We start from the raw sequence: 72,089 nt of genomic DNA on the forward strand, positions 1-72,089 counted from the left end.
TGATTCGCCCTGTTAAACGAACCACCTGTAATTGCCGTAAATGAGCATCAGATATAAAGAGAAGGATAAAAGAAACAATGTCAGATGAGAGGAGAGCAGCAGCAGGAACTGACGGTGGCCAAATATTTTTTAGATTCAATATATTAATATAAGTCATCTTGCATTTTTAAATACACAGTTGCTTCTCAAACACAACCAACGCCACCAATCGCCCAATCGCTCTGCATGATAATGAGGAATCATTAACAGGTGAATTCACCTAGGATGAAAAGCAAAGCATATAAAAAGCATATTTATTAGAGATGGGCGGACTCGGTTCCCCGAGAACCAAACCTACCCGAACTCCCGCACATTCGGATTCAAAATCGAGGCAAAACGTCATTGTGACGTAGTCGGATCTCAGAGTTCGGTTCTCGCGATATTTGAAATGCATAAATACCCACCTCCACAGGAATCCATCGCCATTTGACAGAGGGAGAGCGCAGGGATAGGTCATAGGCTGTATTAGAGCAGAGACAGAGCAATTATTGTATACCTTATTCTTTCTATTATTATTGAAATTCTGCTAGCAATTCTTCTTGCAATTGCTAGAGCAGGAAGACAGGAGGATAGAGGAGGCATTTTGCACTACAATAGCTTTGGCGTGTCTCATATTCCCCAGTGGGAAACAATAATTTTTCTGGCTGCAAAAAGTCATATCTAGCAGCACTATCTATTGAATATTTTGCACGTCAAGTGCTTTGGGGTGTCCCATATTTCCCAGTGTGAAACCACAATTTTTCTGGCTGCAGAAAGTCTTATCTAGCAGCACTATCTATTGAATATTTTGCACAAGTGCTTTGGGCTCATTAAAATGGATTCAAAGCAGTCCACATATGAGCAGGATCAGCAAGCAGGTGCTGGCACCAGTCCTGATGGTAATGTTCCCAGTACATCATGTGGTAAAGCCTCTGAAAAAGTACATAGTCTTTTTAAATCAGGGAAAAAAAGACACCCAATTTTTATTTTTTACAGTGTTGAAGCGAAAAAGAAGTGTAACTGAGGAAAGGTTAACTGCCGATAAAAAAAAAATTGCCAACATGCCATTATACACACGCAGTGGCAAAGAAAGAATGAGGCCTTCGCCTTTCTCTATTAGTGCCAGATCAAAAAATGTTACTGAGCCTTCTTCTTGTACGGTCAATCGTGACCAAGCAAGACCAAGTAATTTGCAGTCCAAAAGTGGTGCTACTGTTACATGTGAAAACCTAGCTGCAAGAAAACAGTAAGGTAGTAAAGGAGAATATATGCTCAAAATTAGAAATGACACCAATCCCTGTGGAGCGTCCATCCAACAGTGGTATGGGTATGTGTAATAGTGGCCATTCTGATAGTGTATTGATAAAAAAGGGCCCTTTCAGCATTTCTGCTGATGTGTGCCTGAGCAGCCCCAGTGTAGCGGTGATACACCAATTGAGGATGCCACTTTGGAATTAGAAGAGGATGAGGGGGAGATTTGTGTAGGCGACGAGGGCGCTAATGAGGATGTTGATGAGGATGAGGTTGTTTGTGTAAGTCCTGCACCAGTGGCAGCAGTTCTGGCACATGACAAGAAAACAGCCATTGTCATGCCTGGGCATAAAACAAAAAAATCCACTTCTTATGTGTGGAATTATTTCTACCCAAATCCTGACAACAGTTGTATAGCCACTTGTAGTGTATGTCAAGCCACAGTCAGTCGAGGGAGGGACCTTAACCATCTTGGAACCACATCCATATTACACCATTTGACCAGAGTTCATGGCAAAGTGTTGGGAAAAGCTGAAAGTTCTTCCAAAAAAATTACAAACACTCCATCAAAAGCTAGGACCCCTTCGGTCACCGACATCCCGGCGGTTGCAATCTACACCCACAACACCATCCTTATCAATATCCTCAGTAGCGCTCGGAGTTAGCCCTGCATCCCACTTAGTAAGGCTGGATGACTCCTGCACTATAATTGATTCCTCTGAAGAAAGCGTTAGTCCCACTGCTACTGCTGTTGCTGCTGCTGGGGGTGAATCGTCAGCCCAAATGAAGGCCAAGAAAAAGAGCAGTCCTACATTTCAACAATTAACTGTGAAACAATCATTTGATAGGGGAAGCAAATATGACAGCAGTCACCCAGTCGCCAAGCGAATCACAGACGCGATGGCTACTATGTTAGTGTTAGATCTGCGTCTATTATCCACAATAAATGCAGCTGATTTTTCACAGTTAATTGAGGTTTTGTGTCCGCGTTACAGAATTCCATCGCGACACCATTTTTCCCGTAAAGCTATTCCACAACTATACGAAAAAGTATGTAAAAATGTAGAGATTGCGCTGAAAAATGTCATTCTGCGCACTGTCCACTTAACCACAGATATGTGGACAAGTGGAAGTGGGCAAACGAAAGACTATATGACTGTGACAGCCCAATGGGATGGTCATTCGCCTTTACCAGCGGAACAGCAGCAGCATGTACACCACTACGTAACATTTGTCACAGGCAGGCCACTTTTTGTATCACCGGCTTCACTAACAGGCATACAGCTGACAATTTCTTACGAAAACGAAGAGATGTGATTGATACATGGCTTATATCACTTGGATTCTCCCCAGGATATGTCTTTTCTGATAACGCCAACAATATAGTGCAAGCATAACAGCTGGGTGAATTCCATCACAGTCCCTGTTTTGCTCACACCATCAACTTGGTGGTGCAGAGCTTCCTAAAAAATAACCGTGAGGTGCAGGAGATGCTTTCGGTGGCCCGTAAAATTTCAGGGCATTTTAGGCATTCTGCCACAGCCTTTAGGAGATTGCAGCAGCTCCAAGAACAGTTTAACTTGCCCTGCCACCAACTTAAGCAAGAGGTGATAACTAGGTGGAATTCCACCCTGTACATGCTTCAGAGGATGGAGGAACAGCGCAAAGCCATCCAAGCATAATGCACAAGCCATGACATTGGGAAAGGAGGGGGGATGTATTTCACTCTTGCACAGTGGGGAATCCTTTCTGTGCTGTGCAAGGTGTTGAAACCATTTGAAGTTGTGACATGTGAAATGAGTGCAGACTCTGCTAGCTTGAGCCAAGTCATTCCTTTAATTAGACTATTGGAAAAGCAGCTTGAGAAACTGAAGGAGGAGATGAAAGAAAGCAATTCAGTAAAGTATGTTGGCCTTGTAGATCAAGTACTTAATTCGCTTCACAATGATCCTCGAGTAATTAAAATCTTGAACTCAGATCACTACGTTTTGGGCACTATGCTTGATCCAAGGTTTAAGACCTACATTGAATCCTTGCTTCAAAATGATCGAGATGTGAACTTTTGCAGGGAGCTATTGTTAAGCAAGTTGTCCGCTGAACAGGGCCTCGGCTTGACGACGTGTCCTCCTTCAGTTTCTCAAGCAGCTTCCGCTCGTAAAAAATAAAATTTTCCAAAGCGAAGCAGGGAAGACGCAGGGGGCAGACCAGAACAGTTTAACATCTGGGCTGGTTTGAAGGATTTTTCAAAAAAATGTGTGACCTTCCCCATAACTCCATCCAATCCGAGTAATAACATGCAAAGGATGGTGGAGGATTATTTTTCAAGACGTTATTGATATGGATATGTCAGACAGTCCCTTTCCTTACTGGGAAGAAAAGCAGGGCATTTGGAAACCCATGTACACACTTGCTTTGCAATTCCTAAGCTGCCCACCCTCCAGTGTGTACTCTGAAAAAGTTTTCAGCGCACCTGGGAACCTAGTCAGTGATCAAAGTAGGATGTTACTTCCAAAAAATGTGGAGAAAATGATGTTCATAAAAATGAACTACATCTTCCACGAGGAAGGCCTTTACCATCAAAGACATGCAAGCACTGACATTTCTCTAATGGCGGATTCAAGCGGAGAATTGATAGTCTGTGATGATGATGTACACACTGATGAGGGTGAGGATGATGCTGAAGAAGATGACGATAACATCTTTTTAAAACTTTCTATATAAGTGTAGGGTGTAATCTATCCCCAAATAGGAAAGGCACTTTGGGCATTTATATATCACGTACAGTCTTGAAAGCCTGCTGTTTTGTCAATTTCAGGATAAGGGTAGGGTGTCATACAAAGACATACACCAAACTGCCTTTGTCCATTTCGATTTATATTGTACAGTCTATACCGGCTGAATTTTTTTCTATTTAACTACAAGTGGAGGGGGGGTCTGATACAGACTAACACCAAACTGCCTTTGTCCATTTCAATTTATATTGTACAGTCTATACCGGCAGAATTTTTTCTATTAAACTATAAGTGGAGGGGGGGGGGGGTCTGATGCAGACAGCCACCAAACTGCCTTTGTCCATTTCTATTGTTATTGTACAGTTTATGCAGGCTGCTTTTTTTCTATTTTAATATAAGTGGAGGGGGGGGGGGCTGATGCAGACAGAAACCAAACTGCCTTTGTCCATTTCTTTATATATTTAACTATAAGTGTAGGGTGTAATATACACCCTAAGCATAAGCATAAGCTGCATTGACAATAGGCAAAGATGGAGAGGATGACAATTATGTTTGTGTGTAGAATTAAGGACGACCTACCATGGATTAAACTGTTTTTTTCATAATTTATTAGCTTAAGAATTACCTTACTTATGACAGAAACAGGTGGAGCACTAAATTAGGTTATTTTAGCCCAAATAAATTTGTTTTTTAAACAAAATTGCAAAACAAAACCAAACAAAACCAAAACCAAAACACGCATGGGCGGTTTTGCCAAAACCAAAACCAAAACACAAAGCTAATCCAGATCCAAAACCAAAACCAAAACACGCGGGGACAGTGACCATCTCTAACATTTATTGACACAGTCATTACACATTTTCCTGTAGACATAAACCCCCTTTAAATATTTTTAAACAGGTAATGCTGAATTATTTTTGTTTATAAAATACCTTCACATCTGTTTATGTCTCCAGAGTTGAATGATGCAGAAACAAGACCAGCACCATACATCGCAGATGGTATAGAAATCATTCTGGAATGTGTAGCTCATTTCTCAGAAAAAGTTAAGTCGAACCCGCATTACAGATGCTTCCTGAAACTGCTCCACCCAAACCACAAATGTTCAAATTTGGCACCTTCTCTTGAGCACTTGAGAAGTGCAAAACATTTTGCTCACATTCCATCAAGATTTTGCTCACATTCCATCAAGATTCATTGAGTGGAATCCCAAAGACAGCTCACTAAAGGGATTAAATAGTTGCATAACATCCATCAGAGCCAACTGCGTATGTATATTACATTTAAATGTATTGATATCAGCTTGTGCACATAAAGACTGCAATCAATAATCTTACTGGGACAGTAAGAGAACTCTCTGGCAATCTAGCTTTGGCCTATGCCTAAATGCAAAATCTACTCATGGCCTGCTTACCTGAGTCATTATCCTAAAACGAGAACAGCCAGAATACAACGCCAACACCATTAATGCCACCTACTCCACAATGTTCTAGTGTGTGCTTCAGGGTAGGAAGAGGTCACAGTTAAAATAAATAAATAATTGCTATCAGTAAATGCTGGTTTTGAAAACATTTGTGCCTTTTTTTGGCAAAATACATTTAATCCTTTAATAAAATGGCTAACTTGCACATTAAAAAAAATCATTCTTACAGTTCTTGTTTTTGTAAAGTACAGTAAACTTTATGAAAACTGGTATTAGCAGTTGTGCTTAACAGTAAAATGATGATTTTGGTAATTATGGTATACATATTATTATCTTTGGATTTTCTTTAGGCAAGTAGGTTTTATTTTAAAATCCTACACATACCCCTTAATTTGTGGCAGAGGTTGAAGTCACATTGTCCTATGCTTATGATTACGATTCTACAAGAATATAAACAAAAGAGTTAATACAGTGTAATATAAAGTAGTGAACTTTTTATATTAATGATAAACCATACTCACAAGAAAAATAATTCTGTATTAGCCTTTCTCTGACAAGCCCCCCCCCCCCCCCAACCCCCCCTCCCACTTCTGGATTCTCCACATCAGCTGATATTATGAGCTCCCCTGCTTTGTTACTGTCTTCTGCCGGTGGTATAGGTACCAGATTATGCAGCAGACAGCCCAACAACACAATATCAGCCACCTAAGCTGGGACATAGAGAAGCACACCACCAGCTTTATCAAGGCACTTGAATCTGGTTTTCAGTAGGCCAAAGATATGTTCTCTAACCCCTCTAGTGGATGTGTGGGCCTCATTATATCTGTGTTGGGCAGGAGTCTGTGGATTCAACAGACTGGCACAGGATATAGGCATCATGGCAAGAGCTAGGATAGCGTGCAACAACACTCACGATTTTCATGTTTGCATCACAGCCCAATGTGTGTGCAGTCTATGGTCCCTAAGACATTAGGTAATCCTGAGAGTCTATAGAAATGTACCTTCAACTCATGCCATTCAGCATCCTGGTGGGGGAAGCAGATATATGTAGGCAACAGTTTGGTAAGAGCACTTAACACTACAGATTAGTGCATGGAGAATGTTGCCTGTGTAAGCCCCACAACCTGTGAGCACACAGACTGGCATAAGCCTGTGGCAAAAAATGTAGAGCACACATTCATTTTTGTATCCCAGTTAATGCATTGGAGCGAGATGTTAATGGCTTCAAATCATCTCTCACCTGGTCATACAGCTGCAGGAGGTTTGTTCTGTGAAGCCTAAACATTTGAACAACCTCCTGCTCTGAGAGGGAGTTCATGGTTAAACCTACTCTAAAATCACGTGGCCTGCGGAGTCTAAGCAGATTCTGGTGCTGTTGATGTTTCTCTCTCCTTCTCCTTTCCTCAATATATATATCTTTTTTTTAGCCAACGAAATATCCAAGAAATTACCAATCAACAATTTTCATACACCTTCGAAATAATACAGTTTTGGGGCCCTTTTTATAGACATCATAGGCCTGAATACATCAATGGCTGATGTTGTTCATGTTAAAATAATAAAATACAACAAGGCGCATGGGGCAAAAATAATTTCAGTCCTCAACACCTTCAATAGGTGGATATAGAGTCTCTCATATGTTGTATATTCTTTCTTTTCTTTTTCTCCTCTCTTTTTTGTAAAACAGATAATCTTCTTCTAGGATAAATGTTTTTTGGTGATCAAAAATATCCCATCCAACAGATGGCAGCTCCCAACGGTATATACAATGTTAAATAGAGAAAAAAATAGAAAAAGCTGGGTAAGTGGTTATTCAAACCCCAATGATGCACACCCAGAAATACCACTATCGATAAGTGTCAATACTTATAAGTGGCACCATAAAGTGAAGATAGAAATGAAGACCAAATGTAGGCAATATCTATCATCAATAAACTTACATAAATATGTGTAGATCCACTTTAAAAGTAAGGTATTCTTCCATATGTGATTCTCTCTTTGATCCGTTATTCGATCAGTAGTTGCATAAGGGGAAAATATATTCACATCTGGTGCATTACCTCAAAAGATTTATTAAAATACACACTTTATAAAATGTACATGTAGAAACATGTTATAAAACAATTCCAGCAGCAAATCCTGATATCAAACGGCTAATGCACTCATACCGGATAGTAAAAGACGAGTCAGCATGTCCGTGTACAATCCCGGGCACGATCAGCTGAACAGCTGGCTCACATCCAGGTAGTGTGCGTCCGTTGAAGAGATCAGGGTGTTCCCGTGTTGACCGACGCATTTCAACCCCGCCTATGGGGTCTTTGTCAAGGTATACACAGGTTTGAAAAAGTCCTCTTTTTATGTATTAAACAGCCAATCACCAATGAGGGATTCCGTTTAAGTTAGATATATAATTTCCAATGTCCAAAACACTGCAGATCTTCGTTATAGCAATAGATATCATAAAACACTATATATTTACTGATCTTAATATCTAATTTAACTTTTGTGCATAACCATCTTTACACCGCTGGTATAAATATATATACACAGAGATCCGTGGAGTTGTATCGTGATCTAATTAATTTAATATAAAATTCATGTATTCCCAACATGAATGCAATCCAAACGCTTGTGTGTGGTTATCTGGGTCAACTGTCAGCGTAAGGACACAATGGCCTATCTCTGAAAGGAGCTTCAAGTTTTGAAACCCTGCCAAGGATTATCCTGGTGCCCTTCACAATATAATGCCAGGATTGCTTTTATAAAGAACAGCCAACTAGGCTGAAGTATATCCTCAATATCCTGACTGGTTGGCTCTCATTGTAATCAATAGGGATGTGGATATGGCCACCTTATTATCAGTGGTACTGTATTCTAGGGATTGACCTTATGACTAAAGGTGGAAGATCTACTACAATACTGTCTCAGTTCATGGACACAGTTAGTTTCACTATCATTGCTGTTCCCTGTTGGTGATTTCTGCAGTTTTATTGGTGCCACAAATTTTGAGAATTGTATATTGTTCCATAGAATGCTCTATGCATTGTGTAGAGTTCACTGGAATGCCTAGTTTATTGTATGGAGGTCACTAGAATTATCTCTAAATTGTAGAGGTCAATAGAATGTAGTGGTCTACATACTGTTTTTTGTATTTATTGTATAGCGATCAATAGAATGTTTTGCAATCTAGCAGAATGCGCTATGCATTGAGCCATATAATGTTCTCTGTATAGTGGTCACTGGAGTGCTTTCTGTATTGCACAGAGGTCACAATAATGCACTTTGTATCATATACTCTATGTAGCCCCTTTTGCACTGGCGTGGCATGGTGTAGGTGCTTTTGGTATAGCATCTACCTCTTGCCCTGGGTTTTCTCAGGTTGATCAGACCTCACTCTCCAGGCTCTGTGGGACTTAGGTGTAATGGAGCACCCGCATATGCAAGTATATTAACCAGTTCAGTACTTGAGATAACACAGGTGCAATAGTGCAGTACAACTGTTGCACAAATGAGTTGCAGAAAGCACATAAATTCAACAGTGATTCACAGGTTTACATTAGGGGTTGAGTACGAAATGTCAACAATGAAAATGTTGACATTCAGAATGTTAACACCATAATGTTGACAGTCAGAATCAGGGCCGGCACCACCATTAGGCAGCTGCCTAGGGTGTCAGGCTCTCTGAATGAGACATTGTTAGTTGGGCAGAGTGATTGCCCTCCCATCATTTTCCCAGTACTGACCTGTAAAGAGAGGCGGTGTTGCTACAAGGCAGCACCGCCTCCAAGCAACATCCCGGCTCCAGACTTCTGATAGCACAGTGACGTCACAACGCTGCCAGCGGAGAGGAGTCGACAGGCTCCAAAAAGTAAGAAGGAATGAAAGAACATGCAAGAAGCAAAGAAGATGAGAAAAGAAAAGAAGAAAATATAATTACATTAATAAAGAAATGGAGGGAGAGGAGCTGGAGAAAATGGGGCTCAGAGATGGACGAAAGAAAACAAGGAGAGAGGGCGGAAGAAAATGGGGGGGGCAGAGAGAGGGGGCAACAGAAAAATGGAGAGACAGAGAGAGAGGGGTCGCAAGAAAAATGAGGAGAGAGAGAGAGAGAGAGAGCACCAGAAATAGAGAGGGGGAGAGAGAGAGAGAGAGGGGGCAGAGTGGAGTATCAGAAAAAATGGAGAGAGAGAGGGCTCCAGAAAATATGGAGAGAGAGAGAGAGAGAGAGGAGGGGGCACCAGAAAATATGGAGAGAGAGAGAGGGCTGGAGAAAATGTGAGGAGGGGGCTGGAGAAAATATGGGAAGAGGGGTTCGAGGTAATGTGGGAAGAGTGGGCTACAGAAAATGGGGGGAAAGAGGGTTACAGAAAATGGAGGGAGGGGGAGGTTACATTACAATATCACCACAAGCTACATACTATTAATTTAAAGGAACTTAATGTTTGAGCAACCATTTATTTTATTAGCACTTGCACACTATTTGGCTTCCCCCTGTTGCTATTAGTATAATTAATTTAAATCTGCAGAATAATTAACACATAAGCAAAGGTAATGTAAATGTGATACATACAGCATTAGGCTGTTTATTTAATATGTTGTGGGCAAGAGGGCATGTGAGAAAAGAACTGTGTGGCAGGGGACATGTGTGAAAAAAAGCTGGCTTGGGTTCCTAGGGAGGGGGGAAATAGGAAAGAAAAGCTACTGGACAGGGGGCATGTGAGAAAATCTGGTGGAATGAAGGTGGCATGTGTGACAAGAGCTGATGGGTACAAGTGGCATGTGTGAGAAAAGCTGGTGGGCAGCAGGGGACATGTCAGTGTGTAACAGGTGACTTATGTTTTGTTTTGTTCTGAAATCTAACATTTGGGGCTAGATTTACTAAGCTGCGGGTTTGATAAAGTGGGGATGTTGCCTATAGCAACCAATCAGATTCTAGCTGTGATGTTGTAGAATGTACTAAATAAATGAAAGCTAGAATCTGATTGGTTGCTATAGGCAACATCCCCACTTTTACAAACCCGCAGCTTAGTAAATCTAGTCCTTGGAGTCTCTTGATATTCTCCTGAGCAGCAGTGAAGCCTAGACATCCTTCTCCATCAGACATCAGTACACCTGGACATCATTGCATCTGGACTGCAGCCTTACCAGCCAGCCGGGTGGAGGTAAGAATTACTATTTTTATTTTACAAATGTCAAGTGTGTGAGGGGCTAGGAAGTAGGAACTGGGGAGAGGAGGCGCGGGTAGGCTGAAGCTTTGCCTATTGCACCGAGAAACCTTGCTCCGCAACTGGTCAGAATGTCGACACAGTTAAAAGGTCAAAATTCAGAATTTATCCATGTTCATTAGGTTGACAGTATTAAAAAGTGGACTATGTGAATGTCGGCAGGTTGTAAAGTCGACAGTCACAATGTCAATATAGAGCATCCAATTTCAACAGTAAATGTTAAAACAGTAAAAAAAAAAACTGCCTACCCCTTCTCTCCTAAACAACCTAACCAACCTTTGTGCTGCCAGCCTAGGCTGGTACTAGCAAAATAGGGGGACAAAAAGCATGGGGTCCCCCCGATTTTACTATTACCAACAGTAGACTTCACCAGCCTCGGTCCACCTGCCCAAGACTGGTCAGTACATGTCTGGATTCTCTAGGGAGAAAGCCCCGTGCTGAAAGCATTGACCCTGGTGCACTACAGGTCTCAGCATAGCCAGGCAGCCAGGGCATGTTGGCACTTGGGGAACCTGAAGTACCAACATGCACTGGCACCAAAGAAAAATGTATATAAAATCCAAGTGATCCTTGCTTGCCAAAAAAAAAAACCCAAACACATCCAGGGGTCTTCATCTGTCATCTGGTATATATCCAAACAATCCTTGTTTGGCTAAACAAAAAAACCTCATTAAACTACGCTAAAACTAGTAGTAATAAGTTCCCAGCGCAAAGTTAGCTCTTTGCTATACTGGCTATACTATATTTATAACATAGGAATTTTCCACGTTGGGGATCTTTTTTATTATTCCACACCCAGCCATCACCCTGGAGTGGCATAGCCTAGTGCTGGTAATAGTAAAATCAGGGGTACCCCATGCTTTTTTGTCCCCCTGATTTTGCTAGTACCCCCCTAGGCTGGCAGTACTAAGGTTGGTTAGGCTGTTTGGGGGGGCCGCACTTTTTAAAATGTATTTTTTATTTTTTTTTTTTAAATCCAGTATTTTTATTGAAATTTTTTAAGATATAAACATACTAAACAACAAAAAGAAAAGAAAAACAATCGCATACATATCGGAATTAAATGACGGAATTTACAAGATTACATTAAAGCATAATAATAATAAATGTGCTATATTCATTCAGGATCATACATCGTAAATGCTTATACATAAGTATGTTACACATGCAGGGTTTATTACATGGACTCAGATACTTATTATAAGAAAGAACTGCGGTAGCCATACATTTAAGTAGATAGAGCATCTGTACTAGATGACATAGGATAGAATGGAGACTCTAACCATCTGTACCATATATTCTCAAATTCCTTCAGAGCCTGTCTGCTAGTATAAACAAATTTCTCGTGCCTTATGGTGGTATTGACCAGTGCCTTCCAATTTTTAACCGTGGGACTCGTCGGGGCCAACCACAGCCTCGCTATACAGACCTTAGCCAACATCAATAACTGTGAAATGTACATTTTTGTCAGTTTATTAACTTTCCCCTTCAATCGGAGCCCAAAGAGACAAGTGGCCGGTGAACTAAGAGAGACTTCAATTCCAGTAACCTGAATACATCTCCTGATCCTTCGCCAGAAGATTTGTATACATGAACACTCCCATAGAAGGTGCCAAAAGTTAGCATTGATCGAATTGCATTTCGGACAGTTAGGGGTAGCATCCGGGCGAAATTTTGCCAATCTAATAGGGGTAAAGTAGGCCCTGTGTAAGATAAACACCTGTATTTGTTGAAATTTTAATGATAAAGTATAACCTTTAGTACTGTCTGTAACCATTTCCCACTCCTTGTCTGATAAAGGGCCAATATCTATTTCCCACTGATTCCTCAAACCATCCAAATCATCTGCAGTGGATTCATAGAGAAGACATGAATACATTCGAGAGATCAGACCTCTATAACCCAAGGCCTGTAATTGTTTCCTCAGTGGATCCACCCCAAACACCAAAGTCTCCCCTTTAAATTGTGTGCTTAGGGCGTGTCGTAACTGAAGGTAAGAATAAAACATTGTTCTGGGTACAGAGAATTCCCCAACCAACTGTTCGAAGGATTTAAGTACATTTGTATCATAAAGCTGACCTACCGACACCACACCCAACCGAGACCACTCCCTGGCCCTCTTCACTGTATTCAACTTCTCAAATTTCTTAGCCCCCCAGATAGGAGTATATGGATCAATGTCAGTTTGTTTCATTATTTTATTACAGATTGTCCAAATCTTAACTGCCTGAATCAGGAGCGGAGGAGCCTGCATACCAAGCCGCCCCGCCAGCAGTGACTGTAAGGGAGTGTGATTAGAATTAAATTGGTGTACCAACACCCAATGTAGCTCATGGTAATCGGGGTCCGAAACCCATGCCTTAAGGTGAACCAATTGAGAGGCAAAATAATATAATTTCAAGTTAAATGCAAATCCACCAGAAGATCTGGATCTATACAGCGAGCTGAGCTTGACCTTAGCCCTTCCCCCTCCCCAAACCAATGAATACAAATAGCTATCAATGCATCGGAAAATGGAGGGTGGAATATATACAGGTGACTGCTGGAGTATATATAAAAACTTTGGCTGCACCATCATCTTAATTAAATTTATCCTACCGGAGACAGAAAGTGGGAGCTTCTTCCATACATGAGTTTTTTCTTTAATGTATTTGATCTGGGGCCGCAAATTAAGTTCTACATATTCAGCGAGATCCATATTCCCAAGTATTTGAATTTCGATGCCCATTTTAACTGTAAGCCTTCTGGCATTGTCACGGGACACTCCCATCCCAGAGGGAACAAGCTAGATTTATCCCAATTAATTTTTAGGCCGGAAGAAAAACCAAATCCATCAACCACCCGCAGCAAATGTTTTAGGGAAGTGTCGTGATCTGAAAGGAACAACAGCATATCATCTGCATATAATGCCACCTTATCCTCTCTGTGCTCTGATCTAAGTCCCACAATTTCTCTATCATGCCGGATCTTACAGGCCAGCGGCTCTATTGCTAATGCAAACAGGGCGGGAGACAACGGGCATCCCTGTCTAGTACCCCGCTCTAATTGAAATTGTTGAGAAAGATGCCCATTGACACAGACCCGCGCCACTGGATGTGAATACAAAAGTTTAACCCATTTTATAAATTCCGGGCCCACTCCAAATCGGGACAATACCTCCCACAGGTATGGCCACTCCACCGAGTCAAACGCCTTGGCTGCGTCCAAGGACACCACAATTTCGCTCTCAGAAGAGGGTGACCGCACCTGCAGGAGAGTATACAGCCTTCTAAGATTGATAGACGTGGACTTGCCCGGCATAAATCCCGTCTGATCTGGATGAATTAATTACAGCACCACTCTACTTAACCTCAAAGCCAGTAATTTTGCTAGAATCTTAACATCATTTGACAAAAGTGAAATCGGGCGGTAGGACTCAGGGTACAACAAATCTTTCCCTGACTTAGGCAGCACCACCACTATTGCCTCTGCCATTGAAGGGGAAAGAGCGCCAATCTCACCCAGCTCGCTGAATGTATCCAACAACCTAGACACAAAAAAGGGCCGGTGTTTTTTATATAATTCAATTGGGATTCCATCTACTCCAGGGGCTTTACCATTAGGGAATGACATAATAGCTATATCAATCTCTTCAAGAGTAAAGGGTGAGTCCAAAAACTCCCTACTATCATCGGAGAGGACAGGAAGGGAGACACCATTCAAATACTGCTGTAACGTATCCATGTCATATCTGACCTGTGACTTATATGTATTTGTGTAATATTTATGAAATACCTCAACAATATCAGGCATCAGATACTTCTTAACCCCACTGTCATCACAGATAACCGGTACTGCTGCATCTGCCCTCTCCGCCTTTGTCAGATAAGCCAGGAAGCTACCATTTCTATCAGCCTCTGCATATCGTACATGCTTAGAAAACAGAAATTTACGTTTGGATTTCTCAAATACATACTCTACCCACTCTCTCTGGGCCAACTGCCATGTTCCCCTTGCAACCTCAGTTTTGTCCGCAATGTATTGTGCTTCTAAGGATTTACACTTTTTCTCTAATATCTGTTCTTTTTGTCTGGACGACTTTTTAATTTCAGCTATGTCAGCAATTAATGTCACCCTTAGGAAAGCCTTAAAAGCGTCCCAAACTATAGGTGGCCTTGCTGTTACCAGATTATCTACAAAGAAGCCTTCCCACTGTGTCACCAAGGTCGCTCCTGTACCCATCAAGGAGAGCCAGAAGGGATTTAATTTCCAAAAGGACTGGCCTCTATCAATTGCAAAATCAATAGATAGGCAGAGGGGCGAGTGGTCAGAAATTCCCCTAGCCCTATATTCCACGCTCCTTACCAGCGGTACCAGAGAGTGTGACAGCAGAGCCAGATCAATTCTTGAAAATGCATTATGTGATGTAGAAAAGCAGGAGAATTGGACATCTTCTGAGTGCCTCAAACACCATACATCTACTAACCCCATTTCCTCAACCAGAGCAGAAAAAGCGGACTTAGAGTTGCCAACTACAGCATTTTTCTCTCGCCATCTGTCCACCTCTCCATTTATCACATTATTAAAATCCCCTATACAAATGGCTGGAACATCTGGGAACAATGCCATGAATTCTCCACATTTCCTTAACACCTCACCATTATATGGTGGGGGTATATATACAGCTAACAGAATCACCGGAACCCAATTAATGACAGCCTTCATCAGTACAAACCTTCCCCCTGCATCCACTTGAATTTTTTCCAAGGAGAAGCAGAGACGTTTATGTACCAATATAGAGACCCCTCGAGAATTAGTCGTGTACGTAGAGTGGTATGCCCTACCTACCCATGCTTTTTTAAGGGCGAGTATTCTATCACCGTGTAAGTGAGTCTCCAATAGACAAACAATATCAGGATCATTTTTTCTAATTTGTCTTAGTACAAGAGAACGTTTCACAGCATTATTTAGGCCCCGCACATTCCAGGAGAGAATTTTCAGCTCCTTATCAGATGTACCAGAATACATATAATAGTAGTCCCTCTTATCTCACTACCCCGCATCCCACACCCCTGCAGAGCATACATTGACATACTTATAAGCACATATAATCCTTGTCTATATATTTGCGATAACATTAAAACTACACACATCTTAAATAACTTTAATACTAAACCCATACCCCCACCCTGTATACTCCACCCAACTTAAGTATACCTTAAACCCTAACTAAAATTACCTTAAGATGTTCAGCAGGCCAGCACACTACCAAAAAAGGTCACCCGCCAACCCGCAAAATACCAGAAGATAGAGGAAGGAAAAGGAAGGAAGGAAAAGGGGCGAATTGAGACAAGAGAGGAAAAGAACGGCCTTAAAGCCATGGGCTCTCCAGCCCATTACATATTTTTTTTTTTTTTTTTTACAGTGGACCTTTCAATATTAGTTTGAAAATCACAGACCCCACCTGAGCGAAATACATTTTTTTTTTGTACCACAGAAGAGAAATTACATTATGTATAGCAAATACCATGCATAATATCAATGACAAATCAGCAATGTCCAAAGGACTATCAGGAGAGACATAAAAAAGTACTCATCCAGCATCAGCGTCCAGCAGCAGCTAGGCGGTCCAACCAAATTGCAGCCTCTCGGGGAGTATCAAAAAAGGATGTACGGCCCTCCGAAACCACTCTCAACCGGGCAGGGAAAATCATGGCATATGGGATCTGTAAATCTCTCAATCTTCTCTTCACCGGAATGAATTGAGCCCTGTTCTTTTGTACATCCAGAGCGAAATCAGGATACATTGCTACTCGCTGACCATTGTATTCCACTGAACCTTTCTGCCTAGCCAAGCGTAGAATGGTATCTCGGTCACGATAGTGCAACAATTTGGCTATGAAGGTGCGTGGGGGGGCTCCAGGAGGGGGTGCTTGAGTTGGAATACGGTGGGCCCGCTCCACTGCGAATTGGGCTGTAAATGAATCTGTACCAAACAGTTGGATTAACCACTTTTCCAAGAAGGATTCTGGGGAGACACCTTCTGCCTTCTCGGTCAATCCAACTAACCGAATGTTGCTGCGACGCAAACGCCCCTCCATATCCGTAAGCTTTTGTTTAAACAGAGAGGCTTGCGACTCCAGACTCTCCAACCGGCCCGCAACTGGTGCAGAAGTGTCCTTCAATGTAGACACACGTGTCTCCACTTCACCCACTCTCTCCCTGATTTTTTGTACGTCTTGCCGGAGAAGAGAGAGGTCCACCTGCACCTCTCCTATTTTATCCGTAACACGCTTTTCAGATGCCCCAATGGCCTGCAGGACCTGCTGTAATGTAACTTAAGGGTCCGCCAGTGGAGCCGACAAAGGGGGGGTAACGGGATGTGATGCATCTCCTGAACCAGAGGCTGTAGTGGAGGAGCGAGCAAAGCGGTCCAATTTTCCCGCTGCGGTGGACTGGTTATGTTTGCCCATAATTTCACAGGAAAGATGGGATGATATTTATCCTATAAGCTTATATGCAACCCTGTAACCTGTATAGCTTTAATTACATATAGGTGTACAGCTCAGATTGTATTGCTAGCAGTGCATTGCAGCCAGTTATCTTCACAGAGAAAGGTATATCTCCTCCAACAACACTGATAATGATAATCAAATAAGTCCAGAGCCCAATTCAGTTACTTCTCACTTGTACAAGGATATAAATGTACCTGTATCAGATGGCTATCACAGGCTGTGTTCACCTAGGCCAGTATGTGGTATTACAGAGGCGCTATGTCCCAGCAGTCATCAACTGCCACAAACTGCCACAGACTGCCTGCAGCACTCCTCTACCCAGATGCTCAACTCTTTCTCTCCCAGTCTCGGGTAAAATGGCAAGAGCACTATCAAAACAGGTACACTATGTACAGCAACTATTCGGATGCACAGTTTTGGGTCCAAAAGTTTCTTTATGCCACTATAACGGAGATCAACAGGATATCTGGGATGGAGAGCTCGTAACTGTGCTTGCTACTCCATGCTCGTCCAGGCCATGTCCCCCTATTTATTTTTTACTGTTTTGCCGTTTACTGTTGAAATTGAATGCTGTATGTCGCCATTGTGACTGTCGACTTTACAACCTGCCGACATTCACAATGTCAACATTTTAATCCTGTTGGCCAAATGAACATGACAACATTCTGAATGTCAACCTTTTAATTGTGTCAACATTCTGACTGTTAACATTATAGTGTCAATATTCTGATTGTCAACATTTTTATTGTTGACGTTTTGACTACATCCTGTACATTTGAGCTCACACTCAGGGCCGCAACTAGGGCTATGCGACAGGGGCGACCGCCCTGGGCGCAACACTGAAGGGGGTGCAATGTAGGAATATTTTAGGTTAGTTTGGTTAAAATTGAGGGCTAGGGGGGCGGCATTTCTCCTTCTCGCCCCGGGCACTAGAATTCTTAGTTACGGCTCTGCTCACACTCACTCACTTTGGGGATAGTCTGACCAGCACTGTCTCTCTTTCTCTATCACCTGGTATCTCTCAATACACTTTAACCCTGGGATATTCTTCGTCTATTCAGGTATCCTGTCTCAACAATCTCTTTCAACAGCAGACTTGGCAGTGTCTCAGCTTTTGGAGCCTTGGTCGCTCTTGCTCCTCTTTTAGTCTGGCTTGTCTCCTGAATTACAATTCACTACTCTTTAATTCTCAGTGTAGGCGAGTGCTCGAAAGGAATAGTGCAGCCAACCAGAATGGAACATCCCAGAGGTAACTTGAATGGTAACACAAATAAATTGTTGCAGACATTTAAATCATGCTATCCAATCGCAGATTCCATGACACGTACTGTGTGTGTCACTCTTAGTTACTAACTAATCACTTGAGTCCTTGACTACTGATTAGCGGTCAGTTCATGGGGCACTACATACAGAATTTCCTAGAATGTGCTCTGTATTGCCACTAAAATGCTATCTGTGCAGAGGTCACTGGGATACTTATTTTATTGTATATTTGTCACTAAAATTCTCTTTGTACTGTACAGAGGTCACTAGAACGATTTCTGTACGGGCAGCACAGTGGCTAAGTGGTTAGCACTTCTGCCTAACAGCAATAGGGACATGAGTTCAATTCCCGACCATGGCCTTATCTGTGAGGAGTTTGTATGTTCTCCCCGTGTTTGCGTGGGTTTCCTCCGGGTGCTCCGGTTTCCTCCCACACTCCAAAAACATACTGGTAGGTTAATTGGCTGCTAACAAATTGGACCTAGTCTGTCTGTGTCTGTCTGTCAGTGTGTGTTAAGGAATTTAGACTGTAAGCCCCAATGGGGCAAGGACTGATGTGAGTGAGTTCACTGTACAGCGCTGAGGAATTAGTGGCGTTATATAAATAAATGGTAATAATAATATCACTAGAATGCTCTCTATATTTAATATATATCACTAGAATGCTCTATGCATTGAATATATGTCACTAGGAGGCTCTCTGACCAGTATAGAGGTCACTAGTATGCTGTTTGTATTCTATATCTGTCACATGAATGGTGTGTGTTGAAATGACTCTACATTGACACTAGGTTTTTACTCAGATTAGTCAGTGAATAAACTGGGTACAGACAACAATAGCTTCACAATGGCCTGAACAAACTTCCCAAGCCTACTTGTCACAATTGTACCTGGTTTAATGGAGACGTGCATGAATTTTTAAGAGATGGTGATGAATTTGCACTGGCCAATGTGAGGACTTGTGTCCATCCAGGGCTTTCCTTGCTAAATGTGGTTTAGGAGCACAGGTGTACTGCAGTGCAGAAACAAGATTTAATTTTGCAGGAGGCTATTTATATAAGATATAAGGTGGGAGAACATTCCATTCATTCCTCAACACAAAAGGCCTTGAATGCTCTGCCACTACACAGATCCTGGATATCGGCTCTTAGTTTTATACCTATAATGAAAAACACACCTGCAGAAAAGCACGTTTCTAGACACATTGCATGTGTCACACAAAAGTGACACATGCAATAAAGGGAGTGCCGGCATTCCTTCACTTTAATGATTCTTTTAAAATATAAATGAAGCTAAACATGAAGACAAGAATGTTGGAAAACAGGGCCCGATCTGTAATGGGAGAACAGACAACCAACACTGAATAAAGCACACTATTGTGGATCCTCATAGGGCTGTAGAAGCCAGAGGGTGACTCTCTCCTTAACCACAGGGATCTGCATATGTTTCTGTGGTTTTGTTAGTTAGGGGGAAGAGTGGTTTATTACCCAAATACGTTTCTTTTCTTGATTCCCTAACTTCAGAAGGTTAAGTGAAGCCCTAAGCTGAGGGCAATTAAAATTTCGTGCTATATTTCATCAGCACTGCATTAGGGGTTAAACAATTGGTGGCAGCCAGCCTATCACTCCTGGGGGAGTGGTTTTTCCAGGAGGGCATAAATTACCTGGGAGCTGGCTCTCTCTTTGTCCTGGATGCCAGATACCTCCCTCCCGCTCGGCATAAGCTGGTTATACTAAATTTAAGTCCTTGTCTTAGGACAAGGCGCAGTGGGTAGGAGAGCAATGCAGTCAGCGACTAATCGAAGGTACTACCGTTTAATTGGCCGCACGTCACTGCCCCTTTTGCAGTAACCTGACTCTTGGCCTCTGGGGCGGAGGATATCCGGTCGTATGCGACAATGTGAGTCCAGAAGGGGGCAGCCACGATGACGCCAAGTTTAGTACCGACCAATCGTAAAGACTTGGGATCCATAAAGTCTTGGGACAGCGGTATTGTTTCACCTTACGCTGTATTGGTTTAAAGTTTAGTCGTCGCCATTCAGAGTTTTAAAATAAAATTCTTCCACAAAATAAATACGCCCCTTTTTTGCCAAACTTATATCTGGTGTCCGTGTCGTTATTTTAGATAAGAAGGTATTAAGTGTTTAATCATTAAGGTATAAGTGCAAGGATAAAAGGTATTAGCACTGAACATTTTATATGCTTTTTTGCACTCTGTCTGTTTTATTTTCTTTAGCTTTGTTGGCAATCAGAATATTACACAGTATTTATAAAGCCTGGACCTTGCAGAGATCCTCCTGTCTCTGCCAGTAGGCAAACACTTTATTACAACAACAGTAAATTAGCTGCTAATGGCCCACAGGAGGTATTGTATCTCCAGACAACTTGCAATTAAGGGAGGTCTGGGGGTGAGAATCATTATTGTCATTTCATTTATGGATGTTATCATAAAGACAGAGCACAGTGGAACAGGATTTACCTGTGTATTGAGATGTCAGCGAACTCGTTCTTACAGAACATCCTTGCTGCTCTCATGAATGAAGCAAACCAAGGGCCTGTTTTGAACAACAGAACACAGTCAGGTCCAAGAAAGCTTAGAGCACAAACAACACTTACTACAGCCTACAATTTAGGAGAGTGAGCTGGGAGGGGAATGGGCGGATTTATGTAGGTAATTTACAGTAATGGCGTTCCCGTGCAGCTACGTCCAGTCCGGTGCACACAGAAGTAAGCTGATTTTCTGCCGTATCTCTTGCTCCAGCTAGAGGTCTAGTCTGTCCCGAATACTAGTTATGACAGCTGAGTATACATGCTATAACATGTGTCTGGAATCAGGAGCAACTGTAAAAAATGTCGGAACACCCTAATAAATGTTTTTCTAGAAAAAAATAAAAAACATTCCTTTAAAAAAAATAATATCCATGTATAATCATAAATGACTATAATATTGACATGTAACATTATTTGAATATATATATTTTTTCCATGTGTTCTTTTGAGATTTTATATTCCACATAGGCATTGCACATGTCTAGTAGAGCAGAGTAAACCTACACCCGTAGTTATCACCACACGTATCTTTAGATCCATTCCTTTTTTACTTCAGGAGTACACAGACCCGGTTTACCTGCGGTTTTACAATCATCACCATTTATTTATATAGCGCCACTAATTCCGCAGCCCTGTACAGAGAACTCACTCACATCAGTCCCTGCCCCATTGGGGCATACAGTCTAAATTCATTAACACACACACACAGACAGACTAGGGTCAATTTTGTTAGCAGCCAATTAACCTACCAGCATGTTTTTTGGAGTGTGGGAGGAAACCGGAGCACCCAGAGGAAACCCAGGCAAACACGGGGAGAACATACAAACTCCACACAGATAAGGCCATGGTCAGGAATTGAACTCATGACCCCAGTACTGTAAGGCAGACATGCTAACCACTTAGCCACCATGCTGCCCTCTATGCCCACAATGTGCTCATTATCTGTGCCTTAATAATTCAGGCCCCAAGGGTGTAACTATAGCCATTCCAGACTGTGGGATTTCTTTGGGGCCTGGAAAAAGAGATCAAAGCATGACAGTGTCCGGAAACCCCCTCCCTTCTAATCCCTCAGCATCACTGACTACACTTTTGAAGGGGACTTTGAAACCTGTCCTGAGGGACCCAGTCATCTCTAGTTACCTCCCTGGATAGATCTTGAGGGGCCACAAGGCCCCTTCAACATTTTGTGGTGGGGCCCAGTATTCTCTAGTTATAACACTGCAGCAGACATGGGCGTACATACATGTGTGTGCATTCTGACATGCTATATCAAGACAGAACACTATAAAATCTATACAAGATATAAAATAAAAGACCCTGTGTTTATAAAAAAAAAACCAGGAGCAATAATGGGGTCCTGTTTGATGTATAATAAAATGCCCTTCACAGCTTCAGTGAAAATCTAAGGTCAGCAGCGTAATCTAATGTTTTCTCCAAGGTTAATTGTTCTGTTTGTTGTGAGTATAGATCAAATTATTCGCTTTTAGGCATTTATTAGCTACAGTGTTGCAGTTTCACGCAAGCTGACACATATTTCACAAGTTTCTAATTATATTGTTTTTGTAATGAGGCACTATCATAGCACTATCATAGCAATATCAACATTTGGATTTTAGAGGCTGAATATATATGGGAACGATAGAAATAATCTATGTGATTTTTCTACAGTTGTCTGAATTTGAGGTTTATCTATAGTGGGCAATGTAATAACACTTTAAAAAAGAGAATTCTTCTGTGACACCAACAAAAGATGACAAAACTTTAAGAGCATCATACGTGAATCATGAGAACCTATAAGGTCCAATAATAAATTAAGATCTATACATTTCCAAAGAATGTACAGCTAATGGGATTCAGTCTCATTAAGGATTAATTCAGGCAGAGGATGATAGTGTTCATAAGAAACATTTGAGTCAAGTCAATTCAAACATTGTCAGCCAAGCAAATACAACATCATACGTTTTGTCTAGTGATTGTGGGAAATTCTCTAATGAGATTTTTTTTTATTTTAACTGGTAGAACTTCCACCTATATGCATCCCATATCACTCAGAAACCTGTGTTCAGTAAGTTCATCTGGCATTTTGTAAAAAGCCCTGAAAGAAGAATTCTACCCACAACTAAAATGTAGCTTAGGGGGGGCTCACCAAGATTTGATAACATACAAAGATCAATATACAATTTGTATATAACCCTGATATGGCAGGTCCCGTGGTGTCTATAAAAGTCCAATGTAGGAGATCCTGGAGCTCGTTTGGATGTGGATGCAGTTACATGCACCTTTTGAGTCTGAAGCATCTCAAGATTGTTCAGCTCTAAATTATTAACGTTTGCACCAGGCATAGGTTAAGCATAACAAGTGTGCTAACTCATGACTATCCATGTATGTGTAACTATGATTAATTGCTTTCATGCATCTGTTATCATGTTATTGCATTTATGCTATTATGATTGCATTCATGTATGTCACATTTATAAGATCGTCTGGCACTATTGAATCTATGGCACCTAAATAAAAGATGATGGTGATGATGAATGTAATGAAGTGTCACATACACAAGAGAGAATAGTGTCTTGACTGTTATTAATAATTGCAAAAGTCGCATTATCCAAATAAAATTTAATTAAATACAAACACCTCCACAATTGTTGTTTTCCCCTTTAAACATCAAATGGGAATCATATTTTTTCAGTAGTCCAAGTGGAAATGTTAATTAAGTAATACGAATAGACAGCTGCAGCTTTATATAATATAGCACATAATGATTTAAGTACAATCACCTGGAGGAGTCAATACGCAGTCAGCTGAAGAAGCAGCTAGATAATGAAGTAATTAAAAGGCGTGCTTGGGGATGAATCCACATGTTACAACTATGTAAACATGCCCTTACTCTACCCACCTTATCCACTAACAGTCACCTATGTGTGTGGCCGAATTGAACGCTAATCATAATTTATGAACCACAAACTGTGATTGTCCACCTAGCACACTTCACGGTCCTTGAAACTGTCCCTAGAACATTTTATTACATATCACTTGTGTTTGTTTTAAGCTTTTTATTACAATGGTTAAAGTGTGCATAGAAATGCACTTTCCTGAAGTGCAACTGGAAGGCTCAACATTTGTGCCATTAAAAGTACAGAATAATGTCCAGTCTTCGCCACCTCAGAGAAAGTTACATTTTGGATAGAGTTATTCTTTAATACTCTGTAGTCAGTGTCTAGCTTTTATATACTTTTCTTTCTTCTTAACCAGTGTTGAACTGGGACATGAATGAACCACCAGTGAAACCAACAGTTTCGAAAAACCTACACAAGAGATTGCACCGCATCACTGAAGAGTGCGTGGCCAAACTGTGGAAAGGATTTGGCCAGCCCATGCAGGGCAAGATGAGCACTTTGCAGCACTTAAATGAACAAATAACTGTTCCTGTAAGATTTCCTTGCAGTTTTCTTGCTTGTTTTTCCTAAAATTGTCTATTTGTTTTTACCTGATTTTTGTTGGTTGCAAGTTCACATTAAAGGTGGAAAAAGGTCTGATATTATTAGTCTTAATTTCAGGCCTTACATTACAAACATCTGCAATTTCAATAAGAGTGTGTAGACTTTTTATATCCACTGTATCATTCAGCATAAGGAACCCAGACAAACAGATCTACTGAGCCTAATCCTAAATATTGTGGATAGGGCATATACAAGAGTAAGACCGACTTTGACAGGTTTATGGATGAATGCTTGAAAGGAGTGATTATTACTTAAAGCTTCGTAATTTACCATTCACATATTTTTCACAATTCAACTTTCCAAAGTAGTAAAATGATGAATCTAAAGGTCATAATACATTTGAAAGCTACACAGAAGAAACTTTAGAGCCAGCTCCCTTTCTGCCTTTCTGTAAGATATTACAGTGGTGTTTGCTAGTATTTTTCATCCAAGACTGCAATTTGCTTCCCGGTCCACACAGAAAGGAATTGTGTTTCTTTACATACTGAGTTGTTAATCTCCAAGGATCTAGATTTATACTCCTGGAAATATATAGAAAGTTTATCCCTGGGTACAAGCAAACTAGCAGCTGGAGAGCAGGGAGGACACCTTTTCATTTCTACATATTGAACAGGTTGGCCTTCAGCTTTTGCAATGCAAATGTTCAATATTACAGAAATATGTGGGTATATAATTCATTGGCCTTCAAGTCTAGTGTACATACCATGTATTTCAATCAGAGTATAGATGGTTTACATATGGCAGTAGAGGCTCATGGGAATGGATTCTGCACATTTTTCTACATAGTTATTAATAGAGAATGTTACCCAAAATCTAAAATCTATTGGCGGTCTTCACTATGTTAAGAATTTGCCTACTAGTGCAGTGCTGTTCCATTGATATGCCAGGCCCTACAATCCTCCGATGATTGCATGCTACTGTACTGCACACTAATACTAGTGTGCCGGGCGTCTCAGTCAGAGATAGCAGCAGATGTTTTCACTCCGGACAACAAGTGCAGCTGAAGGAATTTGACTTGAAATTTAACAGAGCCTGAACCATCTATCAATACCAGTTCAGGAGCTGTCAGTTTGTAACATCTTGTGTGAGTAAACATCTCCTCCTTATTACACAAGTGCTTGTTGTAGCCACAGTCTATAAAGACTACTTATTTTATCATTGAGAACTTTGACCCATTTGAAGTGTTCGGATGTTGGTATGAACTTGTATGTGGGAAATACAACTCCCTAATTAATCACGAATCTGTTTACATCGTATGACATCTCTTTTTCAAGTTGTATTGTGTGGATCTCACAAAAATTGGCATTCTACTGGTTATTACTGGGTCAAGAGTGATCTTTAAGACTATTGTAGAAAACTATACTTTAAATAGAACTGTGGAGCAGTGCATACATTTTTTTGATCAGATTACATCACTAGAATATTTTACTGTGGGATTTTTTATACAAAATCTTGAATGGATTGAATAAGTCAGCTGGCCACTGACCAATCAAGGTTCAAGTTGATACTATTCTATATTTATGTAATCATAAATAGTTATTGTTCTCCGTATTCTTGCATATTATGGTGATTTTTGTGTATGCTGATGTTTAAATGTAGAGTTCATGAGATTTTCTATATATTGTATATGATTTTTAATTAATGTTTTTTAAATATATATAATTAATTATCCACAAGTCTCTTTGAAATTTAGTGGTACAGAGTGCGCAGCTGCAATATTTGCCATTTTTTAGTTTTTGTATACTAGTACCGCCCACCTTATTTCAACTGTTACAGTTGTCGTCCTCCTGTGTACTACTGAAAATTGTTTACTTATATAGCGCCATCATTTTATACAGCGCTGTACAAAGAAAAGTTTTAATCATTCACATCATCCCTGCCTGAAGTTACAGTCTAAATTCCCTACCACATAAACACACACTAGGGTCAATTTTGTCAACAACCAATTAACCTACCTAAACTATCACGGTCTGGGAGCTGCAGCACCATGTGATCAGATGCAGGGACTTCAACTCCTCTACCCTCTTCTTCTACAATTTGAGGTAAGAGAAGTGGGAGGGGATGAAGAGGGATATATAATTGATGTTACTAGGGTGCCGACTGGTGATGCCGCAAGCACTGATTGGCTCGCCGTGGCGCCAAAAATTCAAATGGCCGGCAGTGAGTACTGATTACGGCCACTGTCTCAGGAATCAGGGCCTCAAAGAAAGGAAAGGTGCTTACCGGCGCCAAATCTTTGGACAGGTAAGTCTTCTATGATTCCTTTCTTCGCCTACTTCACAGGCTCTGGGGGGGCACCCTTTCACACATGTTTGAGCCGCTGTTACACTCAGGATACACTCAGTCTAGATTTGGCAGACCTAGCAAGGCGTGAAGTCTAACAGCTCCCTGGTTTTCACCAAGAACCACTGCAAGGTGGGATGGATTTAGCTGCTAGGGAACTGCAGGTCGCGGCCCTTGGTTTGGCCCCTAGACATGAGCGGATAGGTGAAGCTGACAATACAATGGAGTGTAAGTAGATACCTTGAGGGTGCTGTGGTATTCACTGAAGGATAGTTGAGAACAATCTGGACTGAGCTGGCGGAGAGCTGGATGCGACCCGATAGGTGCACAGGATAGATGACAGCGGCACTCTGGAGAGGACAGTGAGTAGTCTGGTATACAGCCCGGTTCGATACACAGGTCAGATGACAGCTGTACTCTGGATCAGACAGGAGAGTGGTGTGGCATACAAGCCGAGTCAGTACACAATTCAGATGGCCGTGGTACACTGGATTAGACAGGTGAGATGTCTAGTATACAAGCCGGTTCGGTAAACAGGTCAGATGGCAACGGTACTCAGGATTAGATAGGAGCATGGTCTGGAATATGAGCTGGTTCAGTACACAGGTCAGATGGCCGCGGTGCTCAGGATTAGACAGAAGAGTGGTCTGTATACAAGCTGAGTCGGTACACAATTCAGATAGTCGCGGAACACTGGATTAAGCAGGAGAGCGGTCTGATATACAAGCCAGTTCGGTACACAAGTCAGTTGGCTGTGATACTCCGGATGGGCAGCGGAGACCACACAGGTGCAGTAGTTCAGAAAGCCGAAACAGAGACGCCAGAACAGACAGCCACAGAGGGCTGCAGGAACACAAGGACCTAGTCAGGAGGATTAACCTGTTGATCTGACACAGGTATGATGTCAGATCCTCCCTTTATTTCGGATTCCCCGCCACAAGATCACATGATGTTTTCCAACAGGGAGTCACATGAGCTCCTGTCCGCAAACCCGGAATAGCGGTTGACAGACGCTGGAATGGAGACAGGTAAGTGCTCTTACAGCCGCTTTGCCTATAACAGTCTTATACTCTATCAACTGAGCTAGCAAGACTTGTACTTCATGGGGCCATCAGTTTATACAGAGCTCTCTGCAGTGGCCAAGGGCAATACCTAAAGAGACCAACTTGGCAGAATGATCAAGGTGGTGTACTTGCCAGTCACTGCGAACTATGTTTTACTAAGGAAGAGGCATTGTGAAGTCAAGTGAGCAGACAGTATGCATTGGAGGATTCATGGATGCAAATTGAGCAAAAAGCACATCACAGGTAAGTAAATAATTAGATTTAATCTTAAAGATGTGAACTCTAATACTACATTTTAAAGTTTCAGTGTAGTTTAAAATGACTATTGTTAATATTGTTACCAGTGTTACTGATCAGTAAAACAGCTGTCCTGAAAACGTATCTTCTTTTTTATATTATGTCAACAATTTTCTTTCCCCTACTCCCTCCCATTGTCTCTGCCTCTTTTCATTTTCATGTTATCTCCTACCTCCCCCTCTCAAGCACTCTCCTGCTAATAGCAGGGTGAATTGTCAAAGTTTTTTAGCTGTCATGTTTTGTAAGGGGCTCATACATTATTCCAAGGCACTCACTGGCTTCCTCCTCCTCTGTTTACTTCTAGAGGAGTGCTAATAGCTTCTATCATAGAAGGCAGACTGAACTGGGAAACCAGAAGCACTTTGTACCATGTTAACTAAGTGAGGTGTAGAAGTATTTGATTCTGTCACTTATGAATGACTGTTTGGTTCATGGATCTTATGGTAGATAAATATTTCAACAATTAGCACTGTCCTGTCTATTTTTATCTCTGTGATCTTTATCTTTCTCCTTTGTTGATGTAAATTGTTTCATGTGCAGGATTATTGGTAATAGTTTGATTAGAATCTAATCATTGTGTGTGGTCAGCTTTCAAGACCCTAATGTGTGGGAACAGAATAGTGAGATTGGTTTGCACTCTTACCAGTTCTCTCTGCTCCCTGTACTATAGCAGAAGACAGGACAGGCCCACAGCAACAGGGTTCTCACACCACTATACACACTAATGTCCATGGGTGACTGGTTTGTACTCTGGCAGGGGCGGATCTAGAAAAATGCTGTACCCGGGGCGATTTAGGGGGGGGGGATTTAGGCCCCGCCCCTTTCTCACATCTTAGGCTGCCGACGGCTGCACACTATGTGCAGGTCCGTCCAGCCGTGACAGGCAGGGACAGAGTGCTGCCCGGCTGCTCTGATTGTGTTTTAAACACAGTCAGAGCAGCCGGGCAGCAAGTGTCTGCTAGGGGGGGCGATCGCCCCCCCTAGCAGACACTTGCCCCTGGATCCGCCACTGTACTCTGGTTTGTCCAGGGAGACTGGTTTGTACTCTGTATAGTTTTCTCTCATCCCTTTTCTGTGTCAGGAGACAGGATGAGTCACACAATAGCAGGGTTCTCACACTACTACATGCTAATGTTCAAGGGGTAAGACTCTGTCCAGTTCTGAGCACTGTCAGTAGACAGGAAAGTCGTTTCTGCTACATTAGAGAGTTTTTTTTTAGGTGATATTGATTCCTAATAGCGAATGCATTTGTTGCAAACAAAATAAATGGATACAATTATGGGCATAGGTGGGGCATAAGTGTATGTGATGTATGCGCATATGCAACTTGCGTGAGTTGCAGTTTTGCATGTGGCTACAAGTGCAGCTTTTTTAGTGAATACTATTGGCACATGCAATTTGGGGCGCGATTGCGGCCAACACTGCATCGGCCCCATTAATGTCAGGAGATAGAGCAGTGAGACTGGTTTGTACTGTGTATGGTTCTCTCTCTTCCCTGCTCTGTGTCAGAAGACAGGAGAAGTCACACAGAAGCAAGGTTCTCACACCACTTACAAGACACACTAATGTTTAGATCTGCTATCTGCAAAAGTGCTCCCATGCTCTCATCATCCCCCTACACCCTGACCCATCAATCCTATTCTCTCAAAACTTTTCTATTTCCTATCCCTAGCCTCATGCCCATATGCAGCTCACCTATACAGCATGTGTCTCTTCATATTCCCATCCCCCTTTAACTATATGCTCATCTAACCAATCCTAAAGAAACCATTTATTGACTCTCTAGCTACTGCCCTATTTCTCTCCTCCCATTTGTCTCCCAATCACTTCAGCAACTTATGTCCAATCACCTATCTTGCTTTCTCTCCTCTCTGTCCTTCTTGCAATCAGGCTTCTGTCTCATTTTTCCACTAAGATTGTCTCACAAAATTGATCAATGATCTACTTACAGCAAAGTCTAAGGGGTATATTTACTAAACTACGGGTTTGGAAAAGTGGAGTTGCTGCCTATAGAAACCAATCGGATTCTAGCTGTCATTATTAGAATGTACTAAATAAATGATAGCTAGAATCTGATTGGTTGCTATAGGCAACATCTCCACTTTTTCAGACCTGCCGTTTAGTAATTATACCCCAAAGGGTCACTTCTCCTTATTTACCCCTTTTTTCTCTCTGTTGCTTTTGACACTGTTGTTTACCCTCTTCTTCTGCACACCATTCACTCCATTGGCCTTCATGACACAGTACTTTCTTGGTTAACTTCCTACCTATCCAAAAGCTCTTTCAGAATCTCTACCTCTGGCACATCCTCCCTTCAACTCCAGGTATCTGTTGGGGCCTCACAAGGCTCTATTCTCGGCCCTCTGCTTTTCTTACTGTACACCTCTCCTTTTGGGGAACTAATTTGTTCATCTGACCTCCAGTCCCATCTCTACCCTGATGACATCTAAATCTACCTCTCCTTCCCTGACCTCTCCCATTGTCTACTATCTCACATTACCTTTCTCTCTGCTATCTACACATGTATATCCAATGATACCTAAAGCTAAGGCTGGGTACACACTACAGTGTTTTCAGCCGTTTATCGGGCCAATCAAATGATAAATGACCATTCGGCCCAATATCGCATTAGTCTGTATGCTGCAACAATAAACGATTATCGTTCCAAAGTACATTGTATTGTTTTATTAAGTTTTTAAACTGGACTAAAAATGTCATTTAATGATGGAACAATGTCGTTTCAATTCTGCAGTGTGTATGCACTCATGACCAGCAGTATCTATAGATCTCTAAGAGGTGTGCAGAGTCACAATCTTGTCAGACGGTGGTTGATGAGGATGAAAAGCACAGATCTGAAGGTAAATCGTTGAAAACATGTACAGTGTGTACACATGAATCGGCATGCTGATCAAGACTTTTTTTTCTTCTTCTGTCGTTGGTAAAATGCACAAAACAAAGCATGTCACCTTTACTCCTTTTGGAGCTGCCATTTCCTTTAAATCCCCCTTATCATCAACAACACCATAATTTCCTCAGTCTACAAAGCCTGATGCCCTGGTGTCACACTTGACTCTGCCCTCTGTTCCTCACATACAGTCTATCTCCTAGTAAATTATTTGTTTTATTCTGTAGTTTCGCACACAAACAACTCCTAACATATTCTTCACAATGAAGTGTCGGCATCGAGCATCTTCAGATTTTACAGCAGTCGCATAGCAGGTCTTTCGGTAATGTCGTCCGTCGGTGTCAAGGTAAGTGTACATTTTAATTATGCCGTGATTTTACTGTTCGTGTTTTTTTTGCAAGTATAGTCGGTGTTGGTATCCCAAGCATCTGGGCACCGATTACTACCGAATTCCACAGTCTACCAAGCCTGCTGCCATTGTGTCACACTTGACTCTGCCTTCTGCTCCTCATATCCAGTCTCTCATCTAGTAAATAATTTGTTTTATTTTGTAGTTTTGTACACAAATAACTCATGAGATAAGGTGAAGAAAATATCTGCAGTTTTATTAAATGACAAAATTCCCTGCTTTCATTATTTGTGGAATAATTATAATGTATCACGGATCTGAAGCAGCATTTATGGATTTAAACATTCTGTCATCTCCCCATACTCAAAAAACTGTCTCTTGACCCTGCCTCTCTCTCTAATCACCGCCCTCCTCCATTGGCCTCCAAACTCCTTGAACGGGTTGTCTACAAACATCTCACCTTCTTTCTCTCATCACACTCCCTCCTTGACCAATTGCAATCCATAATTCGCTCCCTCCACTCTAACAAAACTGCCCTCACTATGGTTACTAATGAACTTTTCTACACTAAATCTAAAGGACCCTTCTCCGTTTTTATCCTTATTGACCTCTCTGCTGCCAGTTGCTACATTGGCACTCCATAGCATACAGAATTTAATTTAACTCCTCACTCTCACCTACAAAACTCTCAACCAATCCTCCACCCATTTAATGTATTATCTACCCTCCGCTCTGCTAACAACCACCACCTCACTGATGCTTAAATCTTCAAGCATGTCCTTAATACTAATTTCTTTATTCGAGCCTATCAGCCCTCCTCCTAACTCCTTTGCCTCCGCTATCACCTCCACTTCCCCAGTGTGTACCACCGAATTTGTGTCTTCCTCTTCCATTTAGGATGTAACCTCTCACAAGCAGGGTCCTCTTTCCTTGTGTTCTCCTTCTACTATTCCATCACCTTCTGTACCTCTTGGCCTACTACCCTAGCCCTGTTTTCTTCAGTTCAATCCTACTTTGGACATTACCATCGCTCTCACTCACTGTCCCATGATAAATTTATCTGCGTTACAATGTTATCTGTGTATTTTTTATTTAATCAGTATGTCTGATCTTTGCATTTTTTTTCATGTATTATGTAATGTGTTATGGATCATTGTTATCTATTTATGCTGTACTACAGTATATGCCATGTATGGCACTGCAGACCTTTTGTGGCATTTATAAATAAAAGAAAATAATAATAATAATAATAATAATAATAATAATAATAATAATAAGAGATTAAAAGATGAAAGGTGTTTCATATATAGTCTACAATTCAGCCAGTGCTTAATTCCTGCATTTGTCCTCTTGTAAAATCTGAAAAACTTAAGTAATAATAGTAAAGAAAAACACCAGGCACACGGCTATACCAAACTGGTAGATTACTACAATAGTACTTGTGCAGCACAAAAGCAAAACCCGTTTCTGGAACCAGGAGAGGAAGGAGGTTCAGTTAAGATAAATAGTGAAGGGCAGTTATGGTTGACATCAGCATCAGTTAACCTCTTATGCCAATTAATACGTCTATGGGTATTTGATTTTCTAAACATATGTGTATTGATATGTCTACTTTTATAATTGAACCTATTATGTACACCTGCATCCACCCAGTGTCTGTGCCAGAGAAAATGTTCTCTGGTTTTGCCTTTATTTCAGGCCTACCTATCTAATAAATGCATCCAATACACCAGAAACTTGTTTACAATATCTTTTATTTGTAAACATTATACACTTTTTTGTCAAGCTAGTAAAAAAGCAAATAAAATTGTAGACATTTCAGAACATCTTAATCTCTATCTAGTAAATAAAATATGGTAAACTTTTGCAGTGCTGATTATTTTAATGGTTAATCTGACAACAGGCTTCAAACATTACTTTCTCATACATGTGACACAAGTCCAGCTAAGTAGCAAATTTCATCATGTATTTTTCCTTCTGTAAATAGATGTCAAAATTTTATACCGTTAATTACTAACACCGTTTACTAACTAGCTTTACAAAGTTTTAATAACCGTTTTTAATACTCACTTTTTTTTAAATGTTTACTCTGATTCTCTTGAGACTTCTTTGCGCCTTGTTCTTTAGGTCAGACCTTTTTTGAATATGGAATTTTGTTCGTTATTTACCTTTTACCTTTATCTATAAGCAGATTTAGGAGCTTCTGCATAATTAGATCCTTTCGGTAATTGACTTTTCAGGTATTTTCTCTTTTGACAGTTGTAATCGTGGTGGTCCAGTACTCTCACGATCAAATCCATACCCCAACTCCAACTGCTTTTGAGTCATTGGCTTGGCTCTTTTAACCTCCTCTAATTGAGTCACTTCTTCTTCTTTTCCTCCTCCATTCCCCTCCACCCCTTCATCACTTCTTTCATGCACCCGTTCATCCTTTATCATAACACGTACCACTGGCAACAGAATGGTTCCTCTGTATCAGGTACTGATGCAGGCAGGTTTCTTTAATATAGGATATCTTATGTGGTGGGCAAGTCTCCTAGACCTATTAGGGAGCCTCCTGTCACTTACTAAGGTGTTTTGAGGGGCTTGTACAATGGTGCCACGCAGCTAGGAATGCTGAGACTGTCCCCATCAGTGTCTGGAATGGAAGTGCCGACTCAAAAGCCGAACTTCCAGTTTGCGCTGTTCATGCATGCGCAGTAGCTCATTTGGGGCGTAAAGATTCCTACCCCACTTCCTCCTCCTAGAATACCAGAGAAATTCAGTAGGTGACGGAGCGTAGTGCTCCTGTATACTAACAATAACCACACAGCTTACCACAGATGGACCCACAGAGGACATTGTTAAAGTCACCCAGTCACAAGTGGAGCAAACTGGCAGGAGGGGTTAAAGGACATGTGACCTTGAACAAAGCGACACGCTTACTAGAAAAATGATAGAGTCTGCGTCCCATGTGACCTGCTTGAGGCAACATTGGCAAAAACAATGAGAAAATTTCCTGTTGAAATTGAGATGGAACATTTAGTTAATAATATGATTTATAGAGCACAGAGGGTAGATCTCTCACAAGACACTATTTTGACACAAACCCCCCTATACACAGGAGCATTTTCAGTCGGCCCAATTGCAAACATTGCATCCGCTACCACTCCACAGGCAACATTCCGTGATGGGAAGCCAAACAAGTACCCTTCCTGCCTACAGGACTTCTACACTACTACACTACTTGGAAAATAGTAAACATTACCATTATGAACAGCTGTTACAACTGTGGCGGTTTATTAACACTAAAGTTTTGTTTTTAAGTTGTGCCCTATTTTACTTAAAATATTAATTTTGCTTTCCCATCTTCAAACCATCTTTGATGTGAAGAGATGGGTTCCATGTCCCGACAGCTTATAAACCCAAATCTGCTCTCCACTGCATGCTGCCATATAGTGGAAGGGCATGTTTGCCCTCAATTCTCATAAATATTCGTTAGCGCTTTCCAATCTTTAACCCAACTCTATAAGCGAAATCAGCACTTACTGCTACACTTCTACTGTATGCTGGCAAGTGGGTGCTTACTGTTTGTAAAATGTATATATTTTGTTTGTGTTGTTTTTAATATGTTGATTCTGTTAATGTTTTAATAAAAAAGTTTGTTTAAAATCAGACTATTTATTTCACCAACCTTCATATATTGTCCCAGGAGAACGATAGCCTCACAGTTCTCAGGTATGATCAAACCCAGAGCTTGTGGTGAAATTGTTGTGCTGTATTTCAGATCAGCCAGTGTCCTTCCTGTGGCCAAAAATCTTAGGGTAGCAACCAGTCTCTGTTTTGCAGATATTTGTCTCCTTAAATGTGTGTTTTCCATCTGGGTGAGTGGGGTGACAAGCTGGAGTATCTACTGGAATGTGGGATCAGTCTTAACAGCAAATTTCTGAAGTCATATGGGTTGTTGTCCCGTATCTCCTGTAGCAGGGGCATATGTGAAAAGGAGGCTCTTCTCTGGAACCACTCCTTAGTCCAACAAGACTGATCCTTTCTTTTTCGTTCCCACCAGGGGCTAAAAGTATCAACCTGCGATTTTAGCAAATCTCCGATATTTGGTGACTTTTGTGGCCAAATATAAAATGGCAGTGTGTTTAATGGCAAAAGATCTTGTTTTCACTCAGGTGCAAAGCTAGGAGCATTTGCGGGGGTAGTGTGATGTGGCTGTGGGTGGCGTGATGTGGCTGGGAGCGGAGTGATGTGTCTGAGGGTGACGTCAAGTGGCTGAAGGTGGCATCATGTGGCTGTGGCTGATGTGGGTGTGTTGTTGCTGGGGGTGGCATGATGTGGCGGAGGTGGCATGATAGTGTGACACTGCTAGTGGTAGTTGTTCGAGTGTCCAGCGTACCGGGTCTCTGGATACTCTTCTTTAATTAATGACATGACAGTGGGACAGAGCACGTTGGAAACCAACAAAATTGAGTGACGTCAGATTTATTATGCAGGAAGAATACGTCACTAAAATATGTCTGGACAAAGAAAGATAAAATATTAATACAGTTTTCTAATTATAAAGCAATTCTATTCATATACATTTTACTCTTAATTAAAAGCGATGCTAGCTGGATAGATAATGCGTTCTTCTTAAACAGAAAATATATTCATACAGGAAAAACAGAGCAGACCTTTTGTAGTTACAGAAGTTACTATATACTATTAGCAGTATCTATCACCTTCAGTGCAGTACAAAGAGTCACCAACTTTTGTTTATATAGTAGAGATGTTTACCGACCTCCGTGTTTTGGTTTTGGCAAAACCTCCCTCACGTGTTTTGGTTTTGGATCTGTATTTTTTAGAGAAATTGAGAAAATATGCTAAAATCTCATAATTTTGCTCTGTTTTTGTTCTTACATTATTATTAACCTCAATAACACTAATTTCCAGCAATTTACAGTCAATTTTGAACACCTCACAGGTCACAATATTATTTTCATCCACTTTTGGACAAAGACACGGCAGAGCCACGACACAAACACACGGCAGTTCATAGCACATATAGGAAACATTGCCACTCAGTAGTTGCAGAGAAGAAAAATGGTGCAAGATGGAGCTGTCCATGGGCCCTCCCACCCTCCCTTATGTAAGATATTGAAAATGACTTGTACAGTTTAACAAACCAAGCACTCCAGCGTCAAGGAGTGCCACTTTTGTGGCTGAAGTTCTTGGTATGCTTGGGCCCCCACGAAACAAGCTACCAATAGCTTAGCTGCCTTAAGCCCAACAGTGCTGTGAATGAACTCTACATTATGAACCCATGTCTGCTTGTGCTGCATCTTTAATCTCCTTCTGCTCTCTGGATACCTCCCTCTCCTCCTCTCTGTCTCCTGTCTCTCTGCCCGGCTCGCACTTGCTCCTCTCTATGGTTGCAAGCTCCCCAATTCTTCTTCCCAGCATCCCTTTTCCGTGACTCTGAATGTCAGATCTCATCCTCGGCATGCTGAAAGATTTAGTTCTGTAACAGCCAGGACCCGGCCAGATGCGCATTCGCAGCCCATCTCAGACTAGAGCGTTGCACATGGCTAATAGGGCATACTTGCCAACTTTGTGGCTCTGTCCTCCTGGAGATCCTAGATGACAGGTCATGTGCAAAAATTTCGAAATTTATGGCATTGAATGGGGGGGAGCTTAATGATGCGATTAAGTCTTGCAACCTACTATATAATATGCCGTGAACTTCGGTATTTTGTAGGATCCAGGAGAACGCCTCCCAGAAATTCCGGGAGAGAAGGCAAGTATGTAATAGGAACATGCAAATATAATGGGATAAGGCGCAAATAGGATATGGGGTAAGAAGGAAAGGGATCAAAACCTGTGTCAACGTAATGTAATACTGCCTTCAAGCCCCAAGAATGAATCAAAATGAATAAAACAAAGCTAAAAAGTATACATACACATTGGATCAAACAGATTGAATGTAATAGCAATATCCAGTCCTAACAAATGAACATATGATCTCAGCTGTCATTGGTTCCTACGCGTTTCGTCATATGACTTCATCAGGGATTAACCAGTGAGAGTTGATTTGTGCTTTATATAGATTGTGGAGCTTGCGAACCCGAAATTGTTTCTCATTAGAGAAAATGGCATAATTTCTAAACAGTCAGACTTTTAATCAACACAATATTATCCTTCCTCACATTGATAAAGCATGCTTCTATGTCCAAAAAGGCATAATGGACAATACTATGTTGCATAAGACCACCTAAATATGTTATTTTTAGCAAAATATATAGAAAAATATATAGAAAACAAATAAACCTTTTTTAAAATTAATAAAACATCCATATAATTTATATAAAACATACGTATATAAATTACTTTAAAATAATTATTCGGTATAGTTAAAAAAAGGATTTTGGTTCAAAAACTGCATTCAGCCCCAAGGGTGTTAGAGTACTACCCAAGGTATATATCCATTTAGATTCTTCTTGGTTCAAAATTCTATTGAAGCCTCCTCCTCTCCAATGTTTTTGAACTAATTTGATAGCTACAAATTTTAATCCTGTTGGATTGTTTTGATGATTTATTCTGAAATGATTTGACAAATGAGTTTCCAGGCCAATTTTTATATTTCTCATATGCTCATTCATCCGGGTTTTGATCTTTCTAAATGTTCTGCCCACATCAAATTTTTATATTTTACATGCATGATAAGTCAGAATTGCCTATCTGATTCATAATACAGATATTTGCAATTTTATTTGGGTTAGAATATTATATTTTATTTACATAGTTCTTTTCTGTTAAATCCAGGAAATTTCATCAACCCATGCTGTCACAGAAACACTAAAATCAGCATATAACATTACACCCTTCCCTTAGTTTTTTGATGTGAGGCTGTCACTGTGACTCAGCAGAAATGGTTTTCTATATAAGTAGAGAGTTGTACATAACTCGCCAGTTCTTGAAGGCGACACACTAATTGGATAAACAAGTAAGGACACATCTACACACTTGTATAGTCTGTATTCAAGATGCCTATTAATTATTTTCCTTTTTAAGATAGTGTTGTATAGTTATAATTTTTTTTAATTGAATTTTGCACGAACATTTGACTTTGTATGTACCTTGAATTTAATACTTAATACTTATCTCAAAAGTCCTTATCAATAAACCTTACAGATGTGCTAGCAAGCTATTGGAAGCATTACAGCTTGTGTGATATCACTATTTTGCTGGTAACGATCATCTGTATCATTTGAAACCAAATTATGCTTTTGAATCAGCATTGCAAACTATTGCTGTGATTTAATTAATTATGGTCTTTTTTTATTTATATTTCTGTTGTCTGCAAATTAATGACATAGTTGAAAAGTGATGTGGAGAAAATTGGGGATCTGTACCAAATAATATTAAAACATAATTAGCAGTTAGTTTATTAGTTGGTGTTACACATGCTAAATGTCTTGGACATATTTTTGGTTCTGACCAATTGGTTAAAAACCACAGGACTATGTGGAAGTAGCATTTACATATTTAAGTTAGTGCTTTATGATGATATAACTACCAGTAATGCTTACTTTTGCTTTCAGAGAAATACAATATTTGTAATTCTCTCCAGGAATATTTTTTTCTGAATCTTATGTGAGCAATGAGCACCAAGATAATATTCTGCTGCATTAGTAAATTCAAAACGTTTTTTTTTAAACACTGTTCTGTCATTCATCCTTTCTACATTTGATAAAGCTGTACCAATCCATCAACACATATCTGTCTATAAAATGTCCTGTCTCTAACCGGTGAGTGATTGTAACCTGCCTGCAGAGAAGTGTGAAATAGAGCTTGGTGAGGTGATACATTGAGGCACAAAATACATGGAGGTACATGTATCAAGCTGAGAGTTTTCCGGCGGGTTTTAAAAAAAGCCAATCAGATTCTAGCTATCATTTATTTAGTGCATTCTACACAATGAAAGCTAGAATCTTATTGGTTGCTATAGGCAACATCTCCACTTTTCAAACCTGCCGAAAAACTCTCAGCTTGATACATTTACCCCATGGTCTTTCATAATTATTTACAGAATATGTTTATTTCTTTACACAGAAGTGAGCTGGTGAAGGTTGGGCATTGAGTTGTGTGGCAATTGGGTGCACAGCAAAAGTTGGAAATGGTGGTACAAATATTTTTAAATAAGGGCTTGGCTACGTGTAATGCAATATCAGTGTTAAACATTGTGCTGGTATACTGAGTGGAGCTTTATTATATTAATATTATGTGGGGGACTGTGTTTGGCTGGAATAATGAAGAGGAGAGCAGTGCACCAGACGCAGTTAGTAAAGTTGAAGTGTGTCTGAAACCCCACTCCATCCCCCTGTTGTTGGCAAGCATGCAATTAGCTTCCCTTAGTTCAATTTCCTTACTATTTACTATAAGGGAGTGATCACCCTGGTGTACCTTCCCCTGAGAACTGTACCATTTTGCCTTTGTCTTCTGTGTGACTGATAACGCTGTCACTAAAAGAGACGTAACAGTGTACTCCCTGTGGAAAGTGATAGCCAAAGATAGCAGGATTACCACACGGGGCTGTTTACCGTAACAGCCCACCTCCGGCCAGCCTCACATGTTTATATACTAAAGGGGAACCTGAGCAGGGACCAAACCCTCCCCTCTAAAGTGATTACTGACCACTGTTCCCTTAGCGGTTTGTCAAATTGCCCCGACCCATTATTTCCTGATTTAGTAGAACCAGACAAAACGGGGAACCTAGAGGGAGAATGGCCAGAAATCATGTACCCTTGCCAGCTCCTTAAGATAAATGCAGCCAAAAAGCCTCAGTCCTGGGCTAGCTCACTTTCTGCTCATACACACACGCCTAGAGTGTTCCAGCATGAGGAGTTATAACAATTGGTTCCCAGGAGGATGAAGGAGACCCAAGGCTGGCCATGGAATACGGATTCCATTGGTCAAAAGCAGAGTGACACATGCAGAAACTTGTCTATGCATTGGAGCTCTAAGACAGTGAGACTCAGAATCTAAGGGCCTGATTTATAGTTGAACTATGTAACTATATATATAACTAAGTTCAACTATTTATAGTTGAAATATGCTTAGTTTGTGTATATGCAAATATGTGTCTATACACTTGCGTTTCCATGTCTGTATTTTGTGTTGCACGCAGACTTAAATCTAACATATAGATGGGTCCATAGCAAAAATGCGACAATATTCACCAGCTCTCAAACTGCCACCCAAAATGATGTCTTGTAACTAATGTATTTAAGGATACATGCAACAAGATAATAAGACACAAGTTAAAAGTGTGTTTTAGCTTGTGTCTGCACACTCCTACTGTACTGCATTAGTGCACCAGAACTGCCTCCACACATGACCATATCTACAGAGACTGGCTCAGTAATATAAAATAACCCCTATCATTCCAGGCCAATATTGGCAAGTATCACTTGCAAAAATAACCCTAACCACTAGAGGAATTGATAAATGTTAAAAATTGTATGTTCTGCCCTACCTATATTTGTCTGTGTGTGTATCTCCAAAATTGTGAGATCTACCAATAATTTCTGGTACTGGTCATTCTCAAACCTTTTGCAGATAGAAATATTTGAGTATGTAGATTCACAAAGAAGCAATATCATCTTTCAGTTGAGGTGGTTGCAGCTGAACTCATAGATGTCCAATTGGATCACTTAACTTTCTTTGAAAGGATTGAATATTCATATAGCCCTTTACATTGTCCCATGCAATATAATCAATACAATATTTCTATAATAATTATATTCTTTCTGTTTTCCAGTGACTGGATATGTTATAACCTATTTCCCACTGAGGGGTAAGTGATTGATTGCTGAGCAGACTGTATTCCACATTGTTCACTCAAACTACACTTCTGTACATTCTCACTATCCATCATATATGTTGTACCTTTCCAATCTACACCCATCATAGTTCCAATTTATCCTATTTGACAATTTGTTACCTCTCTGCTTAATGCACCTTTTAAACTATACTACAATTTACAAATTCTCCATCATTACTCAGAACAAATACATTGTTTATAAGTGAAACTTACCATGACAAATTGTAGTAATTCTAAATAGGTTTTATCAAGTGACAACGTTTAAGCCCTAATAACACAGATATGGGAATACCTATTTATCAAGGTATTCTGAATGTTAGAACATTAATTTCTAGGTTCAGGTTCATTGCCAATAAGGACAGATGGATATACTTGGGGAACAAGAATGTATATATTCAGTGTACACAGAATGAATATAACAGCATGATATGTATATAACACATCCAAACAGAGGTATTACAGATAACATAACAGAAAAATAGATAGGAGAAAAGACTAGGTCATTGGAGGTATATGAAACTGCATAAAATCTATTTCTTACAATTCAGATGTTACCTAATAAGTCACAAATTGCTTCAAATTTTGTTATTTCAATATTGTGGTTAGTAACATAAAGTAAAAATGTGGAAAATTATACCTCTGATCCTAGCACTGGTCCTGGTTTCAGATCGTCATAATACATCCTACAGATAAAAATAAAGTTTTAATTGTACTGATAATACCTAAGCACACACCGGCCTGAATAGTCTACATTACTAAATGCCCAAACACATAACTCCTACCAATCCAATTTTTGGAATTGGGGCGAACGAGAAGGTGGTATGGTCTTCTCAAAATTGGGCATGGGGAATCATGATAGAAGCATGATCACATTATTATCGGGGAGGGGCCATATCCTGTGAGGTGTGTATAAAACCACTGAACTGCTAGGCTTCCCCCAACCCCCCTCCCCTGAAAATACCCTGGCATAGACATGCGCACCTCTCTCAACATTCCCAGCAGTCAGGACAAACATTCTGTCTGTCAGAATGGCGTTCCATCCTGCTGAAATTGGTACAGTTGGGAAGTATGCACACATTACATCATCTCTGATTATATATATTGTGGCAAGAGCCCGCTACTGCTGAGGCACACGCGAACAACTTCTTCCTTTTAATGTAGTTTTATTGTCAGGATGGTAAATGTATTGACACCGTACTGATTTCACAGCAATACTTGGAGACCCTAAACGCTAGCTAGACATAGCTCCGCTCTCTCAAGACCAGCCAGCTTACCCAGCGTTGATCTCAGTGCACAAATGATATAAACAAGCTTTCATACCTGATACTCCTCCCCCAGCCTTAGCTTGATGGACAGGTGACACACCCACCTTCTCTTTAAAAGGAAACGCCCATCACTGGCTCTGTAATTCAAACAGACACACCCTGTCTGTTTGCTGAGAGGAAGGATTTCAAGTCATGTAAGTTAAACCAAATTGAAACTATTGCTTTTCATACATAGCTCTTTACATTCAATCTAGGTGCATTACTGCACAAATGTTTTACTCTACTTCCCTGCTTTCTCTGCATATTGGCAGCTAAATGCCTCCTTTTGTTACATATCCCTCCCCCTAGCGTCTCCAAGTAGGGGGACGCGGACTTTGCGAGGAGCGCATATTTTCGTGACAACGCATCTGCATTTTTGTGTAGAATCCCGGGTCTATGTTCTACTGAGAACTTGAAAGGTTGCAGTGCCAATAACCAGCGGGTAACCTTGGTATTTACCTCCCGGTTGTTCTGCATCCATCTCAATGGTGCATGGTCTGTTATTAAGGTGAACTCTCTGCCTAGGAGATAATAGCGCAGAGCTTCTGTAGCCCATTTTATGGCGAGACATTCTTTCTCCACAGTGGCATATTTTTGTTCCCTTGGAAGCAACTTACGGCTTAGGTACAGGACAGGATTTTCTACTCAATTCTTCTCCTATGACAGGACTGCACCTAAGCCAACACCAGAAGCATCATTTTGGAGGAAGAACCTCCGGGTAAAATCCGGTGCTTGTAGAACTGGGAAGGAACAAAGAGCTAACCGAAGATCAGACCAGGTGGTTTCTGCAGAGTCAGACCAGTTTAATCTATCTGGACAACTTTTTTTTAACATGTCCATTAGTGGAGCAGCTGTAGTGGCGTAGTGGCTTACAAACCTCCTGTAGTAACCTACTAAGCCTAAAAAGGTTCTTAACTGTGACTTTTTCTCTGGTCTTGCCCAATGTTTGACTGCCTCCAGTTTGTCTAGCTGGGGTTTGACATGCCCTCGACCAACAACGTACCCCAAATATTTGGCTTCTCTCATGGCTATGGCACATTTCTCTGGGTTAGCTGTTAACCCTGCTGACCTTAATGAAGCTAAGACCGCCTCAACTTTGGCTAAATGTGATCCCCAGTCTGGGGTATAAATCACTATATCATCCAGGTAAGCGGCTGCATAAGCTGTGTGAGGTTGTAGCAATTTATTCATGGCCCTTTGGAAGGTGGCAGGTGCCCCATGCAATCCAAAGGGTAGGACTTTAATAGAGACCATCAGGGGTGGAAAATGCAGTCTTTGGCTTGGCCGTGGAAGTCAGGGGAACTTGCCAATAACCCTTTGTTAGATCAAGGGTTGTCAAATAATTGCTACCAGCAAGATTTTCCACTAGTTCATCCACACGTGGCATTGGATAGGCATCAAACTGCGACATACTGTTTAGACGCCTAAAGCCATTGCAGAACCTAATTGTCCCATTGGGTTTCGGGACAAGCACAATGGGACTATTCCACTCACTAGTGGACTCTTTAATCACATCCAACTGGAGCATCTTCTCGACCTCCTTTCTCACGTCCACCCGTCTGGCTTCTGGAATACGATACAGCTACTGCTTTACAATGACTCCTGGCGCAGTGACAATGTCGTGTTCGATTAAGGTAGTGCACCCAGGAATGGAAGAGAAGACATCCCTGTTCCGGCGAATCATTTCTTCAGTCTGTTGTCTCTGCTGAACGGACAAAGCTGGCTCTATGGGCACTTCAGACTTTTCAATGGCAGTACTCACGACCTGAGGAGAGGTTTCCTCATCATGCTAAGGTTTAAGGAGGTTAACATGATATATTTGCTCCTCCCTTCTCCTACCTAACTAGCGGACTCTGTAATTGACAGGACCGACAGCCTCTAGAATTTCATATGGACCCTGCCAATGAGCGAAAAGTTTGCTTTCCTGGGTGGGAACCAGGACTCGGACCTTGTCCCCAGGCTTGAAAGATCGAACAACAGCACTTTTATCATAACTTTTCCTCTGTCGTTCCTGAGTTTCTTTTACATGTTGCTGCACAATGGGCCCTATCTTTCCTAGCCTCTCATACATTTGGGACACAAATTGTACCAGATTTGGCTCCCTGGGACCTTGCTGCTCCCACCCTTCTTTTAACATATCAAAGATACCCCTGGGCTGTCTCCCAAACAATAGCTCAAAGGGACTAAACCCTGGTGAAGCTTGAGGTACCTCACGGATGGCAAACATCAAATAGGCAAAAAGAGTGTCCCAATCTTTTTTTTCTTGAGCCACTGCTTTCCTGAGCATGTGCTTTAATGTGCGGTTAAAGCGTTCCACCAAGCCATCTGTTTGTAGATGGTATACAGAGGTGTGAAGCACCGTAACCCCTAGCAACTGGCACATGTCCTTCATCAGTTTAGACATGAATGGAGTACCCTGATCTGTGAGAATTTCTTTGGTTATTCCCAAGCATGTAAACATCAATACAAGTTCTCTAGCTATGGTGCTGGACTTTATGTTTCGTAGGGGAATTGCCTCTGGATACCTGGCTGCATAGTCAAGCACCACTAGTATATATTGGTGCCCACGTGCAGATTTTTCCAGTGGCCCTACAAGGTCCATGGCTATCCGTTCAAAGGGAACGTGTACTATTGGTATAGGAATGAGAGGTGCCCTGTACATGGGTTTGGGACAGGTTCTCTGACAAATGGGGCAGGACCGGCAATACTTTTTCACTGCCATGTGTACAGCGGGCCAGTAAAACCTAAGCAGAACTCATTCCCGTGTTTTATCCTTTCCTAGGTGTCCCCCACAGACATGTGTGTGTGCTGCTTTTAACACTAGGGGTACATGGACCTGAGGAACCATTAATTGTTCTACTTTTCCCCCCTGCACATTAGCAACTCTTTACAGGAAATTATTTTTAACAATAAAATATGGTATACCTTCTGCAGGCTGGGCGGCTTTCGCTACCCCATTTACCTCAGTCACACTTTTAAAGGCATGTTCCAAAGTGGCATCATTAAGTTGGTCTCGAGCAAAGTCCTGCAGAGGGAACAAAATTGTTATTGCGGACCAGTCCGTATCCTCACTGACAGGCGGGGTGGGCTCATCTGCGACATCACCAACCAGTGCTAGTTTGGACTGTCCATGTTTCTCCGCAGGTAAATGCTTTTGTGGAACTCCTGTTGTGAATCCCAGGATGGCATTCTGGTTTGGCGGTTTCCAAAGATCGATGTCCAGATGTTGTGGCTCTTTAGGCGGTTCCTTTAAGACCGGGCTTCCAACCGTTGCATCAGTTGCCGGCATGTCCGGCCGGATGCGCTCACCGAGGACATCATTAAACAGTGGAAAGTTTTACCCCAAAATGAGTGGATATGGGAGTTTAGGTGCTATGGCAGCTACCCCCATAACAGTTTTGTCTTTGAGTGTGACTGGTAGTATTGTTCTTTCATACTCCTCTGTGGTGCCATGTACGCAAAGAACCTTCACCTTGGGCAACCGAGAAGTTATGGTTTCGGGCAAGGCAGAGCTGGAAACCAATGAGATTTCATTCCCCGAGTCAACCAAGGCCAGAACAAGGTTCTGGTTGATTAGCACAGTCACCCGGAACAAACAAGGACTTCCTGATGTGGGACTCATGGTAAAACAGCTTGGAAAAACAGGTCCAATATGTGCCACGGAACAGTCCATGGGTTCCTGTAGTTTAGGACACTTTGCCTTAAAGTGGCCTGGCTCACCACATTCAAAACACTTCAGATTAGACGGCTTTGCACCTGGCCCTCTGTCCGTAGCAGTTTTGCCATTGGGCCCTGTAGCAAGGATTGTCAAACCTGGCTTTTGGCGTGGCAGCGGCTTTGGCACAAATGCAGGTTCTTTAGTCATTTGCTGTAGTGCACAAAACCTTTCTACCACGGTGGCAAGCTCTTCATAAGTTTGTGGGTCTGATTGCAGAACCCACCTTTGCAAATCGCGGTTCAGCCCCCGGATGCAGTGATCTATCGCTAGAACTTCAATAATCCGAGAAGGCGAATTCTCTTCAGGTTGCAGCCATTTCTTTAAAATTTTAGAAAGCTCAGCCACTTGCGCTCTGACCGGTTTTTCTTTAACATAGCGCCATTGGTGATAGCGCTGTGCTCGGCCTGGCCCGGAAACTCCAATGCGAGCCAATATCTCAGACTTTAGGCACAGATAGTCAGAGGCCCGTTCCTCATGTAGATCCATATAAGCTCGCTGAGCTTCACCAGTCAGATATGGCGCCAGCCTCTCAGCCCAATCTTTAGGAGGCCATTTTGCCCTTTTTGCAAGTCTCTCAAAGGACACCAGATATGCTTCTATGTCATCACCTGGCGACATTTTCTGGAGAACAGGACCAAGTGGTTCATTTCTGTCATGTCTCACCTGGCTTAACTCTTTTCTTAAGAGCCTTGTGTTTTCCACATGTGCCTCGGCAACTCGCAGCATCTGAGCTTGCTGCTGTTGCTGCGCAGCGGCCACATTCACGAGAGTTCTCAGTACTTCCTCCATGTTGATGTCTGCGCGGGTTGGGTAGCGGAAACTTGCTTCCCGGAGGATCCCACTCCTGACACCACTTGTGGCAAGAGCCCGCTACTGCTGAGGCACACATGAACAACTTCTTCCTTTTTATGTAGTTTTATTGTCAGGATGGTAAATGTTTTGACACTGTACAGATTTCACAGCAATACTTGGAGACCCTAAACGCTAGCTAGACATAGCTCCGCTCTCTCAAGACCAGCCAGCTTCCCCAGCGTTGATCTTCTCTAACAAAATGGCACAAACAAGCTTTTATACATGTTACTCCTCCCCCAGCCTTAGCTTGATGGACAGGTGACACACCCACCTTCTCTTTAAAAGGAAACGCCCATCACTGGCTCTGTAATTCAAACAGACACACCCTGTCTGTTTGCTGAGTGGAAGGATTTCAAGTCATGTAAGTTAAACCAAATTTAAACTATTGCTTTCATACATAGGTCTTTACATTCAATCTAGGTGCATTAATGCACAAATGTTTTACTCTACTTCCCTGCTTTCTCTGCATTTTGCCAGCTAAATGCCTCCTTTTGTTACAATATATATATATATATATATATATATATATATATATATATATTAATATTAAAAAAATAGAGAGGACACTCACCATTTAAAACAGATAGATTATTCTTTATTTTCCACCCAGTTCATTTATATTATAGTCGATGTTTCGGTCTTACATCCGGACCTTTTTCAAGACAGGTTTTCATTGAACATAGTCTATGCTTGTCTTGTCTGCTGTTCAATGAAAACCTGGATTTAAGACCGAAACATTGACTATACCATAAAGGAACTGGATTTAAAATAAATAATAATCTATCTGTTTTAAATGGTGAATGCCCTCTCTATTTTTTGAACATGTTCCCATGGAAATGAGAGCTATTGTGGAGCACCCCAAAGAGGATTTACTTGAAGATACGAGTGCAGTTTTTTCCAATAATTATTTATATATATATATATTTCTGACAAGAGGCAAAGAAAGTATACAAACAGAATAAAACATTGGCACAGTTATGCACCTAGGTTGAGATTAAATCAGGTAAAAGCGTATGTGTAGTTTAAAGTTTGTTAACTTACATGATTTCCTCTCAGCAAACAGACAGGGTGTGTCTGTGCAAACAGAGCCACTAATGGGTGTTTTCTTTTAAAGAGAAGGTGGGTGTGTCACCTGTCCATCAAGCTAAGGCTGGGTGAGGAGTAACATGTATAAAAGCTTGTTTGTGCCATTTTGTTAGAGAAGATCAACGCTGGGGAAGCTGGCTGGTCTTGAGAGAGCTGAGCTATGTCTAGCTAGCGTTTAGGGTCTCCAAGAAATGCTGTGAAATCTGTACGGTGTCAAAACATTTACCATCCTGACAATAAAACTACATAAAAAGGAAGAAGTTGTGCTTCTGCAGTAGCGGGCTTTTGCCACAATATATATATATATATATATATATATATATATATATATATATATATATTTATTTATTTATTTATTTATTTTTTCACTCATCTAATATTTGTTTCATTTCATTGACATATAACTGTGCTCTTTACTAAATCACTATGCTCATTTATAGGAAGAGCTGAGCCCATACGACTACTACTTGGAGACCAAGGGGCTTTGTGGACAGAAGAGGAGGTGCAGATTCCAGATTGGTTTGCAGGAAAATGTGATCTGAAGAAACAGACGGTGAGATCCCTTTCTAATATGTCATGCCAGCCACACATGGTACAGTCCTATCTAGATAGAGATCAATTTGGCCACACATGTGAATGACCAAATTGGATAAGATTTGGCTGTTTGGTGCTCTGAATTACTTCTGGTGGTATTGAGGCCTGTATATGTGGTCAGAAGATGACCACATATACACACAGGCCACTGAAGTTATCTGTGGTCATCTTTCAACCACATTTAATAACATGTCTGATACTGATCCCACCTACTTTGATTATCGGATGTATGGGTGTTTTGGGACTACACACGCTGCAGTATCGGGCAATTGGACAGTATTATTGTCTCCCAAGATAAATCCCTATCAACATACTATTTTTTGGGTTGTCTCACAAATTAAATTGTAGATTGCTTTATCATACCTGACAGTCTGAGTTGTTTCCCTGAAAAAATGGTCTGCTCCTCTGTTTTCTCATACTTTCCAATTGAAATATCAGTGAAATAAAAAATTGACATCAAGCTTGTTTTTAATGGATATTAATTAATTCAGTCAGAGGGATTCAGCTATAATGAATTGTAGTTTGTAGTTCAGAATTATGCACTGGTTATAAAATAGCTTCAGTGCAAAACTTGGTGCATTTGTGCCCCTAATCAGTACTTAGCAAGGGATGTTCCATACGTTCATACACCCAACTCCTCCCATTGACAAGTACACATTTTTTACCCCAATAGATGCTTAGACTCTGCCATTTTGGCCCAATATCCATGTGCAGAACAGCAGCTGTGTGATCCCCAAATAGCATTGGCGCTGCGTGTTTTCAAATATTAACCTGGATCACCCCTGCTATAGATGATATCAGTGTGGAGATGACAAATATGTGAAGATATTGTGCAAGTACAGCAATAAATATATTTTTCTCTTAGTGCTACTCTGACTAAAGAAGTAAACAAATAGAGAGTGATTCACCACTTATACTCATATTCATATGACAACTAGCATTTCTGGTGGGAATTTTCAACCAATAAACCACATAGTGCCACCATAGGAAGTGGTAGCGTTTGGAGGTAACACTTTGTGTGGTGACGGTTGACTTGGTATAGGTCAAGGAGTAATGATCTACAGAGGTGACTGTAGATTGCTTAGGGTACAAATACATGGTAAAAGCATTCCAACATAATTCCCACATGGCAATATTTAAGAACAGTGTAACATGTACAATATATATATACCAACCAGAGGGCAGTTTAAACCTTTATTGTAATAGCCTGGCACCCTACAATTATCACACTGTCCAATTTGGCAATGCATGTGAGTAATCAAATTGAACATTCAGCTATTCCATGCTTGTGCCAAATAGCTGGATCGTCAACTTCTGGGTCCCTATGTCCTATAATTATGGTTAAAAGATGACCATAAACAGACTCATAGTGGCCACATTTACCAATATGCCTAATAACGATCCTTTGCTTTTGATAGGACCATTATCAGGTATGATGGTCATTTGAGGCCAGACAGATGTCAATATTGTCCCAGTTGACAGTCATTTCAACATGTGTGGCCAGCTTTAGGTCCAGTAACAGGAATCCCAGACACTGAGGCTCAAGCTCAGTATTTTTATTTTTTTTATAGTTTTTTTTATTTTGCAGGTTTTAGCATTCCGTCTCTTTTTTTAATATGCTAACTTATTGGTTATGTTGAAAATGCATATGCAAATAAAGATTAACTCCTATTGCCTTTTTATCAATCTTTTTGGATCTCTTGCAGGCCTTTGGTCAGTTGCCCCGGTTTAAAGATGGAAACTTTGAACTGTATCAGAGCAACAGTATTCTGAGATACTTGGCACGCAAATATGGTGAGTATACCTATACTATTCCATAATGAGGACTGATTTTGCTTCTTCTTTTTGCTTATAGTACCCTCAATCATGTCCTTATTTATACTTCTTGTTTTAATGATGTATAATATTAAAATAATATACAAGCAATGTTAATGGTCACGTCACATAGAGAGGTGCCATTCCAGTGGATTACATAGCAGCAAGAAGCTGGGTCTGATTCCCCACTGTTTCAACAGCTGGGAAAAATGTCAGGACAGTTCTCCAAATTCAAAACTGTATATAACTATTTGGCGGAATTGGGATGTATGCTTATTCCAAAATGGAGCAGTGAATTAAAATAATAATTAAGTAAGTCGTAAGTCAGTATTATCAGCAGCAGCTATTTATATAGCACCACTAATTCCGCAGCGCTGTACAGAGATCTGGTCCACATCAGTCCTTGCCCCATTTGCTGGTATGTGTTATAGAGCACACATTCCCTAATATAATAGTCCACAAATATAGAACACAGTGCATACTTATTTTATTTATTGCACACAGACATAATAGGTAGACAAATGGAGGCGGAGGTATGGAGCAGCAACAGTATGTGGAGGAGCATCACATTTTCAAGTTAATAATATAAGTTAACAATAGAATTATGTTGTAAAGAAACAAGCACTTACTCCCAGCCGAGACAGAATAATTAACTTCATTAGTGGCCACAGTTACTAATAAATTAGTTTGATTTCTAGTTTTATATATTTTTTGCAAGTTTTGGAATATTTTGTCAAACTTCAGAAGTGGCCGATTGTAGGATTGAGACTCATTCGTCATTAAGTCATGGGGCAGCACAGTGGTCGGCATTGCTGTCTCATAGCACTGTGGTCATGAGTTTGAATTCCAACCAGTACACTATCTGTGTGGAGTTTGTTCTCCCTGTGTTTGTATGGGTTTCCTCCCACACTCCAAAAAGATACTGGAAAGTTAATTGAATAAAAAAATTGTGTGTGTATGTGTGTGTGTGTGTGTGTTTGTGTGTGTAGACTGTAAGCTCCAATTGGGCAGAGACTGATGTGAATGACAAATATTTTCTGTACAGCATTGTGTTATTGGTGGAGCCATACAAATAATAATAATATGTTTCTGAATGGAAAATTCCTGCTCAGAGTAATATGTGATTCAGATAGGCTGGTGTACAAAGACTGATTTTTGCACCACTTAGGATATTCATCTCTTGGCACACAGCTGTAGAACTTTGACAAAACTTGATGATCATTATTTTCAAGTTGTAATCCTGGCTGAGCCTTATTAGGAACAGCAGAAAGGGAGTCTGTAAACATCTCAAGTGCTTGAAGATCTAGAAGTTTCGCCACATGTTCAAGGGCCATTTGGATTACTAGGAAATATATTTTGTCTTGTTGGGAAATACACAAGATCACCTTTTTCAACGTGAGATTTTTAAAGCAAGGATTAAATTAGAAAGAGTGTGATTGGCTGTTTGCAACAGCACCATTGACGCTGATTGGTGCTTTCTCTTTTGCTCAGGTGTATATTATGCGTGTCTGATTTAAGCAACAAAAAATATATTTATATTTTTTTGTACACAATACGGGAATTGTTTCTCCTTTATTGGAGAGAGCACTTGTTGCAGATAAAACAAATGGATAAAAACATGGGAGCAGGTGGAAGTGTCTGTGACGTATGCCGGCTTAAACTGAATGCATTTGCCTTTGGTTCAGTTCTGCACAGGTTTTAAGAGGCGTACAGCTCAGCACATGGGTGGAAACACGTTATTGCAGGTTTTTTAAGTGTAAAATTTGCCCACTTTGAGACCAACATCAGGGCCTTTGTGCATGATGCTAATCTGCAGTGCCAGGAATATGTATAGAAATGCATCTACATGTGTATCTGCCTTGATAATGCACTATTGCCCTGAACAACCAAGCTCATTATTAATGAAGCTGTTGGAGCAGGAAAAGAGTATTATATGATGAGAAAAAAGTATGAATTTCATGTTGCAAGACAAAATTTTTCGTGCCTCATATACACTTCATGACAATTTTCATATGTACAGCATAATATTTCCTCAGACATTGCTGGAACCAATAACCAGGAGAGTGCGCTCATCGACATGGTCAATGATGGCGTGGAGGATCTGAGACTGAAGTACGGCCGACTGGTCATGTTTGAATTTGTAAGTATAAGGAAAAGAATTGTATCGAAGTTGTAAAGTTAGGAGACCGAGAATAGCAGAAATAATTGAACTCATCTCCATTTTTATAGTTGTCAATATTTACTACTACCAGTATTAATACTACCAGTACACAGGGCCGTAACTAGGGCTGTGCAACAGGGGGCGACCGCCCAGGGCGCAACGCTGAAGGGGACGCAATTTAGGAATATTTTAGGTTAATTTGGTTAAAATTGAGGGCTAGGGGGGTGGCATTGTCTTTCTCGCCCCGGGCGCTAGAATTCTAAGTTACAGCTCTGCCTGTACAGATAACTAATACATTGGTTTTGAAATTTGTCTACATTTAAAAATGAATGATACTGTTCAGTTAACTATTTGTTCTGCCTTTTTCTATCAAATGTTGCATATTTCACTGGTGGAAATTGTCCTTAAGTGTTCTCAGTCCTACCAAGTGCACAGTGAATTCACTGGTGTTGTTTTTGTTACATTAATTCCATGAAATTAAATTGTGCAAGTACGGAACTGCATTCCACAGAATGGCAAAGATAAAGCAGAACTTGAAGATTGTATTGATGGAATATCACCCCTATCCAAAATGGCCTCTTCAGCCACAAAACTCCATCCAGTGACATTTCACCCTAATTTCCTTTATCTCTATTTACATTTATTTGTGCTTTGCAATTATGAATCACAATAAAAGTCAAACAGAAAACACAAGATAAACAATTAACAATAAAGGGTAAACCAAACACAATTATTTATGAATAGCTGGGTGAAGATCAAGGTCAGAATGATCTATAAAGTATAGCCTCAATAATCAACTAAGTACGCAAGCCATCCAACCAACAATCAACTCAAGTATAACATAGCAATGTACTTTTTCATGGATAGGCATGGGGTGTAAGGCCATAGGAAATGTCATCCTTGTTACATCCAATATCTGTTGCACAGACTGTGACACAGGGGGTTCTACATTATAGTGGGTTTTGCAACTTAACATTTACTTATTGTGGAACTTACTGCCTCTCTAACAGAATGTCACTTTATATAAAACTTTTTATAAAGCTACTGTAAATTATATCTGTTTAATTAATTAATGTTTAATTGTCATCTCTTCAATATCGTTTAAGAACATTAGTTTCTAATGAAGAAAAAAACCACAAAAAAAACGAAATTTCAGTCACCTGAAACTGCTGCGTTTTTTTCAGCCTTTATGAGTTCAATGAATTTCTCTGTGACATCAAACATCCTTCAACTTTACATTGCGTTATATATAAATCCCCACTTTTAAAGCAGCAATCCCATGAAAAATTTCCCATTTCTCCACTTCACCGGTGTTTGCTTCTTCAGGCTTCTAGGTGATTTATAATGCTGCAGAGTGTCCATAGTGTAATGTGATTACCATGGCAACCACAGACACATGCCACATGATGTAGTGTGTTTTGGAACACCATAAATGACAGTGCAGACTGGAACCCAGTTTGTACTGTAATTTCCTCCCCCCTCCTTCTCCCCACTCTGTCTTCACATGACATGCTGTGAAAATGAGCTTGTGTGTGTGACGGGCATAGCCCCTCCTGAGAGATTTTAGAAAAGGAGATAATGATTTGTAGGAGGATAGCTAAGAAAAATAACAATCAGATGCATGTTCAAATATTACTTAACTTGCTATTTAAAGAAAAACAACCCTTCTACGTGGAATTGTTGCTTTAAAATGGTAAGTTTGACCAACTAAATGCACTGCATATATAGGTTTGGAAGCATTGTCTTTCATTTTTAATTTTGCTTCACAGGAAACTGGTAAAGAGAAGTACATTAATGATTTGCCCAATCATCTGGGAGCATTTGAGAAGATTCTTTCCCAGAATTCTAATGGAACCAAATTTGTGGTAGGAGATAAGGTAATTCAATAAGGCGGGGTAGTGAAGGCGTACCACCTAATGCAGTCCATGAAAACAACAATACAATTGGTTATTGTTTTGGGTGAAGGTGGGTTTGTGTTTTAATAATCTAGGAGATTAAATAATATACCAGCTACTAGGCATAATAATGTTTAATAAATCTCCAGGTAAACTCTTCCTTATTTATTACACGTACAGCTCTGCATAATGTATTAGTGCTTTATAAATTAGAGATAATAATAATCACATAAAAGATAGAGGGAAAGGGAGACTTCAAGCATTCCAAACATCAGTTTTTTAATCCACCCATGTATGTATTTATCGTTGCTTGTAACTTATGGTAACGCCATTGTATATAATACATATCTCATTCTTCCTACAGATCTCATATGCTGATTACAATCTCCTGGACATCCTCCATGCTCACATTCATCTATTCCCCAAATGTTTGTCCTCATTTCCCCTCCTCTCTGCTTACATTGCCCGCATTGAATCACGACCAAAGCTGAGTGAGTACTTGAAATCTGAAGGGCGCAAAAATCGTCCTATTGTCCCCAAAAAGTAAACAAAGCAAAAACTACAGGTGTGCATTGTAAAAAGTTATAGTACCCGAACAACATATCCTCATCATATTATAAGAACACTCTACTGTCTACCTGTGCTTCAAATAAACTGAATGTTTTTAGAAAATTATTTTCAATTTAAGACTGTTCTGATTTTTTATAGGTCCATACTGTTGTGTATCATGTAGAGAGGGTATTATATTATTATTTAATTATTGTTATTATTATTATTATTATTATTATTATTATAAGTAGTAGTAGTAATAGTAGTAGTAGTAGTAATAGCAGTGGTAGTGGTAGTGATAGTAGTAGTAATAGTAATAGTAGTAGTAGCAGCAGCAGTAACAACAAGTTTTATTTGTTAATCTCCCAAAAAATCTGCAGTGATGTACAATGAGAAAAATGTACAAAGATACTTTGATTGCAGTTCAGTAATATGATTTTGTATGAATCAATTAGACTAAAGGACCTGCTTGCAAGGGCTTATCCTTATCTATTAGGATACAAGGAAGGTAACAGAAATAGCACAAGTGTCAAAAGAACATATAAGAGTACAAAAAGTGTAAAATACATAGAAACGACCAAAGTGCTGTTTTTTGTCAGGACATAGAAACAAAGTGCATTGATAAAGCAGTGCAGAAATACAAGGGCAGTGAAAATCGTTCAGTAAAGTCTGCGTATTATGTGGATAGAATGAGTAGTAATGCAGATAACAGTGTAGCTAGGAAATGTGATCCCTAACAACATGTGTTTTTGTGAGGTCATATAAACAATTGGAAGGCTGAAAAATTGTGGATCTACAATTGTTCTTTATATGCACAAATGCACTTATTAGGCTCATAATGCATTTCAGGGTGTAAACACAATTCTTCATCTATGGAGGCAAAACTGTAAAATCAATCTGCACTTTTCTTTGTGGGTTTGTGGATAAACCTGAAAGGCACATAATGGAAGCAATAAATACCCTTTTGTACCCTGGAACATTGAATGATTATCGTGCCAAAGCACATAAAATCGTTGATGGAGATTTTCAAACTGAACTGAAAATGTTATTCAACGATGGAACAATGTCGTTCTAATTCTGCAGTGTGTATGCACTCTGTAGAATTTGAACGAGAAAGTATGAAGTAGCTCTCTCCTTCCTCTTTCCCACACTCTTCATCCTGGATCATCTGACAGCTGCCTAATCTTTTGCAGGCATCTAGCCAATTATATTGGTTGGTTTTATGAGGAGTACATATAACCGAATGTTTCATTCATTAATATAAAGTGGGTGAGAACACCTCAGTATTGGCGGTTGTGATCATCTGGCAGCTGCCTGATCTCTTGCCAGCATCTAGCAGGTTATTTCATTCATTGATTTTGTTGGCACTGTAACACATTATAGCACACCTGCATAGAAACAACAACACTGTAGCAAGATGTGCAATAGTCTTACTATAAGCAACTGCAGATAAACATAGTAAAACACGTCCAGCAAGGTAATACACTTTGACACTACACCTTCTCCACCGGAGAGCTATAAGAAACCAGAATTCCACAATGGGCCCCAGAACGACCTGCATGTCATTGATGTCGCATAGGTTACTATTCCTTGTATCAGAAAGCAACACGGACACTGCGGTAATTCCGAAATATTTTGATCGGCTGTAGCTTACAAATGTCCGTGATGTGGCATGTGTACAATGCTCGGCATAGACATTGTAACTACCATCCAGACAGGACATTGCAGGGTATATTTAATTAGTGAATTAAATATTCTCTTTGATGCTCCTGCACTGTTCTTACCTGCTAGTTACAGGGTAAATTAAACAATATACGTGATGTCCTGTTACGTTTTCCTGTTTTCCCATTAGAATACTCAATCTAGACTACCTGTAAATCACTCAATTTATCCTTCCTATTGCCTGCAGTTTTCTGCTGCACAACAGTTTTCTGCTAGGTATTAGCACAGAAAACTAAAATAAATAGATGAAATAACAAAATGGTTTAATTAATGGACTCATGTGAAAAGCACATGGAAAATTATGATTAAAGTTCATTATCTGTAAAATGAAACCCTGAATGAACAATTAAGCACATTAATATAAAAATACAGGTGTCCGCACCAAAACATGCTATTCAAAAAAACAACTCTAGTCTGATGTCACAGAACTATTCATGGATGAAAGCAGAAAAGGATCAGTTTACTGAGACTGATGATGCCGAGATATCGCCTCTCTACTGCACTGTTGGTAGTGAAACTGCTGCAGGTAGGAGTCACCTGGGGCACTAGAATAAACTGCAGGAATGATGTGCTATGATTATAGCAGGACACACTAATTACAGAGATTATCCAGTTCTGTATGATAGTGTCTGTGCTTATCCGTAGACTGTTTGATCTGCAGTCTGGTGCTCTGGGTCTGTCTGTCCATATCGGTAAGCCCAATTATAGCAGTACTGCGAAGTGACAGTGTTTACTAGTGCAGAGCTAAGTATCCCCTATTCTCCATCATCCCCCACATTTCCCCATGTCCGGGAGCTGACCCTGCCAGCGGGCAGCTCCTTGAGGCACGATCACTAAACAGGGCAGGTATGCTAAAGCCTACTTTCAGCTGGCAAGGATACTGAGGATGTGCTAGCTGGGTACCAAGAGAAGACACTATGGAGAGGACACTATGCTGCTTCTTTTCAGCCGATGGTTATGACAGAAGAAGAGCACAGACTGAAGGTAAATCATGTATAGTCTGTACACATGAATGGACAGACTGACTGGAACTTCAGTCACTCATAAAAACGTTAGAAATAAAAAATTGGTCTAAAGTTTTTGTACTCTGTACCTAGCCCAACACGACACATGGGGGATACAAGCGCTGAAGAAATAAATAGTCAAGGGGCAGTGAAACAAAGACATAGAAGTAGTGAGAGAGGCTGTGATTCAGAGAATATGTAAAAAACAAGTGAAACAGATGCAAAAGGAGAGAAGTGAAGTACCAAGAAAAATAATGGGTGAGACAAGAGTCAGTGACACATGAGGGTCACAAAGGGGTAGTTAAACAGATACATGGGGGAAAGAAGGAATATAGTAACAAAGAAAAGATATGGGGGGTAAAGTGATGCAATACCAACAAAGCCATATGGCAAGACAAGGGGGCAGTAATACATGCAATATATAATAATATATTATGTGACAACTTCTAGCTGGTATAACTTCATGGGGACATGTAATCATGTTGGTACCTCTACTACCAACACGATTATAATTATCTGGGTACCTCTGGCTAATATACTGGTAACACTGGGGATTTTTGGCCATTTCCTGTCTAGAAAGCAATTGAAAATTTTCTGTACAAACAAGAACAAACAATGAGTTTGCAAAAGAAAGAGAGGCCAACAATAGCTTATAAGAAGCTACAGAATTCAGCTGCTGAGACTGGAGTAAAGGTAACAGTCAGCCATATTTGCATAACATTGGGCTCTATGGGAGTGTGTCACAATATAAACCATTTTATAAAATGAACTAGTGGTCGAAGTGAAAATTTTTAAGTTACGGTATAGAAAATATAAGTTGATGGAATGTGATAGTTTCACAATGAATTCAGTAGGAGAAGTGTCGGTATGGCATATCATCATATATCCCCTCACTTCCATCACTGAAATGAACCACGTAAAAGTACATCTGGAGTTTCAAAAAAAGCATGAGATTGACCCAGTCTTGATGTGAGAAAACGTTTTTGTGGTCAGATGAGCTATACTGGGAGTTACACAGTACATTTGCCAATCAAGGGAACGGCGCATGAATGTAGGTATGATGACATCATCACACCTGGCAAATACACGCGCCACAAATTATTATTATCTTTTATTTTATCTTTTTTTAATTTATTTATGAGGCACCACAAAGGGTCCGCAGCATCATATATAGAGCATGGGACAAAATGGTACACGGCATACAGGGCAGTACAAAAACAAAGTTCAATAAGTACAAACTGAGAACACGTGCACAGGGCAAAGAGGTAAAAGTAAGCTCCAGTGCAAAGATAAAATGTGAAGGGAAGGAGGGAGATGAGGAGTGAACAACGGGAGGCTGAACCTGTGCTCAATAGTGTGGGCGCCACTAACAGGTGCAGGGCAGTGATGGAGATGGGTAGGCAAAGGAGTAGATGTAGTACCCCAGAGCTTGATATATGTGTATGGGTCTCTTAAAAAGATGGAGGCTTGTTGGAGATAACAACAGCGTGACTGAAAAGTTTCCCTTGGGAACAAGGCAGCAATTTATACATCAAAAGCACTGTGGTGCTGGGGTGAGTCTGTATACTATACTCTATAAGAGTGAGACTTTGTACCGTTTGAAACATAACAGTACTTGGAACCCGTAGAACAGCTCTAAGCACATACTTGTCAACTTTAGAAATTTCTTATCCTAGAGGTCTGGGGGGAAGATGGGCATGAGATTCTTGTCACTAAGCCCCGCCCCTCCCTTCAACTTGCCGAACAGACAGGGAGGCGGAAGTTTACCCTGCTCTCCCAGGAGTCTGAGAGGAATCCCAGAAATTCGGAGTCTCACGAACATTCCGGGAGAGCAGGCAATGATGTATAAGCATAAATCTTCAGACTATAATTTGGGACACTTGTATGACTATTTAGAGAAACTGAGAGTCACAGCATGATAGAGTCTTTGCAACAGTGTGGCACTAAGTCCCAGCCAGTTTCGGAATATAAAAGCACATATTAATTAAAGTTTTTGTAGCACATCACAAGAGAAAACAACTTCACTATGATGAAGTTATCATTGTTTCTCAGAACTATAACTAAAACTGCCTACCAGTTAAAGGAATCGTAGTGTTAAACACTACCATTTTGAGACAAGTGAATGCAGCATCAAGGATCAGCCATTTTGTGAGGTGCAGAGTGTTGGTTTTACCTTCTGATGTTACTAAAGGTGTTCAGTGGTGTTAATGTGATGTTAAGCCACAATGCTTTTGTAACTTAAACAGGTTTCTGTTTATTTAAAGATGATAACAAAGGATGAATGCAGTTACTCCCAGTTGCTTGTAGTACAGCAGTATTCAGGCAATACAGTTTATATGCAGTACACACTTGTAGATATGCTGGTATACAGATGCACTCTTATACAGATACAAGTTAACCCGTGCATGATATTCATGCATTCTAGTCAAATCAAGCTACTTAAGGTGTTAAAAAGGTTCTTGTTATGCATTTGGGGCTAGGCCAGGCCTCCTCAGGGGAAGAGCGTTACTTCCCGACGTAAGCGCCCTTTTTTAACGTGGTTTTGTCCCCATGTCACCACCTCATCATTCTTCTCCATTACCTCATCCTTCATCTTCATTGCCACATCCTTAATCTCCATCGTCCAACTGTTCTAAAACCTCTCGATACACAACGTTTCTGCTAAACACCTTATCGCTGTGCTCAATCAGTCTTCCTTGAAGGGCAGTATTCATAACCTGCACTTTCACATCACTGCATCTCCGTACTCGTGAAAATGCGACATACAATTGTCCATGACCAAAGACAGGCTCTGGTAAATAAATACCCACACGGTCAAGTGTTTGACCCTGTGACTTGTTAATGGTCATAGCAAATGTCGCCTTCAAAGGGAACTGCCGCCGTCTTAGCTTAAACGGCAGTCCTGTTTCGGATGGACATAAGTCAATCCGAGGTATCATCACCTTCTCTCCTTCAGCAGAGCCAGTCAAAACTTCTGCTTGTATCACATTCATTTTCAGTGCTGTCACTACTACTCGCGTGCCATTGCACAGTCCTCTCTTAACATTCAGATTTCTCAATAGCATAATAATGCTTCCAACTTTCAATCTTAATCTGTGCCTTGGCATTCCGGAAGGAGTCAAGAGTTTGAGCCATCAACTCGTAAATTTAGCCTTTACTACCCCTCCCACAGGGGGAAAGGGGGATGCTGGAAGTTAACTGACTTCACTATTATAATTTTTTTGTCAAATAATGTCAGTATACCAAATTTCAGGTCAATTCGATGAGCCCTTTCTGAGAAAATAGTTTTTTCCACACATACACACACACACTAACACACGTCGCTAGGCTTATATATATTAGATGATGCAGGTACTTTACTATACTGCACAGCCATGCAGTTTATTGTGGCAGACTCCTCTAGTATTTCTGTAGGGACAGTAGGGAGCCGAACTTCCGGTTTTGGATGTCTGGGCATGCGCAGTAGCGCAAATCAGACATTGGACTCCTACCCCACTTCCTGTTTCCTCCTAGACCACTGGGGAAAGCAGGATGACCATGGAAACACGCAGGAGACGGAGCAAAGCGCTCCTAATACGAACACAGAGACTGATATATCTGTCAGAACTGTATTGTGATCAATAGATATACAGGACTCAGCCTGTATTGAAGTACCATTTAAAAACCAACAGTGGTAGTGTGTTAAGGAAACTCTGTGACTATCAGATGTGTAACCACAGATCCCAGCCAAGCCAGGGCCCCTCCCCAGAGGGGGGGGGGGCAATCTCCCCCTTAGCAGTATAATCCTACCTTTAAATTGTGTCCCAGATGCCGATCAAAAAGGGGAGGGGGTGTGGCCAATCATGGGCATGGTTGAGGCCAACCAGAGCCAGCCAATCAGAATGGAGGGGGTCACGTGCCTATGCTAAATCACACCCCCCCTTAAAAATAAAGTTTAGGTCCGCCCCTGAGCCAGCCTGGGAATGTGAGTATTATGGTAAAACACTATGACCAGCATGAAAGGAGTATCAATCCATGCAACTATTGTGCTGATAAAGAAGCATAATTTCTAGGAGCAATAAGTAATTTATAGGAGCTGCTTTATTTCACCCTTTTGTAAAAGAAACGATCGTTTGTTGCCACGTAACTTTAATCTCAAACAAAAACTATTGTGAAGAACTATTATTGAAACTGTATGAGAGGATACACCTCTGTGACTTCTGTTTTGTTAAGAAAGTATTGTACACTTGCGAGCGGGACTATTTAATGCACCTGGATCAAGAACTACCATGTGATATTGTGCTCAGGGATTCAGCTAAGCCACATTTGTGTCAGAAAGTAGATCCATAACTTTACTGAGGCACCATTGTGATTAATTTGTAGGAAATTTCCCTCTATGCTCCTCCTAGTTTGATCACTGGACCATCAGCTTATTGAAGTGTTTATTTACCTGCTATTTGAAGTGACCAATTACTTGCCTATGGAAGTGTTTATTTAACTGTCCAACAAATTGCTTAGGGCAGTGGTTCCAAAACTGTGTGCCATGGCTCCCTTGTAAGCAAGGCAGGGGACTTCTTGGTAAATATTTTGGCTTAGGGGTGCCTTGAAAAAATTATGGAGACCCTAAGGGTGTCTCAAACTGTGAAAGTTTGGAATCCACTGGCTTAGGGAATTGCCTAGGCCACAGGTTCCCACACTTTTTCAGTTTGCAGCACCCTTAGATTCTTAATCATTTTTTCAAGGAACCCCTTCAAAATAATAACCGAGCAGTCTCGTTTTATAAGTAGTTGGGTCAAAATATTGTGATAAGTATTTAGGTCGGGACAGAAATACTTAGTAAGTTGTTTGCAAAAATAATATACATAAATATACATAAATCCAAGGGAAAAGAATCATTTTAGATATATTTTTCAATTATATTTCTGTCAAAGAATAATTTACTGCTAATATTCAGAGGAAGATCAAACAAAATAAAACAACAATATGTACAAAAATCATCACACTGTGCCCCTTCATCCTCACACTCTGTGTCCCTTTATCTTCAACCTCTGTGCCCCTTCATCAACACACTCTATGCCCCCTTCATCCACACACTCTGTGCCCTCCTTCATCCACACACTCTGTGCCCTCCTTCATCCACACACTGTGCCCCTTCATCCACACACTCTGTGTCCTCCTCCATCCACACACTCTGTGCCCTCCTCCATCCACACACTCTGTGCCCTCCTCCATCCACACACTCTGTGCCCTCCTCCATCCACACTCTGGGCCCTCCTTCATCCACACTCTTGGCCCTCCTTCATCCACACTCTGGGCCCTCCTTCATCCACACTCTGGGCCCTCCTTCATCCACACTCTGTGCCCTTCTTCATCCACACACTCTGTGCCCTCCTTCATCAGGGGTGCATGCAGGGGGGTTTCTGGGTCTCCAGAAACCCCTCCGCTAACGAAGTGCCCCACATATTGGCACTGTAGTATACACCAGCCGCGGTGCTGTCAACAGGGCCGTTTTTCCCATTGGGCACAATGGGCAGGTGTCTGGGAGCCCTGCAGCCCAGGGGGGCCCGTCGCAAAATAATAAAGCAAGCTTTGAGTGTAAATGGTGTAAAATAGTTTAAGTGAAGTGTCAAAATCAGGCATCACATAGTGTGGCAACAAATCCCAGTTATAAAAGCTAACTAGACTGATGACCTAAACCAAGCGGGGAAATATGAAGACCTCTGTACATCCACTTACTACGGGAACTAATCTCTAACTGTTTGGCTCGTGCTAAACCTGGCGTCAGAGTGACTGAGCCCAATCTAAACTCACAATGCCGCACCCTCACTGAGCCAGACAAGCAATCCTCCTCACTGAAGGACCAAGAGGTAACGTTGCCTCACAGGGGACAGTGACCTGCGGCCAGTGTCGGACTGGGGCATGAAGGGCCCACCGGGGGAATTCAGTGATAGGGGCCCACTATATTGGGGTGTGGCCAACTTTAGGAGTGGGTGTGGCCAGTAAAGGGGGTGTGGTCAGGCTATGGAGGACAACTTATAGCACTATTTTAAATGTGCACCTTTTGCATTAGACCCTGCCCATTCTACTGGTAGGGAACTACATGGGACCCATTAATAAAACACTTGTGGTTTGGAAGAAACTCCAGTACCAGCTCCTGTCGTCTCCTAATGCACCAAGACAGTTACTTATGATAAGTGCATCATTTGGTTACCTCCAACCCTCGCCTCATATGTTGTTATTGCCCATCATGTATTGAGCTTATTAAAAGCCATTACAAGGGCTACACAAACCAAATAATAACATCATCAATTAGAAGACATAAACTGCACAATTAATTTTTTAGTACAATGGTTACCAACCTGTTGTTGCTGTGACATGTCCTGGAATAAAAGTCAATTCATAAAAAAACAAGTGATTGTAATTCTCAACTAATCTCAGTGAAATCCATCTAATTTCATTTTAAATACGGTTGATATATGCCTATAATACTTTCACTATATCACCCCTAAATTCTAAACAGGACAACCATCAAAAAGAATGCACAATAGGCAAAAGGAAAAATATATAAATATAATTATGTTCTCCTATGCATGTGCCTTTCTACACTAACATACAATATAGACCAACATATTATACAACCCTGAATGATTATATTTTCAACTGGATGCAATTGGAATACTAGACTACATGAAAAGCACCCTTCATTTGCCAGATCTTGTATACACAGTCTGATTATTAAAATGACTCTTTGTTATAATTATTTTTTAAGGACTCTTACAGAATATGCCACTCGTCAAAGACCATACACACAGCATCAGTGCTACTACGGTTGCGTACTTCACCAATGAATGCTTGTTGAGAAGGGAAATTTTAAAAAACAAAAAAATGAACAGAATACAGCCCATCCAAAGCCTGTCACATTTATTCCATATATGCTGGTATGCTGCCAGTGTTGTATGAAAGAGAATATAAATATCAAAGGACGGGCGCAAATGGGGGAAGGGTAAAGAAACACAAGGATTGGGTCAATGAATAAGTCAAGGGGAAAACGGTCCCAAAGTCATTAAAGGATGTTGGTCTTCTAGTTCCACCTATACCGATGTCCCAGATGGTAAACTTACATCAATGTGACCTTTTCTATTCCATACAGTATTTGAATAATGTGTCCTCTTGCTTCAAAAAGCACCACCACGATGTACTTTTACTCCCCTCTAAACCTGTTTCTTCTCCTCACCAGAGTGCACATATGGGAGACCAGGGAGAGAACAGAGAAAGATCTCATGGTGTTTTACGTTCTCTATTTATTAAGTTAAAACATGGGGTTAAAAACACTCACATTTTGTATGTTAAAAAGGTATCTTTCAGTCCATATGTTTCCTCGATCAAACGGCAGTATCCAGCTTCTGTATCCCAGCCACGATCAAACTGGCTGGGCTTCAGATAACCCGGGGAAACTCTGCAGCGTCAGAGGGGGCGTGGTCTATTGCGTCCAGTGTTGCATGAACCTATGATGACCAAACTGACCTTGGATCAGTATGTTGATATCAGGACGTCCTCCTCCCCTGCTCAAACTGCTGAAAAACACACTACCGCGCCTGGGCTCTCTGCATCTGCGCGGTAGTGTGGTTACAGGAGATGTGACCGCCGCCGCCATCTAAACAAAGTTCAACATCAAGCTCCGCCCTAACAACGGAGGGGGCGGAGCTTCAACCCCGCTGGGCCTACCGGTGGATTGACCGGCTGTCCGGCGGGCCAGTCCGAGGCTGCCTGCGGCCAATAATTGATAGCCCCGTATGATCAGCCATTGATCGCAGTTCCTTCCTACTGTGCTGGCGGCCTTAGGGGCCCAACTCTCTGCGCTGAGAAAACCCCCAGTTCCTTAATAATCCTTCTATGAAAATGTCTAGACCCTCGTTTGTCAGGTGAATCCTGTCTTTTCTTTATAAATGTGTTTGATCCGCCGATAATAACGGGTGATCCATGATAAATCCTCCTATGGACCTAGTTACCTTACGTTTAGCATTGTTCAGTTTCCTAACTAACTTCAGCATAATCCTCTGAAGAATTTCTGATCTCCAGGACAGCAGGGAATTAATGCGGACCAGATTCTCTAATCTTTATGATCAGGTCTAGTGATTTACCTTTGCCTGAGTTGTTTCCTCCTAGGTGAATTATTAGAATACCTTTGGGAACCCCACTGTTCTATCTGGCGAGTGAGCCAAGGAAGGAGGTCATTCCAGCAGAGGTCCCTTCTACCCATCCAATGTACCTTGACAGTGGATCGAATATTTAGCCATGTTTGAGCCATCCCGTGTCTGGCCACCCAAAACATGTACGAGTACATATGCGTTTTGTTTGCAAGACGAAACCTGTGTGTAGAAATTATTTTGTGTCATTAATCAAGCAACGATGTTCTCCTTGTAGTGACTGGATTATCCATAATGCCGGCTTGGCACCTCCAGATACCGTGGAAGACCTTAAGGGTACTGTAAACTCACTACAGCAAAATGCCCTTACCCACCCATCTCACGTCACGAAATCGTAGGATGTAGTAAATGTCCTTTGCATTTCTAAGATGCAGCAGACAGGGGTGTGTTCACGGGCAATATCTCCCGATTCTGGGTATGTGCAGATTGATTTTGCATACTATATGTTCAGCATGGCCCCCTATGTTCAGATATCAGTTGATAAATAACAAGTGCATCAAACCTTATTCAAAATAGTAGGTAAGTATGTTTGAGGCATATGTTTTCCCTCAAATTCACATATACCTATTGAACATATTAATATATAAATATATATATATATATATATATATATATATATATATATATATATATATATATAGTGATTCTGACACCCGGCAGATGACAGACACAGCCTCTTCTTACATGGATAACTGTATTTCTATTGTTCACATCACAAATAACACAGTACTCCTGCCTAGTCACCAGCATCACTCAAACAGCACAAGAGAACAAGTTTAAATACAATAAACCCCTCCCTTGAGTCTAATTACATCCTTAGATAAGTCCTCCACCTGTGCATGTTTAATCCAGGAGTCTCACTCTGCAAGAACTTTGTCTGCAGCCTGTACCTGCAGACTCTTTGGGATTTTACCTAGCCTTATGCAGAAGACATGTAGCAAATAACCCTCTTTATCCTAATATATATATATATATATATATATATATATATATATAAAAGTTTGCCTTGACCGATTGATAAGATAACATGCAACAAGTGACATGAAGATTAAATCAAAACTGTAAATGAGAACCGCCGGTAAAAACACCAGAAAAATAAAGGTGTTTCTGTGAGGTTATGTTGCAAAAAATAAGCTGCCATTGGCCTATGCAGGCCGAAGATGTCTATAAAAAAAGTGCGCGAAACCTGTGTGATACGATGGGTGTGGCAATAGGGCTATTGTAAGCAATCTACTTGAAGATTTGGTTGCTGAGCAAATATTGATAGATATTGAGGAGAGTGGATTGAGAGAGGAAGATTACCAGCAACAGGCTCTGCAGAGCACATACGTAATGTTCATGTCTGACCCTGGACTCCCTCTCATATCAGAAGACTGTTAAAATGTTTAGGCTCAGCCACACAAATCATCTGCACCTTTATGAGCAGGTGAAAGATGATTTGGGGGTATATTTACTAAACTGAGGGTTTGAAAAAGTAGAGATGTTGCCTATAGCAACCAATCAGATTCTAGTTTTCATTTATACAGTACATTCTACAAAACGACAGCTACAATCTGACTGGTTTCCATAGGCAACGTCTCCACTTTTTCAAACCCGCCGTTTAGTAAATATACCCCTTGGAGTGACATGAACTGAAGTTAGCATTCTATCAGCTCTCAGGACAACTTAATGTCTTCCGTGCCATAGATTGCACACACATTGAGCTGAGACTGTAGTGTCTGTGTATGTGCTCATTCATACAAGCAGAATATGGAGACCAGGAGCTGTGCTATGCATGCTGTGAAGCACATTTAGTCAAACTAAAGGCAAACTTAAATCAACACGTTTTTCAGCAGGTTGCAAAACAGCACAGGAAAACAACACAGTGACAAAACACAGTATTGCAGGCATGAACAGCAACGTGTATCTGTATATATCACAATATCTAACAATTTTTTCCCCATGTAGATAGATGCTTCTCCCCATCCTTCTTACAAGTCTAGTGTTTGTGGTGCATGTTTTACACGAGGAGGGTAACAGTGGTCCTCATATATGACTAGTGAATTTTAAGCAAGAGCAATTACAGTGGCAATTACAGTGTCAGCGGACTCCACTGTGTCGGAGTTCACTCCGGCATTATCCATACTTGCCAACTTGTAGCAGTCGGCATCCGGGAGCTGGCAGGAATAGGTGGGCGTGCAGGGGGCGGGGCAAAGAAAAGTGTGTAAATTTTGGCCCCACTACGTGACATAATGACGCGTCATTTTACGGCGGGGCCAAATGCTGGATCTAATTCTGCCCACTTCACTAGGAAGTGGGCAGATATGGGAGGCTGCCATACTCTCCCGGGAGTCCGGAAGACCCACCCGAAATCCGGGAGTCTCCCGGACATTCTGGGAGAGTTGGCAAGTATGGCATTATAATTGGGTTGAAACAATGTTGCTATTCTGTACAAGTCATCCAAACAATCCTCTGTTTCCACCGATGTAGTCACAGACACCATAGCTTCTGTAGCAGACTTTTCACCATCAAACGCAAGTAATCCATCATGCTTGTGTAGTTGATCCAAGTGTCGGTGTCATAGTACACCAGGTTCAATTTCCACTATGTATGACGATTGTCCTCTACTCTGTGTAATTGCGATTACCCACTTCTGCTGTCCACGGTAGTTACGTGTCCACACAGTCTGTCCTATAGGCAAACTTGAGACTGCGTCATTTGACAATCACATATCAATCCACAAATATCTGACTTGTTCAAATTCAGTTTAGACCTGAGGTTCCTTCCTAGAAACAACATAGCTGGGGTTTGCTTAAAGGAATGTGGTTCATGGCACAACCAAACAAGAAATTGGAAATCTTGTGTTGTAATGTACACTTGTCTGTGCACATAGCGAGGCAACCTTGATTTAGGATTTGCATCAAATGTTCAAAACGTTCAGTCAACCCATTTGTAGCCAGGTGATATGGGGTGGAGGTGATGTGACAAATTCCATTCATTTCATGAAGATCTGAAATTCTTCAGCGGTAAACTGAGGCCCGCTATCACTGACCAACTGCTCCAGTAACCCTGTTCTGGCAAAAAAGACTCCTCAACACTTTCACCATATGTAAAGCTGTAGTAGAGGTGACTGTAAAAGCCTCAGGTCATTTGGAACAGGCATCCACCACCACCAGAAACATGGACCCCATAAATGGTCCCGCAAAATCCATATGAAGCCACTGCCATAGAGTGGATGGCCACTTCCGGGGGTTCAAATGTACTAGTGTGGGCATATATTGAACTGATTGGTGTCTGGAACACTCTCTGGTCATATCCTCAAACTGCTGATCCAACCCTGTGCACCATACAAATCGCCTGGCCAGTGCCTTCATTTTGACCATGCCTAAGTGGCCCATATACAGTTCCTCCAAGACTCTCGCTCGCAGCTTGACAGGCACAATGATCCATACCCTCAAAGGAGGCAGCCAGAAACAACTGTCAACTTAATACGCTTACTATGAAAGTAAGGAGCCAGCTGCCGGCACCGTGTCGTAAACCACCTTTTCTGTGTCGCTGTGAATGCTCGAGCCAAGATGGGGTCTCGAACTGTCTCACATCTGATCAAACAGGCGGTTATGAGAAGAAATTCCACTTGTATCATTATGAAAACATCCCAAAAATCCTTATTTTTCTGTGTCAATGGGATGGACTGTAAAGGCAATTAGTATTATGTGCAGTCCACTTAAACTCTATAGTATAGCCCTGTCCACTTAAGAACTGGGCCCAGTGCCGCATCCTTGCAGCTGCAGTGACAGGAATACCCTTCCAAGGTTAAAGCTGAACAAAAGTGGTTGGTGGTCAGTTATAAGAGTGAATTTCTTGCCATATAAATGCTGATTGGATCATTTCACACCTCTAACCAGGCTTAAGGCTTCCCAGTCAATCTGTCAGGATTTCCCAGGTATGACCAAGGAGAAAGCGTAAGTGGTTAAAGTGGCTTTATTAAGAACACAAATAACAGTTCACCACGGATTGTGGCACAGATATACAGAAATGAAAAGACCGAGCAACAGTTCAATGGGAACAACAATATAGAAGACTTAACAGATCCGTAGATGGTATTCAGCGCAGCAGGTGTAGAGAGAGCAACAATAGCAGATCTTGGAATAGCGGTGTACTGCAACCACGGGTAAGTATCACAAAGGAAGTCCAGTCCTGATGAGAGACCTGAACTCACAGAACTTGGTAATGCAGACTGGAGCTGACAACTTGGTAATGCAGACAGGAGCTGACAACTTGGTAATGTAGACTGGAGCTGACAACTTGGTAATGCAGACTGGAGCTGACAACTTGATAATGCAGACTGGAGCTGACAACTTGGTAATGCAGACAGGAGCTGACAACTTGATAATGCAGACTGGAGCTGACAACTTGGTAATGCAGACAGGAGCTGACAACTAGGTAATGCAGACTGGAACTGACAACTAGGTAATGCAGACTGGAACTGACAACTTGGTAATGCACACAGGAACAAAGCACATGGAAATGCTCACAGGAGTGACCTGATGATCTGGCCCAGACTGTTTGAAGCAGGCAGGTTTCTATAGGCGTCATGCAGCTGAAACCACTCCCAGTGATCAAGGAAAATAATCAAAGTAGCACAGTGGCCCCTTTGGTGGGCAGTGGTACTACAAGTAGAATACATAACAAATCCAATAAAGTCACTGCAGACAGCAGCTGCAGAGTGCAAGTCGTGACAGTACCCCCTCCTTAAAGGGCGGATTCCAGACGCTTAAATACTAGGAATGGTCGGAAAAGTCAGAGTCATAGTCCAGAATTGGGCATGTAGTTGAGAAGGCTTCATGCAAGGACGGAAAGGGTATAGAAACCACACCACAGGGGAGTTGAGATCCAGGAGAATTTTTCTTCTTCTTCACTTTCTTTTTATGGTTTTTAGAGGGTTGCTGGATATGGAGCGAAGAAAACGATAATCTCAAAGTGGGAGTAGCCGGAGATAGAACATGTGGCATAGATGAAGCACTGTGAGTGAGAGTGGCAAGTGCTGGTGTAAATTCTTCGATCACGGCCTCAGTAAAACGCTGTAAATCAGACAGAATGGGATCTTAAGTTTCAATTAAGAGTTCTGCCCATTCCAGAGCTTCCCCTGAAAAGTTGGCCAACATGTAAAACACTTGCTTTCGTTGAGTATCAAGAAGGTCGAATACAGAGGGAAAATAGGATATACAAAATTTAACAAGAGCATGAAATTGCTGAATATCCCCATTGAAGGTAGGTGGTTGGAAGACTAGAGGATGAATTCGAATTTGCATGAGACAGGGAGTGGACTGTAAGGGCAGCGCCCCCTCTGAAGCGGACTGTAAGGGCAGCGCCGTCTCTGGAGCGGACTGTAAGGGCAGCGCCCCCTCTGGAGCGGACTGTAAGGGCAGCGCCCCCTCTGGAGCAGACTTTAAGGGCAGCGCCCCCTGTGAGTCGAACTGGGGAACCCGGGTTCTCATGGAAGCTCCTTGAAAACCCATCTCTTTTTTAGAGATGACCTTATCCTCGATAACACTGTTCACACTAATTCACCCTCACAACTATCCCAATCTCCACTCTGATCCACACTAGCTCATCTTGTTTCAGCTGTGCTCTCTCCCATTTAGAATGTAAGCTCTCTAATGAGCAGGGTCCTTCATATCCTTTGTTTTCATGTATGCATTTATTTTGTCTACCTTGTATGTCCGTTTTTTGTATGTACTGTTTTCCCTGCTGTACAGCGCTGCGGAACACTGTGGCGCCTTACAAATCTATGCTAATAATAATAATAATTCTTGGTAAAGGATAGTGATCTGTCTGTAACACTGGATTTATGGTGACCTTAAGGTCCCCACAAAACCGTACCGTGCCATATTTATTTTCTTTTGGGATGACTGGAGTTGCCCAAGGGCTCCAATACACCTTGAATAAGATTTTCTCACCTTACAGCCTGTCCAACTCCAACTCCACCTTCTACCGGATAGCGTAAGGTACAGGGCG

The 72,089-nt window shown here is 41.1% G+C and overlaps 1 protein-coding gene across 1 annotated transcript; it reads left to right on the forward strand.

Moving 5' to 3' along the window:
• Positions 1 to 38,246: 38,246 nt before the first annotated feature.
• LOC142094478 (glutathione S-transferase P 1-like) lies at positions 38,247 to 55,306 on the forward strand. Its single transcript, XM_075176674.1, has 7 exons — positions 38,247 to 38,326; positions 41,144 to 41,179; positions 48,607 to 48,719; positions 50,467 to 50,554; positions 52,612 to 52,715; positions 54,506 to 54,613; positions 54,996 to 55,306. Coding segments are annotated over exons 1-7 (633 nt in total). The 5' UTR covers positions 38,247 to 38,325; the 3' UTR covers positions 55,179 to 55,306.
• Positions 55,307 to 72,089: the final 16,783 nt, after the last annotated feature.

This window comes from Mixophyes fleayi, chromosome 6 (genome assembly GCF_038048845.1).
Source record: "Mixophyes fleayi isolate aMixFle1 chromosome 6, aMixFle1.hap1, whole genome shotgun sequence".
In the NCBI taxonomy this organism is placed as follows: Eukaryota; Metazoa; Chordata; class Amphibia; order Anura; family Limnodynastidae; genus Mixophyes; species Mixophyes fleayi.

Coding starts and splice junctions, on each gene's coding strand:
- LOC142094478 (XM_075176674.1), top strand. Junction 48,720..50,466: donor GTGATCTGAAGAAACAGACG/GTGAGATCCCTT, acceptor GATCTCTTGCAG/GCCTTTGGTCAGTTGCCCCG. Junction 54,614..54,995: donor AATTTGTGGTAGGAGATAAG/GTAATTCAATAA, acceptor TTCTTCCTACAG/ATCTCATATGCTGATTACAA.